The 72089-nt window shown below is 37.3% G+C and overlaps 1 protein-coding gene across 1 annotated transcript; it reads right to left on the bottom strand.

Moving 5' to 3' along the window:
- Positions 1 to 9633: 9633 nt before the first annotated feature.
- On the bottom strand, positions 9634 to 18909 carry LOC149798163 (uncharacterized). The gene is made up of 4 exons (XM_089960549.1): positions 18583 to 18909; positions 12800 to 12962; positions 12130 to 12299; positions 9634 to 10983 (listed from the first exon to the last, which is right to left on the bottom strand). The coding sequence occupies exons 2-4, from the start codon at positions 12836 to 12838 to the stop codon at positions 10872 to 10874; spliced, it is 321 nt and encodes a 106-aa protein (XP_089816675.1). The 5' UTR covers positions 12839 to 12962; positions 18583 to 18909; the 3' UTR covers positions 9634 to 10871.
- Positions 18910 to 72089: the final 53180 nt, after the last annotated feature.

The following is a 72089-nucleotide window of genomic DNA, read 5'->3' on the forward strand; positions in this document are numbered from 1 at the left end:
GGTCTAGAAGAAGGTGTACATGAAGAGAGTCAAGTAAAAGGGGTACAGTAAGGAGTCAGGTATTGGGGTAGAGAAAGAGTTACAAGGCAAAGAGAGGAACAGGAAATCAAGACCCATCACTTAGCAGGACAAAAGTGGTCACTACAGCTGAATCCAGAGATCATCAGTTGAAGGTAAACATGAATTGTGTTACCCATTACAGTCAGCTTTTGTATTAAGACATAAATTTATGATTTATTTTTTGTCAGTTTTTTTTTTTGCTTCATAATGTTGAATTCATTTCTTATAGGAATGCATAGCCAATATGACAAAGGAAGGAAAAGATAACATTTGGCTCGAATATGCCCAAAACACCCCAACATGGTCTTTGAAGTGATAAATGGCTCATTAACGGAGCAACAACGATACCATCCAAGACCAGGAGGTGAATCACCAGGTTGGTGCATATGTAGGAACTACACTGAAATGCCAACTGATGAGGAAAAGCAGTGCTGCAAACAAATAACGCCAAACTGCTATGCAAGGCTTCTCGTAAGTAATTGTTTGGTAAATTGTGTCTTTCTAGTTCTACTTTCCACATGTCTCGTGACTGTAACCTGCATCAATTGCCCATCCAGAGTTAATATTTTTGTTATTTATTATTTAGTATTAGCGAATTAAGCAGCTGATTGAAACACTTGTTTATCATTATACATGTTTGCTTCATTGCATAACACAAGAAGCAATATTTTCCCACAGACCATTTAATGTTTTTATCTTTCTGAAATATTTTTTACAGACAATTTTTTATATATTTCTGCAGGACATCGACCTGGTCGTTTTGGACGAAGTCGTGCTCCTTGTTGCACAGAGGTATAGGCAAAATGTCCTTGCAGCAGAAGAAGATAACGATTACAACCGGACGAAAAGGCATGCTGCTTATAGGCAGTTTTTCTAATGGACTTACGGATACCTTGGTGCTGGCAACATTCGTGTTATTCCAAGCTGTTGTGTATGGCGTATAAGAAATAAATACCCAGATAGTATTGTCCAGTAAGGTGGCTTTACTCAAAGGAAGTCTTGGGTGATCTTTCCAGTGATATGATGTATGAATAATAAAATCTATGTTGGAGTGTTCACCAAGACAAGGAAATCCCAGTCAAAGGTAGGGATTTCATTGTGTTGGTAAAAACACTGACACAGACTATTTTTCCTACCCAATTTTTCCAACTAAAAGAATCCTTGCAACTTTGCAATGTAGTTAGCAGATTCAACACATATTAAGCAAGTACTATTATTGCCTCACACTTTATATAAAGTCATCCGGTATTGTACTCTTGTATGAAAATAAGACTAATTACCTAAATAGAATCTTGCTATATATGCTGCTCTTAGTAAAAGGAAATAAAGAAAAAGTTATAATTGTTACATGTTGGAAGTACTGCACAATAAGCATTTGCAACAATGCGCTATTGTGTATAAATACAGAATATTGATACAAATATGTGAATGAGGGCAATTGGGTGACCTATCAACACTAATTACTCAAGTTCACGTATTAGAAAAAATAAAAATAAAAACATTTTATATTATTGCTTTATTATGACATTTAATTGAAGGATGTCATATAAAAATAACAATAAGTAATTAATATGCTTATTTATTTTATGCTAAGCAGTGAATTACTTGATTTTCTAATTAAAATAATATTGATATTTCACTGCAGTGAAAAAATAACAATATTTTTTCACTACAGGAACTACTTTTTTTGGGTCAGAACATACTTACATCCCTTTGATTATCTGTCAGTGAACTACTTTTAACTTATGTACATATCATTGTCATTATTGATAATCCCTGTCTGTTATCCTTGAAACTTGTAGTTTGTTATTCCGGAAATATAAGTTAATTTTTATCACTCTGATGTGGAACTAATTTTGTGCTCAGGTACACATAGCACAGCAGAACATGTACGGTAAACAGCTGACATTACCGTAAGAAATCTGCTAATTTGCTGTGTCACAAACTTTAGGTAGCCAACTTATGTGGCATAAAATAAAAAGAATATTTGCTTGAAACGAGTTAATAACGGATACATTTCATCTCGTGGGTGAAAAACTCTAGTATTTGCAGTCGTGGCTTCGCCACTCGTGAAAATGCTGAGTTTTTCAGCCACTCGATGAAATATATCCGTTATTGGCTCGTTTCAAGCAAATAACCTCTATATACAAAAATCTTTTAACTTTCATCAGTTTGGAAAACATTCAATGGTATACAGCAGCATGATACCGTGCAGTACAATACTGGGTGAACAGTTCTAAATAGGTATGTAATGACTTTGAGGAGAGTTTGAATTCATGACTTATTTTGACATTTATATTTTCTGTCCTGCAAATGTGCCAAGTATTGCTATTATTAGTGTAGTGACATGCTACATGGAAATCTTGTGAAATAGCAAGTGCATGAGTTTTCATTTGCAATCTCATTATAATTCAATTGGGGCAGATTCAGATGTTTGAGAAGTATTGAAGAAAAACGTAGGATGAATTGAGGTTGACTAGCATTGTCTTGGGATGCAAATATGTAAGGCACAAAAGTATAGGGTGAACATGATTGTATTCTTGCATATATACATTACGCCAAATGATAAATAATGCATATTCATACTGAGTTGAGAAAGGAAATCTTATTGCATGAATACATAACGGTTTGTAAATATCAACAGAACTACAAACACTATGATTCTATTATATCCAGTATTACACTGTTCATTCATTATGGCATTTCAATACAAACACAATGGCTTTGGAAACTTCAATAAAGTTTTTAAGACTAAAATACTAGTTCATCAAAAGCATCCTTGAATGCTATATTACATATATGCTTCATCAACCATCTGATTACAACTCAATTAAACATTACACTTGACACCAATTAAAGCATCAAATTTTCAGTTCTTTCAAATGTCTTCATTGACCACAGAAATAATATACCCTTTATATGAAAACCCAAATAAATGTACACAACTGCATACACTGTATAACTAACTGTTATATATTATGAAATTTACTAAACTTATATAATTACAAATGTGCACATACAGACATAACTTTAATTCAAGAGTATAGTCAGGTATCAAACACTGATACATTATCATCTAAGAATAATTATGGCATACATAGAAAACTCTTTCTCTCTCCACATTATAACTATTGCTACTATATTATATAATTCTCAGACGTTTGTTTCAAATTTATTGATGGATCTATCAGCTTGAGTCATTGTCAATGCATCCAGAAGTGACTTATCCATCAATCTCCATCTTTACATTAATGGAGAGTTATTTTACACAGTTTATGATAAGAGCATTGTTCCATAAAAGTCATAAAACTGACTTTTATATGAGGAACTAGTCTACCATTACTATAACAGATTGATTACAGACATCCCAGTCCAAAGTACTAACCAGATCTATATAAATTACATTGATGTTTTATTATCCTGTGTTGGTTTATATGCTTTTGACTAAAGTGATTACCATTTACTCAATGCCAAACTTCAGTAAATCACCTAAACAAACTACAGCACAGAAACAGATATTGTACTTAAGCCCACCCCAACCCCTATGTGTGCTTCCTATTGCATTTGTCTTAAAAATAGAGTAGCTAGATTTTTCAGACATAAAATGACTGACTGAAGTATATAACTTTTGAGATGCCCCTCACTGTAGCCATACGTTCTGGCAGTGTCGTAATCCAAGGCGAAACGTATTTATGCACTGTTGATACCAACTGGCAAACATCGACAAACAAGCTCTTGTACATTCAATAGCTAACTGACCATTATGGAGGGGGATTACCGCCATAATTATATGCATGTATTCTCTAATATTCCTTGATTCATTATTGTAAATGGCTGCTTGCTAGTGCTACTTTCATAATTATATCCACGTATACTGTATTCTTCATTGATGCAAATTGGACGTGGCAGTTTGCATGTGCTACTTTCCTTCTGCATTATTGTCAATGGCTGCTTGCAAGTGCTACATTCATAATTGTAGTCATTAATTTTCTATTCTTCATTGATACAAGCTGTAAATAGCTGCTTGAAAGTGCCTAAACCTACTTTCCTTCTGCGTCCTTGTATCTTGCAATTTTCCAACTACTGAATTCATTCTGCAGTTTGTCGTATGGCAAATACAGTTATGAGATGCTTTATTTTGACAGATATCAAACTGGAAACTACATTTTTTTTTATTATTTAAAACCGTATTCATCCATATATGAAGCGATATTTATAGTACAGATAAAATGACTGATTGTATGGTACCTAACTGATAAAACATCAGACTCCTTTGGTAGCAATTATAAAAATATATTGAATATAAATAACATTGCTACCACTACCAGTAACCAGCTCAATTTGCTTGTATTATTAGTGCTACAGTACAGTTTGCTTTATGCATTGGGATATGAAATTAATGTAGTAGTTAAAAAGATTAATACAAATTTTAACATGTATCTTCTACAGATGTGATTGTTTTCTGTTAGATGAATAAGACACCCCCCACATAATTTTCTAAAAAACTTGTAAAGTTTTTAAGGCTAGTCACAGCTCAGGCTGTTGTAGCATCCACCACCCCACATAAACATCTTCATTTGTCTGAATTTATCATTATTTTATCCTGTTTAAAATATACGTTAATATTGTCATGACACAAAAAATATCAGCACAGTACAACTATGCAATAATGCAAAATAAATTAAAAACAACAATATACAGTCCTATGTTTAACTTTTCATAGGAAATGTAAGAGGAAAAAAAAGTATAATTTAAACCAGCATTCCTAAAAACAATATTGTTAGATGAATTAGTCTGAAACAAAAATAATCAAATAGGTAGGCAATTATAAGAAACAAATACCTGGATTGTCTTGTTACATTGTTCTTATAGATTTATTTGCCAGTTCCTTTTGTTTTTCACTTTCACATGAATAAAACATGAATGAAGACAAGCTTTTCACACAGTCTGGCTTTTGAATTGTACATACACTCATCATTGCACATTTTGAGGAATTAAAACTGTAAATTCGCGATTGGTCAAGACACATTACCTTTTGTGTGCCAATACATTTGTAAATTATGACTCAAGAACAGTCAGGTTATATTCCCTAGTGTCTGTTTCAAGAATTAATCCCCAAAAACATTCCATTACTGCATCTGCATTATATATATATATATATATATATATATATATATATATATATATATATATATATATATATATATATATATATATATATATATATATATATATATATATATATATATATATATATATAATAAATGCTCACTTTTTGATGAATTTATTTTGTGGGCAACAAAAACAAGTTGTTTACACTTGCTATGAGCCAAATACCATGAAAAGGATTATATTTTATTTGCTAATTTGTTATTTCTGATACTTGGACTTTGACAATACTTATATTTATGAACCTGAGATGAAATTTTAAATTTGGTCTCTTATCCCTAATGTATGTGCCTTGGAACAATGGATAAGGTACATTTCATAATTTAAATGTCTTAATCACTCAGCAGAGAGAGCGAGAGAGCAGTTATAAGCATGCAAGTTATTTTAATGTGAGTTATAGGCCCCCAAGTACTATTCCTCAGAGAAGACACAAGACTGGGTTTTAGAAATTAAAGCCACACAAGTACCAGTTTGTTACTTTGTGAAAAATGGGGTCATTATGAGAAAATGGAGAACACCTGATGTACCTGCTGGTGATGAGTGGTCAGCGAGCAACAAATTGTTGTTCCTAAGTCATATAGACAGGAAATGCATATTCTAGCCCATAAAACTCCTTAAGCTGGTCATTTTGGTGTCAATAAGACTTATCACAAGATCCTGAATCATTTTTATTTGCCGAAAATTAAAAGTGATGTTTATAAGTACCATAGATCTTGTAACACTTGTCGAATGGTAGGAAATCCTAGTGAGAAGATATATAAGGCACATCTACAACCTATTCCTACATTTGACCATTTGACAAGCCATTTAACAGAAAAATGGTAGACTGTCGGTTCTTTACCTAATACCAAGTCAAGCAACCAATACTTGTTGACCATAATGTATGCGTCCTCAAGATTTCCATAGTCTATTCCTTTGAAGAATATTAAAGCAAAAACTGTTTTAAAAGGTTAGGCATTGTTTTTAACTTTTGTTTGCCTCCCCAGATCTGTACAGCAAATTTTATGTTTGATTATTTCCAACAACTTAAGCATGAATTAGACATCCAACAGTTTAATTTTTCTATCTGTCACCCTGAAAGTAATGGGGCTAGCTCAAGACTCCGAAAACACTCACATACCCAGGATACATGTATACTATTATATTGTATGAAACCTTAAAAAGGACAGTGATCAGTAAAATCCTGTATTGTATAATTATCAAGTAAGATCAGGAGAGTTTTTTTCCCCCATCTTTATATTTATCACCAAACGAAAGATCCCATGACTATCCTAAAACAACAAAAGACTGTCCCAAAACACCATCAACTACCCAGGATACATGTAGGCAATTAAATAGAATAAAACCAAATAAAAAGACAGTGATCTGTAAAATTCTACCCTGTATAATTATCGAGTATGATCAGTTTATTCTTTTGTTGATACTTGCTGAAGACTGTCCCAAAATACACTCATCAACCCAGGATACATGTATACAATTACAATGACTTAATGAAATATGCAGTTTTGGTGCATTCTCTCTCTCTCTCTCTTTCTCTCTCTTGCTTTGATCATAGATAATTCACTAAACTACTTTCATATTGCAAACAGCAGCACAATTAACAAGTCAGAAACATACGTTACTACATTCATATTTCAAAAATAATTTAAAGCTTTTATTTAAATCTTTAATGTGACAAAGAGCAGCTGTATAATTAGAACCTAAGGGTGCTATATTTATATTTTTAAAATTCTTGAACCAAATTATTAATTTTAATTGGTTTGATAATGGTAAGAATTACAATAAATAAAAGTAAAATCTCATGTAACATCTTTTGTCTCTGGTTTTTTTCCACGTTTAGAGACAAAAGTTTTAAAGGATGTAAACCAGTTTTAAAGCTGGTTTTTTGGTTGTTTTTTATATAAATATATTCATAGATTGAGGTTCTGTACATTAACAATGCAAATTAAGTATTGGAAAACAATCGTACACTAAATCTAATCTTTCTAATTGCAAGTAAACATTTCTATCATGATACGTTCATGATTTTCCACAGTTTGATTATTTCGGTTTTTGCGGCAAAATATGTTTCAAAATGAAGATCGTGATAATAATAAGAACACCTATAAGGAATGCTTAATTTTTTTAATGTCATTTTACCTATGAACTTTTTTTAATGTGTTATTGATGTTGCTCTGAAATATTCTATTTTCGCGGGAGCTTATGTACAAGAGTATCACAGGAAAACAGACGTCCATGAGTTGCGTCAAAATGGGTGACGTAAAATACAATCCTTACAACCAGGGTTCGTCTGATGAAAGCTCGTTAAGAAGCGTACGAGGGAAGGTATCATTGTCATTTCTGATCCTTGCTAAAATAACTAATGTTTCCAAAGTAATGAGAGATATCACTAAGAAGTAGATTTATTAAACGGTGACGGTAAATACTTAAGTGCGTCAAAACTAGGGTTGGAAAAGATGGACCACCATGCTATACTGTATGCGTTTTTGTTTTCGAAAGTGCTGGAATCACTTCGATCTTCGAGAAAGCATATGGTTTTAGAGACGATTAAAACTTTTTTGCTAACGTACACCTTAAAAAAGGGACTGAAAGAGTTATCGACACAAAATGAATGTCGTAAAACTCCGTGGGGAGCATTCATTATTTCTGGGTAAAGGAAAAACTTTAGAAATTTACAGCGCCGTCTGTTGTCATAATGCCATGCTAATCTCTAGTATGCCATTATGACAACAGATGACGACACGAGTTGGACAACAAAGACGATACTGATAAAACTTAGTATTTACATTGTTGCAAGGCCAAATCTGTATGTAAACCGCAGTTTGAATGATGTAATTGTAAAGTTTATAAATAGAATATACAAAACTTGTAATAACTGATATAGCGTTTGTCATATGACAAACGACAGAACCAGTTCAGTAGTTGGCAGATCGCAAGATACAATGTAGAAAAGGAAAGTAGATCGAAAAACTTGGGAGCAACCATTTACAGCTTGGATCAATCAAAAATAGAAAATTAGTGACTACAATTATGAATGTAGTACTTGCAAGCAGTCATGTACAATAATGCAGAAGGAAAGTAGCACATGCAAAATGCCACGTCCAATTTGCATCAATGAAGAATACAATATACATAAATAGAATTATGAAAGAGCACTTGCAAGCAGCCATTTAAAATAATGCACCAAGGAAGATTAGGAAATACATGCATATAATTATGGCGGTAATCGCCCTCCATAGACCATTAACCCTGTCCGGAGCAAGATATCACTGCTCGATTTCATGAAATAGGTCCTACTGTACTATGATGAAGATATATCAAATACTGTTTCGAAATTTAAACATCATTATGTGTGTTTGTGTGTGTGTGTGATTTGGATTTTTAACGTAGCTTTACCAATTTTTCAGTCATATCTCTACGATGTCTGCAGTGTGGCAGTTCATAGTGATATCGAGCATTGGGACATCATGCCGCAGACATGTAGCATGCCGCAGACATGTAGCATGCTGTCCCACCCAGTCACATTATCCTGACACCAGGCTGACCAGTCCTAACACTAACCTCTTAATGCGGAGTGCCAAGCTAGGCCGCTGTTAGTACCATTTTTATAAGTCTTTGGTATGTCTCGGCCGGAAATCGAACCCACGACCTGCCTCATCCGAGGCTGATGCTTCGATCACGAGGCTACTTGAGCGGTCAACATCACTATGTAAATAGTAATTTGTTGTTAAAAATATAATGGGTGAAGAGCATTTTCTAATTTATTTTTTTCTGTTTATTTTTTTCTAAAAAAGAGAATTTAACCGCGTAATTTTCTTTATAAAATCAGCTTGAAACCGTATGTGAACCTGTAATGATGGATATAGCTGCATCTGTGATATACCACTTCATTAGATTATATTCTAAAATAATTGGGCAAATATATTCAGGAAAAAAATATAATTTAATGAAAACAAAGTTTAAATATTATATGATAAAATATTTAGCCTAAATATTTAGCCTAAATATTTAATAATGTAGGTCAGGAACATGGGACAATACTATGCTGTGGAATTCGAAAAATTGTTTAGGTAAATGCTGTTTTCTGATGTAATTCATTTTCGTGCTATATATATATAGCAGTGATGCAAATACTCTTTAACCAATGCATATCGTTACTATTAGCATTCAGGCAAATAATAAAACCATAAATATGCAACCCTTTTAATGGATTTTTGTAATAAATCTAGAAAGTGAGTAGTTAAATTAACATGGCACAACACGTGTTCATTGATGGGATCAGTTGGAAAAAAAAGGGTCCAGTTCAGTTATATATCAATTTTAATGCTTCGGTTTGGTGTCTATGGATATTTACAGTAATGTTATACCGGGAACACTGAAATCAATACGACGAGTATGGTTTGAAGTCACTTGCTCATTTGCGCCAATTTGTATTGTAGGGGTAGTTTGCTAGAAATCTTTGACTTCAATTTTGCAGAAAAAAATGTAGAAGAAAAACAAATGAAGTGGTTCTTTATTAGACATTATTACCGACTTGCAATTACACGATTTTAATCTTTTACTCCTTTCAGTTAAAATCAGTTAATTGTATACTTTCTGCTGTGCTCTTTTACGTCATATGGTCAAAATACACTGCATTTACCTCAATCTAAACGTAACTATAGGACTACAAGTATAAATACAATGGGTATGAATATAATAATTTTAATACATGTACAAATGTGTTGATAATAAGTATATAACACAGATGTTTCAACTTGAAAATAAGGTATTGCTTAAAACAGCTAAATGCATACTGAGAAATATAGGGCATAATTAAAATAATAAATGCAGTTTAGCTTACACTTCTCCTTGTTTTTGCTTCCACTTCTCCCTGTTCTGTTCAAAGGAAGAAGTCACTTCTCCCTAAAATTCAAGTCTAGCTTGACCCCTGAGAATGTTTCTTACCATGAAGGTAAAAATTGCTAGGGTCGGCAATAAGAAATGGGGATGGTCGGCTGACAGGAATTTTTTAAAAATAAATTATCTTTTGCATACCTTTGAACTGATTTTGTGAGAGTGACTATAAAGTATTTTCAAGTTACAAAAGGTCTTTCACCTTTTTGTTAAAATGTATCAAATACATTTCTAACAAAACATCATTTTTTTGGTCTTTAAAAGCTTTAAGAACATAAGCAACAGTGGTCTGAAGATAAATTGCTACATGAAGTCAAATAGATGCTGGAGTTTGGCTCATGGTAGGCACATAAAGAAATACTTAGTCCAAATCTTTATATCGGTCCAAGGTAGGGATCATTTGTTACTTTACATGCACTAGAATAGTCTCTCCATAACGATTTGATACCAATACGTGGTACCTGACTAAAAGACCTGCATCATTTGTAACAATCTCTTCTGTAGGCGGTGTTGGTATTGGAGCAGATATTCTTCTAGATCGTTCATGTCCAAAACAACTGGCTGGTTCATGCCAACTCTTTCATCTAACCGCATTTTCAATATTTTCGTAATTACTTCCGGAATATGCAGGTACTGTTTATCAGCTTTCTTTGGGTTTGCAGAACATCTCCCACTTCTTTTTGCTGAATGACCTTTGGTATCTGATAAGAAAATGTCATCATTTTGTTACCGCACTTGCCTTCTACTCACTGTTGAGAAAATACAAGTCCAGTGTTTTGTTCCGTATTGGATTTATTGTGCATTATTGGGTTGATAGGTGGAGATTGAGACATTTCTCCTTGCTTTGTTACATATACCCTACAAATACAATAAAAAAAACTACATTTACTACAATAATAAATAATATTGTCATCAGTGCATTATTGTTCTGCATGTTTACATGGATTCTCTTTACAGTACATTCAATACGAATAACTTACAATTCCATATATTTATTAATTATCCATCTAGAGAGATAGTGGATCAACTAAACCTAAACAACAGTCAGTGTTTGGAGCAAAAGTAGGGAACAGACAGACAGACAGACAGACAAAGGTATGGACAGAACGATATGCTAATAAAATGTATTAAAATACATCAACATGCATTCCCGAGAAATATGAAGAGTACATATAAAATAAACTATTACATTGATCATATTCTAAATCTATTTACCTTATCATATGGGACAAAGGCCGATTTACATCTTGCAAGCTCAAGAATCATCAGGCACTATAATGCAATGCCATGACCAGCACCCTTCAGAAACTCCAATGGACTGACCACTAATATGTTCATACTATGTTGTTTATACAGACAAGTAGCAAACTAACCAATCAGAAAGTTGTTTACCACTTGTCATACAACAGAACAACCCAGCATGACCAGCAATCAGGGTAGTTACATTGCTCAGTGAACAAAACTCTTAACAGGTAATCCTGGTTCAAGGTTACCTAAATGGCTAAATATGTGTAAAATGAAAATAACACAATAATTGCAACTGATGACTGTATTTCACTCAATAGCAAACATTAACTACATAAAATAATAAAATACCTACTTCTGCCTAATTAAAACATGACTATAAAATTATAAAACATATGCTCCTGCTACAATTTCACTGACAATGTCATTTCATATTTTGTAAATTCTAAAAAATCCAAACATAAACAGCATACAATTAAATGTAACAAATCATTTTGCTAAAGATGAAAATGTGAATATAGCAAACCTGTATCTTACCAAGATATCATAAAAATGTTTAGACTATTTAGAGAATTTTCTAATTATATTCGACTGATTCTAAACAAAATTGGTTTATGAAATTAGGTAATAAAAATTTTCTTTTTATTATGTTAGATTAAATTGTACCACACACAGATGGTTTATCAACTTTCAGGTAAAGCATTAATATTTTAACAAAAATGAATTATTACATTAAAAAACAAGAATCAAGTTTGTTACCTTATTGTTTCATCTCTGTTGAAAATCCCATCTCTGTCAATATGATTGTTATGATCAAGAGCTGCCAACAAATTCCTAGTTCTGAAAGCTGGTGGCTTATATAATATGAATGTATTTTGGAAGCATACAATAAAATCAAATTCTGCAAATTCTCCAGTTCTCTTGTACTTCTGAGAAATAAAGAAAAAATGACTTAATGAATAAATTGATTCAGATGCAGATAGCTATTTTAAATTTATAAATAAAATGAAAATAAAAATGTTGTACAGTAACATTATACAGTGCAGAGAATAATCAACTCATTATGCCCCAGAATTTTTTCATTTTCACCTAAAATGGGGGGTAGGAAACTGAAACGTCGCCCTCTTAGTACGAGGTGTGATTAATTGGATTTGGCTGGCGTTATCTAGAGGATGACCTCCCTCGATATGATAGCCCGGCGCGAGTGAAAGAAGAATATAATTTCAACAGAGAACTGAGCGAGAATACTGGGCAGAAATAAAGCAATACGAACTCTCTTTGACAAGAAAATAACTAATTTAATCAGAATAAATTAATAACGGCAATTCCAATTCAAGTTAGATTATATCAATGGAATTTAACAGGAGTGTCCAGTTTGGATTTATTTCATCATCATAACAAGAGGTGAAAAGAGCTCAATGTCCATCACCTTCCTCTCTTGACCGTATATCAACGTCTCATAGTTCATCCTTCCTAAGCTCTATGCTTTGCGCCTTCATGGACTTCCTGGTTCTTTTATTCTGACCTCGTCCTTCTTTTCCTCGGACTTCTGTCTTCAGACTGTCCCGTCTCTCTCTCCCAGAAAGCTGTTCCTTAAAGGACAAAATTACCCTTAAATTTCTGTATATCTCACTCTATGGACGTACATAAAATTCCCTCACGTTACTCAGAGCATGTTGGCTATCCACACACTGCGTAAATTCTGACTTTGTACGGTAAGACCTTAACCTCCCTTCCAGCGGCAGGTCTTAAATTACCAAGTGAGCGTCTATCGAATATTACCGTATTCTTTTACATATGCTACTTCATGTTCGATTGCTATTGTATGAAATTCACAAATTGTAACTCACAGCAATCCTTAACCTATGAGATTATTCAAACATTACAAAATCAGATACTATTAGGTAATCATCTTTAACTCACAATAATCTGTATCGTCCTAACAAACAAAGGAAGTTTTTTTCATATAACCCTATGAAATCATACACAAATGAACATTTGGATCGCATGCAATCAATTCTTTCAATGAACTAATAACTGTAAAAGTAAAAGGTAAATTGCATAACGATTCTAGCATCAACACTTTTCATGAAATTGAATAAAAGTAAACTGCATAATAACTCTAGCATCAACACATTTCCATGAAATTGAATAAACGATACATAACACGGAAATCTAGTCATAGCAAACACATATGCATAAAGCAATGAAATAATAGAATTTTACGTGAAACTAAAATTGCTATCTTATTGTTGCTCTCTTTCAGAACTTGTGCATCCTATCACAAAAACCTGTAATTATTTTTAAACACGGCCACCTGGTCCCTTTCTTGTTTAACGAGGAAAGCACTATTATCTTTAGGCCTCCCCGGGAGTAAAGACTAGCTTCCTCTTTCAGGAAGTTTCATACTAAAGAATTTCGACTAAGGTCGTCACTTTAAAGTCTGATTGCTTTTAAAGTGTACGCCTTAATTTCTTCTGCCCAATCGTAGGCAGCGGTCCCTAATTTTTCCCAAAGAAATAATTCCTTTCATCAGGTTTAAACAGCTCAGAATCTGTGAACGACGGTGCGTAACAATTTTCTTTTGAAAAAATGATAAGTGGACATAGGTTCCTACCAAGCGGTTAGGGTTGGTAGCTCAAATGTTTACTTTCTAAAGGGACCGTATTAAGATACCCCGATCAGTTTCACTGAGTTGTAATGCTGACCCTTTGAAGTTTACACTGACATGGGGGGATGAACGAAGAAAGGTCGAAGTGTCCCTTCACAAAGACTTTTCTGGCTTACATGCGATAAAATTGTAATGCTCAATGCATTCAACTTGAAAGTTCACTGCAATACAAAATTCGACACTTCACAGAAACGCATCTTGGGGATTAATTCTGAATCCATCCAAATATATCTGCTTCCAAGAATTATTTGCTTCGATTGATGCCTAGGTGTGCTAGCAACATCGTTATTCATTGACTGTTTGGCATGTGTCATTGACTGTTTGGCATGTGCAAGAGGATAACAGTTGGAGTTATTTTTTCTTGTCTGTGCTTACTGGACCCATCATTCTCTTCTCCTGGCCACTTTTTACTCCCAATCCCCAAATTATCCTACTTTTGTAAAAGGTCACCTGTTTGTGTGTAGTTCGGACCGGTCTGCCTTAGATCGCAGGCCAAAAGTCTAAAATCCAGACACAAAATCTGATTCCAGCAATAGTTTCTGAGGTAGGCCAATGAACATAAAAAAACTCGATCTCTTACATTTTTCCACAAATGTTTGACAAGAAGTTATGATCTGTTAAGACTGTTGCTGAGAAATTTTATTTCAAATATTTTTGGCAAGTTGCAATTATTAATTATCACTGAAAACCTCACAACTCTTGCTCTATAATTTATAATCAATGAGAACTATTTGTTAATTTTCGGTGATAATGACTTTCAGGCCTCACAAATGTACAGCTCCACTCAAAAGAGTACCTGATAACCAATATCATTATCATACGTGTGTACCGGACACAAGAGCTCCCCAGTGTTTCAAACTCCATCTCAGGGTTCATAACGTTGTTTATTTTTGCCTCACTTGACGGTAAAGATCAAAGAGCCAATTTGGTAGCACAATGGAATTTTTTTGCTGTTTCATTCGAGAAGACCCAAACTAATGGCTGTGATAATATTGCTCTATCTGATGATATTGCATTCAAATCATTTAGATGTAGACACTAGACTGTACAAGAATTAAATACGTCTGTTTGGTAGGCCACTGACAATTATGAAAAATGAATAATGCAGTTTAAAAAAAAGAGGATCTGAAAAGACCCAGAACATACCATAGAAACAAATATAATATGGAAAGCACTCAGGCACAACCGATACAAGTTACCCAAAAACAAATACTTAATTAAAGAAACAAACAAAAATATACAATATGAGAAACCGCACAGGGACAACAAATACAAGCAATACAAGCTACCACAAAAGATACTTAATTAAAGAAAACAAACAAAAAATAAAAACTGTAACGAATATCATTCACCTTGAACAAATACACTAAGACTACGGGTACAACTACAGCTAGGAAGATGGGCCAAACTCTAATGGTCTGAAAAGATCAGAAGAAGGACGTCCCCCCAACCCCCCTCCAAACTAGCTGAACATTATAAGATGTATTAAAAATGAGAATTTAAACCAACTTGAGTTGTAAAGAAAGTTATTCAAAAACTATATTTGCTGTCATAATTATAGAATGCATTAATTATAAAAGCTATTAAAGAAATCAAATTCAGTCTGCATATTAATAGATCGTAAAGGAAAGTTATGATGTACATAAGGTTTAATAATGATGCTGGCAAAAAGAAAAGTTTATGTAGTACGAGTCTAGAAATAACCCTAAAAGTCATTAATTCCATGTGTGAAATCCTAACTTTTTTAACAGTATGTTTTATTTTGAAAGAAAAATTTATAATTGTTTCATTTACATGATGAGTCCACTGTAGTCAATAACAAACTCGCAGATGGATTTTGTGTCAGTTATTACCTTTGTCACATGTATAGAGATGCTTGTTTTCGTCAAATTTATTCTTGCAACCAACAGTAATTGCTTATAGAGGTGTTTACATAAAAATCTGTAAGACATCTGCCTTTCAGCAATTTTTTAAATGAGATAACTAGTTTCCGTTAGTTTGACTTCATTGTATAAATAGTATTTTCTTCACCCTAAAACATGACAAATATAATTGTTCTACATTATGATAATTATTATTTTACCTTCATAATTAAAGGAACTTGATAACATTGAGTTCTTTGAACAATGAATACTGTATTTAGATGGATAAAAGATTCTGCCAACAATATTATTTTAAACAGTCTTTAAAACCTTTCAAGCACCAGCATTACTTTTTGGTTGTTTAATATTATTTATCATTTTCAGTATGATTAGTATTTGTTCTTTATCAATGAGCTATATAAGTGAATAGAATTATGTTTTATATGGAGAAATTTGTGATTAATTACTATATAAATATTGCACCATCTAAATATTGTACCATACTGAAATGTAGAGACATGTTTGAAAGTAAAGTTTTAATTATCTAGCATAGACCTTAAATTAATGAATTGAGGATATGTAATATGTAGAAAGAAATTAACTGTCCATGTACACATTCAGAATAACTATATCTGATGGAAAAGTATACACTATATTCGATTTGTTTTGGTCGAAAATTACTTTTCCACCCATTTTTTATATTTGGTTGCTATGGTAACCATGAACACACGTCAATTTCACTAACATTTTTAATGTTGGCAATCTGCATGCATATATGCATCGATTTGTACAATTTCACAGCAATCTGATTATAAATACTAGTTTTGTAGTTGTTATATGGATTTGGCCTAAAAAGTCTGTATTGTTCTGAAACAATCCAGCATACACAGAGAGGGCAGTTAGAAACAAATCAGCACTGGTTTCAAGGTCATTCCAAAACAACACAGCACTGGTTTCAAGGTCATTCCAAAACAATACAGCACTACCATTTCTTATTTCTAATGAGTAAATAAGTAATTATGAACTGAAAAAAGAAATATATGATTTATATGATATATGATTTAATTCGTTTTTAATTAGGTCGTATGTCTTTAAAGGTTATAGCAGAAGTTACTTTTTATTTACTTGCTAAATACAATCCTATGTCGCCGAGTATTTTGAAAAATTCAAGCCTAAAATGTGAATCATTTAAGCAGTGTGTGTGAGAGAGAGAGAGAGAGAGAGAGAGAGAGAGAGAGAGATTTGGATTTCGAACGTAGCTTTAACAACGTTATAGTCATAGCTCTACGATGTATGCATTGTGGCAGTTTATAGTGATGTCTAGCACTGGGGCATCATGCGGCAGACATGTAGCATCATGTCCCACCCAGTTACATTATCCTAACACCAGTTTTTGTTGTTGTTGTTATAGGGTTTAGCGCCATTATCAGCACAAGATAGGCTATACATGGCGGCCAATATAACTGGTGGAGGGAGAACCCTGGAAAACCACCGAAGAACCACCGACCCACGAGAAGCTACTGGCAAGCTAACTCACGTACCCTCGTTAGTCGAGCCTGAGACTTGAACCCACGCAGACAGAGGTGAGATGGCAGTGATCCGGAACGGTGAGCGCTTTAGACCACTCGGTCATTCGGGACTCCTAGGCCAACCAGACCTAACACTAACCTACTAATGCTGAGCGCCTAGCGAGACAGTTGTTAGTACCATTTTTATAAGTCTTTGGTATGACTCGGCCGGGGTTCGAACCCGCGACCTCCCGCATCCGAGGCGGACGTTCTAACCACTTAGGCCACCGGAGCGGTCTGTACATTTAATGCTGTAGACGTTAAGCAGCAGCTGTTTCGCTTAATTATCACACCTAAGAAAGAAGGCTTAGACTAATGTATAAAATAACGTATAATAAACGTTTCCATTATTCTCTGGAATCAATTTGATCTACTCTCAGCAAACATCATCAGCGGTTTTTACAACTGAATGGTATATATGAGCAAATGTGCTTGAAATATTGCATACATGTAGAAGACAACGTGTACCTATTGTGCAAGTACCTTGCAGTCGGAGGTATTAAAATTTGTATTTGCTTCAAAGTAAATGCAATGTCTTCTTTCATTTCGTCTTCTTCAAATACAAATTTACAGCTTATTATCATTGCTGGAACGATTTTGCCCGCTACAATACATCAGCTATTAGGTAATCAGTTATGAAATGGCTAAAAAGAAGGGGCACGAGTAGCTTTAGAATTTCTTTAATACCCATTCTTGAAAGTGAACTAATTGTAATCCTCAATAAACCTTTTTATAATCATGCTGCACGCAACAGTAAAATCCCTTTTTGATGATGCATGGTAAATTGTTTTGATGATTTTTTTCTTTCTCGCTTTAGTTCGACATTTATCTACGTAGCGCTACTGACGATCTAACGATAAAAGCTGTGCTTTGCACACAATATGTATTAGACAGGAAAGTTAAATCACTTATCAAGATAAGTTTTATTTTGCTTTTACCTCTACAGAGTTAACCATTTTATTAAGTAAAATCCATGTGATATGAGGTGTTACGAGTCTATACTCTTAAAATAAGCAACAGACAAGAGTAAAAAGCAGCAAGCGTTGTAAAATTCAACAAATAATTTATTTTCCTAGAATACTAAGTAAAAATGTAATAAAAAGGAACTTACCGCATTATGAATTAAGTCCTAAATAATCATAGAATTACAAGCAAGTCCTAATAATTTAAAGTCCTGAATACAATTTAGTAGAGGTCCAAATTAAATTCAAAGCTGACGGTGAAGATGTGTCTGTGGTGGTCCCTAGAGTGTTGATGTGTCTTTAGTCTTTTGTTGAATCACAAAAATATAATTCCAGGTTTGAATTCACTATAAATTCAGTTGAATGTCTCTATTCAAGAATTTTATCAGAGCATTTTTGTATTTCCAGAGAAAATAATCACATTAATTCAGTAATTTGAAGAAATCAAATTCAGTCCCACTGGACACAACATATAATTCAACTTGAAAGTGCTTGATCTTAAAGCACGACTGAAAAATCATAATGGAAAATAACCTTCTAGAATGATCCTAATGTTTACAAAATAAAAGTGTTAGTTATTATTAGAAACCAGAACCTGGTCTATCTCAAATACACTAAGGAAATTCCAAAAATCTAGACAGAATGTGCGGTGGAAAACATCTGGCATATATTGTTAGACAGTTTAACTAACACAAATTCGTCTGCTAGTGACAGATTCCGAGTTTCCGGTATTGGTCTTGTTCATAAGTGGGACAAATGTGAGTTTCTGAAGAACACATAACAGAAAATCTTCCATAATTTGTTCTAAAACTTTCCAGTGGTATCACAATTAAATATAGCATGACAACCCCATAAACAATATCTGGCGTTTCTCATCAACATTTATCTCATAACTAGGAAACATCAATGTTTTAATCAGTACTTAGGACAACAAATAAACTATTTAATGCTTGAGACAATTATTTTCTCGTAGCTAGGAGACTTTGTTTCATGGTTATGGAGCAACAATTGTATATCTGCCTCATCATACGTAATGAAGGAGTTGTCCATATCTCTTCCAGTAGATACAAAAAAAATTGCTTTATACTGAACAGTAATCACACTTTCCTCTTTCTTGCTTTTGAGTATTTGCTTCAAGAAATCTTCTTTTGTAGATATGTATTAATTGACTCAGGTTAATGATATTTTTGTCTAATCAGGCCATATGGTATACAGCTTATGTTCCATTAATTCTCCAACCCTTTATTGCTTATAGTTTAAAGCATAATGCATGAATCGGAAATTTAAATGAATACCCATCTTAGCGCATTGCCAAAGGACACTTGAATTCAATATCTTTAATTGTCTGAGCATCTTCTATATTTTCTGTAACCTGAACTGCATTACTAATATTCATATTTATGAAAAACTTGTATTTCTCATGAAAATAAAAATAAAGTTTCCTATGCATAAGCAATAATATTATTGTTCATTACTAAGTGCAATATCTTCCCTTTCCCTACCTTAGTTGTGGGATGCAATTCCTTCCTTGTAATGGTTCCAGACGTTGCCTGTTAGAACTTGTAACGTTTCGTGAAGTGAGCAATGGAAGCTTGTTAAGTAATGGCATGTCCGACAAAAATTAGATCAGTCGTGACTTTTAAAAGAAACCATTGTCTTGAAGGTTCCGTCTCTTTTGCTATATTTCTACTTACTCTGCCTTGACAAACATATTGTAATTTAAGAATATGCAATTTCAAGCATAATATCTCAGTCTTGTCACGAGAAGTACATTTCGCACCCATATGACAGAAGAATCTCTTGATGTATACTTTTCTTGTCTCGGGTCGGTTATCTTGGGTCGCTGTATCGATCTCCTCGCGATAAGCACCTTGCACGTTTCTGCAATATTCTATATGTGAATGACATCCCTCAGCTTGAGTGCTTGATTATGTGATTTTCATGAAACATGATGTCGTTTGAATGACAAGGATTAAGAGCACAAGAGCACCCATGAAACAATTAAAATGAATTTATGTGAATAAATCATAAAATAAAATTATACGCATATGAGTGAGAAAAAGCGTTGTAGGGATTGGCAATATTTGAAGGACATCTTAGTTCCGAGTTACATTATTAGTGCTTTGCTTTGCAAAGCCTCGACAAAAGAGCACCCACCACCACCACGATAAAACCACAAACAAGCAAAAAATATCAAAAGCAAAAACAAATCTATCCATTACGCATGATTAATTTGTTAATATGTCAAGCATAATCCAACTAGATGGGCGAGACAGCCAGTCTCGCCAGGAATGCGCAGTGTATGCAACACACACACGCACACAACACACACACGCACACTTTCTGAAGTTAAGTTGCATTTTTAAAATGTGTATTTTGACAGAGACTGCATGATGCACGCCAGTTCAATTAAAACTGAAAACATAAAATTTAATTGAACGTGCACATGAAACGATTTAAAAGAAGAGCCGTCAGTAAAAGAGACTGAAACAGAATTATATCTCACTCTTCTCCATGAATAATACAAAGTCAACGTGTTTTCGGGCTCATTTGAATGTCGATATCACATTACAGATTAACACTTCCGATGTATTTACTACTTCTGGTATAGCGTTCAAGAATTTTGTCACTTATCATAATTTTCATTTCTTGAAGTGATGTGCTCTTTCTCTGATAAAACTGGTGGCAGTGGTCGACTGTATGTCTGATTCTCACAGATATTTTAAAGGAGAAAAGGACAAAAAACCGCCTGAAAATTTATAAAGAAATATTAACATTAATTTAACATTCACAACCCTAAAGAGATCTCATTTTAATTAAATTGTCATCACAATTTTTTTGTAATTAATATTTCTAAGCTTAGCGAAAGTGTCGCTTGCTGTCAATGCCAAATCCTTCGGCTATACAACGTTGGATATAAATGAAGTATACGAACTATTACCGTATGTCCCATCTTAAATAATGAATGAATACAGGTAACGTACGACTCCTAAAATATTGTAAGCCTGTTAAGCATCATGCATTATCATCACACGCAATATGGTCATGTTCTTTTTCTTATATATCATATTTTGTAACCTTCACATCCGCATTGTCATAAAGTCTTGTCTTGTTATCTTAATGCTGTTTAGCTGTACCTCGAATAACTGTCTATTTTACAAAAGTGGCAAAGAAAAACGAAATACAGGACAATGTTTCAAATACAAAAATAAAACGGGATTGCCGGTTTAAAAAACTGCTAAAAATTGGTGGTCTAAATAAATATAACCTATCCGGCGCCTATATACTGAAGAGGTCTGAATAACGGATGGAATTTAATAATGTAGAGAATCATTAATTACAAATGGACAGCATTGGGTCCGATATTATAATCTTCATTAGAAACCATGAACAGGGAAACTTCCTTTCCCAGCTGGCGTGGGGTGAGTTAAGTACAAAATTATTTCTTTGTGCTTTCGTTCCATTTTACATTTAACGGTTACCTATTCATACCAGAGTGTTTTGTTGAAAGCCTAACTACAAAAATGAACGAAAGAGTTCTAGATAATCTCAGGGCATGGAATCACGTGTGTTACAGTGAAACCAGAAAATCACTGACACATTTATAAATTTCGCGTAATCCCTGGTTCACTTAGTTGATTCATAGACTCACTAAACAACACAGAAAATACAAAAAACTACCGAAAAATTATTCAGAAAGTTAACTAAAATTTGTAGTTCTATCAAGGGAATAGGATTCAAACTTTTTACTCTAGACTGAATTTTATTCAAAGTGATGTATGAAATTTGTTACATCAGAAAATATTTTACGAAAATCTTATTTGTGTTTGATGCAGGTCTTTACATTTTAAAATTACTCAGCTATATATCGGTGTTAAGATGCATTTGTACCCATTGTAATAGTAATCCTTGAACATCTATAATAAATTAAAGTATTAGGCAGTAAGTATTAAGTAAATATCTGGACAAAAGACCTTGTTTATGTTAGTTTGCTAAATCATGAATAAAATGGATAAATAAAGAATATATTTATTCAATGACACATAGTATAAATGTCAATGCATTTCTAATTTGATTTTGAAACACATGTTCTGTATCAAATCTCCAATGAATTACAAAATATGACGTCACTTCCCATGTTCTTTTCATTGTACACACATAAATAGAACAACATCCCAGTATCTTGATTATAAGTTCTTAGTTTCACACACATTAAATCAGCGTTTCTTTTTACATACTCTTGCACTATGGAAATATATTTCCTGCCTTAACTATTCATTATTTCACGGTATGTCAACTGATTTAAACCGTTCGAATATGCCAATTGATTTAGGCCGTTCGAGTATGTCAATTAATTAATTCATTTTGATTATGTCAATTAATTTGGAACGTTCGAGAATGTCAATTGATCTAGACCGTTCGAGTATGTCATATGACTGGGACCGTTCGAGTATGTCAATTACTTTAGACAGCTCGATTATGTCAATCAATTTGGAACGTTCGAGAATGTCAGTTGATCTAGACCGTTCGAGTATGTCAGCTGATTTAAACCGTTCGAGATCAGTAGATACTGATCTACCGCTCCAGTAATGCGGCGTTTCCACGACAAGACAGGCTAAACAGTGTAGAGTTTGTCATAGATAATGATTCTATTCATTATATTTTCATAATAATAAAAGTACACTCTTTTTCTTTTTCGCAAACACCTTAAGGCGTCGTGCACCACTAATTGTCACTAAAACACCATATGGCTTCGTTACACAATTATAGTCACTAAAACAGTTTATGACCTCGTACACTATTAGTGACTAAAACACATCATGACCTCGCAGACTATTATATTGACCAAAACACATTGTCGCTACATACTCTGTTATAGAGACTGAAACACATTATTGCCTAGTACACTATTATAGTGCCTGAACACCTCATTATTAGTGACTAAAACATCTCATGGAGTCGTGCACTATTGGAGTGACTGAAACACCTTATAAACTGGTATAGTGTTTTTGTGAATAAATCATTAGAAATATACAACAGTTGCTGAATTGTGTATACCGTCATATTGATTAACATGAATAGCGAACAGAGTCTGTCATTTTATTAGCATTCTTTGAGGGCTGTGGAAACAGAAATGCATTTGCTTGTTAAAATGTATTTTTCATTAATACGCACGTGATACGCCACCTATTAATGTTTGTTGGATATGCATTTAATTTCTGATGAAATATTCATTTATTGATTGAAACTGCTCACAACTCTTTGCCTGTAGTACGAGTTTGTATTTCCCAACCATTACTTTGTGTGTTTATAATTACTTTAAGATATAAAGATTATTTTAGCTTTAAAAATGCCATGTTACTTTGAACGTTCAGTGTTTATTTTAAATGCACCTTTATATATAATATTATGTTGAATAGAATAATAACGAGAATATTTATCCTCTCACCTCTAAGTTAGTAATGGTTTTGTTCTGATGCTTATTTTCCTTTTATGTCATCGCAAAAGCCATAATATCTGTAATTTTATATCCACAAACCTACCTAATTACCTACCTACTTACCTACCTACCTACATGCTTACCTGCCTGTCTGCCTCCCAGCCTACCTACTTACCTACCTACCTACCTGCCTACCTGCCTGTCTGCCTGCCAGCCTACGTACCTATCTACCTTCCCACGCATATACATGTCACACATAACGACATCCAATGGAAAATGTGTTTTGTGTGATTTGGATTTTTAAGTCATAACGCTACGATGTCTGCAGTGTGGTAGTTGATAGTGATGTCTAGCACTTAAGCATCATGCCGCAGACTTGTAATATGATGTCACACCCAGTCACGTTATTCTGACACCAGGCCGACCAGTCCTAACACTAACCGTTTAATGGTGAGCGCCTAGCGAGGCAGCTGTTAGTACCATTTTTATAAGTCTTTGGTATGACTCGGCCGGGTTCGAACTCGCGACCCTCCGCACCCGAGGTGGACGCTGTATCCACTAGGCCACCGGAAAGGTCCCCAATGAAAAAGCGAAAGAAAAAGAAATGATGACATGACGCACTCTTTACACTATATCAGTCCAATATTTCTCTATCACATTAGCATTATCAGAAAGTAAATTATTGTATTGTGCTTACAAACCATATCTCACTCGAAGTGCAAATTTTCTACGGTAAGATTTCTAGTGACGCAGCCGAACGTAAGCACTTCAATATTTTCCCATCATTTTTATCTTTTAAGCAAAAGATCAAGCCTGTATTGGTACCTAAGTGCTGATGTACCTGTAGGAAACATATTAACATGAGAATGGTCAGATAATGATCTTTGTCATTTCTTATTAATGGGGATTAATGCCATTTTTATTCTCATTTGTGAAGCAAAGCTAAGAGAAATCATTAAATGAAGCATTTTTCATTCACATTTGTATAAATATTAGGCAAGATTTCATTTAAAGCTATAATTAGTTCTTATTTTCTCTTTCGCAATGAAATTTTCCAAACTCATTGACAACTGCATGTAAATCTTCATCAATAGTTGGATAATTTAATAAACATGGAAGTGGTTTATGAGATAATTTGCACCATATATAAGTAGTAAAGTGGGGCACATTAGGGACAATGGGACTTAGCATTAAAAAGACCCCTGGGTCAGATTAGGGACAATGGAAATTTAACATGGAGAGAAATCGTGGGTCACTTTAGGGACAATGGGAATTTAACATAGAGTTTGGGTCTGTCTAGGGACAAGGGAAATTAACATGGGGAATAGAGTTTGGGCTTTTGGGATTTTTAAAAAAAAAAATTTTAAATTTAAATTCAAATTTAAATTTAAATTTAAAAAAAGGGGTAGGCAATGGAAAGGCTATCTCTTTTCGAGAAATATGGCTGGCCCTGAAAAGGGCCTTTGGGTTTTCTTCTTCTTCTTCTGCTTCTAGTTTCTTCTTTTTCTCCACCAAGTTCTTATTTTATCTCCAACACTCTTTCTCTTCTTTTCTTTCTTTTTTTTCTCCTGCTCTTCTTTCTTCTTCTCTTCCTCCTCTTCTTTCTTCCTCTTTTCATTTTCTTCTTCTTTTTCAATTTTTTCATTCCATGCTCTCATCCTTATCCTTTCCTCTTCATCCTCCTTCTCCTCCTTTATTTCTTTCAACAGATCACTGATGATTACCTTCATTTTTCGTAAATTGTTTATCTCCATCTTCACTCGATGGGGACTATAACCGTTTAGGTTAACCAACATTTGCTCTATCATTCCTAAATTGTCGAGGACGTTTTGCAATTTTTCCATTTTGTCCATTTGGTTAGAAGCCATCTTCTTTTTTTATTCTTTGCAGAATGGTTTGAACGACGAATACTGTGGGTTCTTATACGAAAAGCGCGGACGTGAAGGAAAACATCCCCCTACTTTTTCATTTCATATAATAAAACCCAAACTATACTTTCTCATTTCATATAATAAAAACCCAAACTATACTCTCCACATACGCTAAGAAACAATAAACAAAATCCATAATCTACTATCCACACAATCTTACGTGAGCGCTTACCAAACCCAAACTATACTCTCCACATATGCTAAGAAACAATAAACAAAATCCATAATCTACTATCCACACAATCGTACGTGAGCGGTTATAAAACCCAAACTATACTCTCCACATACGCTAAGAAACAATAAACAAATCCATAATCTACTATCCACACAATCGTACGTGAGCGGTTACAAAACCCTAACTATACTCTCCACATACGCTAAGAAACAATTAACAAAATCCATAATCTACTATCCACACAATCTTACGTGAGCGCTTACAAAACCCAAACTATACTCTCCACATACGCTAAGAAACAATAAAAAATCCATAATCTACTATTCACACAATCGTACGTGAGCGGGTACAAACACAAACACACAAACACAAACACACAAACACATACGCTAAGAAACAATAAACAAATCCATAATCTACTATCCACACAATCGTACGTGAGCGGTTACAAAACCCTAACTATACTCTCCACATAAGCTAAGAAACAATTAACAAAATCCATAATCTACTATCCACACAATCTTACGTGAGCGCTTACAAAACCCAAACTATACTCTTCACATACGCTAAGAAACAATAAAGAAACCCATAATCTACCATTCACACAAACTTACGTGAGCAGTTACAAACACAAACACACAAACACATACCCTCGCACTATGAAAAAAGAGTTAGTGTTTATAATCACACTACTCTACCTACACACACACACACACACACACACACACACACACACATTGGCAAATCGATAGTTATTTCTTTTCTAGAGTATTGGGTAGCCCTTAAAAGGGCTGTTTTTTTTTGAACTCCAGATGCACCTATCTAATGGTTGCACCTTCCTGGCCTGGCGCCACACACGCATCTTCTTCCCCAGTCTCCTTTCACCTTTCTTCTGGGGAGCGCAGAGGGAGGATGATTCGCTTCAACACCCCAATCCTCTGTCTCGGGAATATTGTACGACATCCTCTCTTCTAGTTTCTTTTCCTCCTCTTCCCTCTGTCTTCTCTCCTCCTCTTCGTTCTTCATTCTTTCCTCTTCTACTATAGCCTCCGCGGCCAGTTCATTTAACAGGCGCCTGACATATTCCAGATGTATCTGGAGTTCAAGAAGTTTGCTTATTCTGCTATTCATTCTTGTGTTGATCAATCAACAAGGGTAGCTAGACTGCCCAGCGAGTTTCAATTCATAGTGAAAGCGCGGACGTGATGGAAAACATCCCCTAAAAACATAAAATTGATCTTACCTAGATCATAACCAAAAAAAAAACAACAACGCGCGGACCTAAAAGAAACACTCACTCACTTTTTTATGCTACCCATCACTATTTTAAAATTTTTTATAAATCACTTCAATAGACTATCCACATACGCAAAGCAATCCAATCTAACCCCAAATTTACACCTCAAACACCAAAAAAAGACATCATTTTAATCTACTATCCATACCAACTTACTTAACCACTTACAAACACAAACACACAAACACATACCCTCACATTTCTTAAAAAAGAGTTAGTGTTTATTTTCACACTACTCTACCTACACACATTGGCAAATCGATTGTTATTTCTTTTCTAGAGTATTGGGTAGCCCTGAAAAGGGCTGTTTTTTATTGTTTGCTATGGCATTCTTTTTAGTTTCTAAGAATGCGATGTCCTCTGAGGATAGACTTTCTGGCGATAGGTCTGCTTCTTCGGAAAGAGAAGAACTCTTTGGTGTCGATACGACAATCGACAAAGCCTCTGTCAGCTTCAGGTTGCTGCTGCTGCTCTTGTTGTTGTTGTTGCTGCTGTCTCTGAAGTCTGTACTTCTCTGTCCATTCTTCTTTTTCCCTGTTCATTTCTTCTCTGAAGAGCTCTTCTATCAGGTCTTCAGTGATTTTTAACATTCTCACATTCTCTATTTCTTCTGGCTTCGGTATCAGACTGTGTCTGACCCTATGCAAATTCACGTAGGCTTCGTTGAGTTTAGCTAGTTTGGAGCACATCTTCTTAGGAGGATGAGTCGACAATGGATGGTTAGACTGGAAACAACCCGGTTCTTAAAGTCAAAGCGCGGACGTGAAGGAAAACATCCCCCACACGGTTTTTGAGTCGCAACGTTTAGTGAGTGTCATGAGAGGGATAGTAAGAAATGAAAGAGCATCAATCCAACATTCTTATAGCTAAACAAAAGACAAAGGCATTTTTTTCAAAACACAACATTTTTTATTCAAAAATCACTTAACACTAAACAACAACTCTAACATTTTTAACAATAATCCAACAATATAACATCAAACAATTTTTTCAAAACACAACATTTTTTATTCAAAAATCACTTAACACTAAACAACAACTCTAACATTTTTTAACAACAATGCAACACTAAAAGTTTCTCCACTAGGTAAAGAGGGATAACAGTCTTCCATGGTTTCTAGTAATCTAGGATGACTTCTCTCAAACTGTTGATTTCTATGGTATTATCGAATTCTGCATACAGGATGACGTTCACCGTTTCATCAGGGTCTCGGTCTTTAAACTGAATTTCCACACGAATCTGGCCGGATTTTATAGGGTGGAAATGTCCCTCGTCGCTGCCTTGGTCTGGAGTGAAATCGAAAGCCCACAAAGCGTAGCCTCCTGCATAATCCTCGTACGTAATACCGTGACTGGTATTGGTTCCTAACTGTCCGGTGGCTTCGTACAGGGACAAGTACGATCTCAAGTAATTCTTCTTGGTAAAGTCAGGTTCGAAAGGTCGGGTACACAAGGTCTTGCCATCGCGACTGACTTCGATTTTGGACACGCCAAAGTGTTGAAAGTAGAAAGGATTTTTTTCGGCAGCTCCGTTGAAGGCTGTATTCTCGACGAAAGCAACGATCAAACGTTTGGGTAACTGTCCTTGGAACAGATGATCTTCGATCATGGATCGCTGTCCCTTGGGAATGGTGAAGGTTTTCACTTCCACGCGTCGTATGGGATACTTGGCAGTCGTTCTGCTCAACGTCTGACTGATGTCGTTTCCCACTTTAGGTAACACTTCCACACGGCGTACGTAGAGTCTGGCTTCTAGGATTTTGGTTTTGTAACCGTCACTATCAGCCATCAAATGGAAAGCGGCACTGCTACGATTCAGTCTCAGGCGGACATCCACCCCGTTCAGCAAATACTTTTCTTGCAACCACATGTCCAAATGCAAACGATCCATCAGTTCTAAACTTGTGTCGGCTCCCGTGATTCTCTTTCTTCGTTCTACAAATCCATCATTGTTGTCTTTCTTCTCATCAGTTTCCAATATTTCAAACTTGGTAGGTTCGTCAGCTTCCCATACCACACAGGCATTGAGATGAGTGTTCTTGGCATCTATTCCGTACGTCAAGAGATTTTCCAGGTAGGCACGATAAGGGTAAGTATCCATGCTGCTACTGACCAGTTTGTTATTCAAGTACAAGTCCACTCCACTGAACAAGGAATGCATGAAATTGTTGACGGGAGCTACTGCTTCATCGTCTATAGCACCTCCAGTCTTATCTAGAATTTTGACTTTCAGGTACAAGTAACTGCTATTCAGATCGATGTAATCTTCGGGCTGTCCTTTGATTTCAAATTCGATGGGAGCGGAATCGGTCAGTGAGGAGACGGGGTGAAATTCCACCCACTGGGATTCTTGCATCGTCATCATCGTGGGGTCATGGCAAACAGATCCAGTTCCGTCTTGGAACAAGCGCAAGATTCTCGGTGCATCATTTTTTTGTCTCTTTTCTCAATAATCGAAAACGTCTAAGTCTCGAACGGTTCTTCTTTTCTTGGCCTTTCTAGCTTGAAGTCTGGTGAAAGGGTGTTTTCTTCGTCGTCTCTTTCTGCCTTGTCCTTGCTGAATGCCTGACTCGGTAGCGTGCACGGCATTCATAGGTGTTTCTCGGTGACCCAAAATGTCTTTGCCCGTTTGCAGCAAGACATTTTTGCCTGCCCTCATGAAGGCTTCTTTAGGGTTTTGTTTGTCGATGATGACATTTTGGAGAAATTCTTTACCGTGTGTCAATGCCGCATCTTTCAAGGCGTGCAATCCGCGTGTCACCATCGGTTTCAACACCGGGGCCACCGAACGAAAGGCCGATTTTAACATATCTCCTAAACCGTGTCCTCGCTGTCGAGCAACCCCTCGGTACACTGGATACATGACTTACGAATCGTGAGAAAACCGTTTTCGAAAATGGAGTTTCACCGTCACTTTTCCTTTGGTGAATGGAATATTTTGTCCCAAATCTCCTTTTATAGTAATGTTGACCGTGTCCAAATACGACTTACTGACATGCAAATAGTGAGGATGTACAAATTCGCGGTGGACGTGGTAAGTGTTTCCACCTTCCTCGTCAGTGTTCGTGGCAGAATCCACTTTGAAAGGAATGACACGCAGTAACGGTACGGAGGTGTGTCCCACCACGTTATACTCCACCACATCGGACTACACAAACATCAAATTCAGTCCTTGGTTCAGTTCTACCGGGGCACGAAATAACTTGCTAAAAGACTCGTTGTCGTAAACGATGGGTAATTCGCTTTTCTTCATCATGCTCATTCTCAGGTTCATGTCTCCGCCCAACATGTCATACAATTCAGGACAAAATAAAATGGACAGGATTTTACTCCGTTCAAATTTCATCAAGAAGCGACGAGCTGTTTTGTGGTACTCCATGGTGACACTTTTGTTAACATGCTCCAAAGCTTTCAGAAACACGGCATTAAACCTGGAGGCTATGGTGCTGACCAAATGTTGACCACTAAAATAATAGCCTGGGGAAATGAACAAGTGATAGGTGGTGTACTTTTGTGTACGGGTTTTCTTGTCATATTTGACATTGCTATCCATCCACTGTTGCAATTGTTCGTCATGAACTTCCACATCAAAAAAAATTTGATTGGGAAGGACATTGAGGACTTGGGTCGGGTGAATCATTTCTACTAAAGCCACTTCCCAATGGGCTTCGTGATCTAAGGGGATGGCTTGAGGTAATTTGGCCGTGTAACAGCACAACGTGTTCTTGGGAAACACCTCCATGGAACTGTCACTGGGTAAGGTTAAGTAAAATTGGTTTTGGTGACTCATAATTCCAGAGTTCTGTGGCTGTCCGAGGGGTTAGTGGACGTCAGAGGCGTGTCTCCGCCCAAAATGGGGTTCTGGTTGTGGTTGGAGTGGTGACTGGCACTGGCACTGGACACAAGGTTCCCGTGGTTCCCGTTCGAGGTGAATTTCAGGGAGGGATTAGGAAGCAGGTAACCGATGCAACTGCTCAATAAAATGGTCCACAATTGTTTGTCTCCTTGTTGCAAACTCAAATTGGCGATGGCTGCCCCGATGACACAATACACCACGAAGATTTGGCAGAAAAAGACGATTTGCGTTTTAGGCACACGTTCTCCACACCACACCCACAAGGGTTGTTTTTGTAAATCTTGCAGAGAAGAACTGGGTGAAGGAGGAGTGGTCGACGTAGCTGCGTCTGTGTGAAAAGGCATGATGGTCACTTCTTTTTATAGTCGATGACTTGCGAAGCGTCGATCCAAGAATCAAAACTGGGTGGATATCCTTTCCAACGTACTTTGACTTCTTTGACACGTCGTTTGCCCACTTTACGGGTTCTGCGTTCGAGAATGCATTCGATGTCGTACACGTCGTCTTCTTTTTTGGTGACACGTTGTAACTCGGGCAAATAAAACGTTCCTTTGAGCACTTCTCCGTTCATGTCTTCCAATTTATAGACGGCAGGATGACGGCCATGCACTCGTCCAGTGACGCGAAACAGTTCGGTCGTCCAGTTAGGTAAGTAACCTTTGTCGAAAGTGCGTTTGGTTTTGCCAATGCGCACCCAATCTCCTACGGCCAACTCTCCACTTTTCTTGAGGACAGCCCTCGTCGGGGACGTACCAAACAGACGCTCAAACACCAGCACTTCGTTGTCGGGAGTCACGTCTTGCGGGGCACGTCCGATGCTTCGATGGTAAGATTGGTTGTACGCTTGCACCAGGTGCGGTAAGATGTCGATGTACTTCAGAGTGTGGTGATGCGTAAAATATTTCCACATGCGTTCTTTCAAAGTGCGTTGAAAACGTTCCACGATGCTGGCTTTGGTTTCGGGATTCTCGGTGGTAAAAAAATGAATGTCACGTTTCTTTAATTCTTTTTGGAAAGCTTGGTTCAGAAATTCGGTACCTTTGTCCGTTTGCCATCGAAGAGGGTGACGACCGCTTTGTTTCAACACCCGTTGCAGGGCTCGCACTAACTCGCTGCTCGATTTGGAAGTCAAGGGTACGACCCAAGCAAATTTGGAAAAGACGTCGATGACACAGAACAAATATTTGTAGCCACGATTGTAGCTGGCCAAATGAGAGACATCGGCTAAATCGGCTTGCCATTGATGATCGATGCCTTCCACTCGGGTGCGACTTCCGGCAAACTTGCGTCGAATGGGTTTGTGTAAAGTGTAGGTAGCTTGTTCTTGTAACCATCGTTGCACTTGAGGTAAACGGAGACTTTTCAGTTGCGTTTTGGCAGCACGATACAATTTTTGAACTCCTGCGTAACCTGCAGGATGGGAGGGATCGTAGTAAATGCTGGCTAAGACTTTTTCCATTTTTTTGTGTTGGTTGGTGTGTTAATAAGGCACCCACTCTTGGAGGAGGCTACTCTTTTTCTCTTGGGGTATTTTCTTGGATTGCAATGCTTTGCGTGTGCGACCGGCAATAGGTGTTGAAGAGGAGGAGGATGTCTGAGCGGGGGATATCGGTTCTTGTTTCACTTCTGTCTTCACTTCTGTCTTCACTTTCTTTTTCTCTTGTGATGAAGAAGGGGTGGCCATCATCTTTTTAATCCATCCAATTCTGGAGGTAGGTGGTGTTGTTAACTTGCGTACTTTTTCTGGTGAAGTTTGAAACCCTTCTTCTTCTTCTTCTTTTCCTTTTTCTGTCTTGGTCACTGGTACTGGTGGTACTGGTACTGGTACTGGTGATGGTGCTGGACTTTTCATCAAGGTCTTAAAATCTTTCAGAGTGGGTAGAGCTGTTTCGTCTAAAGCTTTCTGGTGAAAGAGTTGCAGTCGTTGCAAGAGTTGACCGTACTTTTGCGATTTTTCTGTTTCGGACAAATCTTGGCGATCCATCAAGGACTGCAATTCGTGTTGTAACTGGGACATCTCGCTCAAATGAGGATTGGGAGGTAAATGCGGGGTGTGTTGTTCTTGCCACCGATGGTATTCCATCCATCGTTTGTAAGGCACTAAAGCTAGTTTTCGTCCTTCCATGGGGTTGTCAGGGGTCGATTCTGAGATCTTGGAACTTCCGATGCCTTTTTATCTTGCTCCCACCAGTCCTCCCAACATGGTTCCCAAGACTCCTTTCAGTATGGGGCCTAACAAGAGAGGTAAAATACCTCCACGTTGCACTAACAACTTCTTTTTTTGACGAATGGGAATTTTCTTTTGAACCATTTGGCGAAGAACGTGACGATGTTTGCCTAAGCATTGTTTCTGGTGTTTGGACAAAGGGATCGTGCCTTTCAAAACGTTCAAACAACATTCGCACACGGTATCGATGACCTCTTTGGATGCCGTTTGAATGAGTTTTTTTCGTAGGGGTGGAGAAGCTTTGGACAGGACAGATAACATGTCCCCATGTTTGGCTAAACGTGGTGGCAGTCCTTTCCTTTTCTTTCCTTGGGGTTTTCTGGAGGGTGACATCTTTGAGTCTTCAGGAGCACCAAAAAACACTGATACCCGACTTGGTCACAGGCCTTTTTTATACTGGAACGCGTCGCCACTGATTGTCTTGACGTCGTATTAGTTTGAGGACAGGCATGACACGTCGTGCAGGGGTACGTAACGGACTAAATCGAGCCAGTTCTTGCTTGGACAAATCCAGTAAACCTTGTAACATGCCCGATCTTTCTTGAACTTTGATTTTGGGAGAAGGTACTTTGTGAGCAGCAGCCACTGCCACTAAATTGGAAGGTCCTGCCACTGGGGAAGTTCTTTTGGGGGTCATTAACGGAGAAGTTCTTCGTGTGATCAACGTCTCCAAGTACTCTTCAGTTCCTGGTGTCATCAACGGAGAAGTGGATAAACGTGAGGATGCCGGAGACGCAGTCACTGCCGTGGCAGATCGTGGTTTGCGAGTGTAAGGTTGCGTCCTGGTCGAAGTGCTTCTCTTGCGACTAGTTTTCTTCTGTGGACTTTTCTTTTTCTGGGGACTTTTTCTCTGTTTCTTTTTCTGGAGGCTTCTTCTCTTTTTCCGGGGTGGTGGTGTCTGGTCAGAGGAGGGTCCTGCCACTGGAGAAGTTCTCCTTGGGGACCTGGTCTTTTTTTTCTTGGGGCTTCGTTGGACTTTTGTCTTGGGTATAACTTTGGGGGCATTAGGATCCCATCTTAAGAGTGAGCGAATGATGACCCCTCCTAGAGTACCGCTCCCTCCAGGTTTCAAAATGATTTGTTTTTTGGTTTGAGTGTCGATGCGCGGATCGGCCAGTTGGACCAAAGCGACTTTGTTTCGATCAAAAAAGCGTTTGGTTTGATGAGGAATCTGAATGATTCCTTGGAGTAATTGACGTGCCGTCACCGTGAACCATCGTAAGACTTCTTTGAGACTAGCTTCTAAGACACGAGCTCGTGTTTGTGGATCTTTTTCTCGACTGATGCCATACAAGGCACGAATCAATTTGACGGGAAGATGCGACTGAAGGGACGTCATGTTCGCACTGAGAATGAGACAGACGAAGAAGGGTCTGAGGTTTTTATAGATTTTTTTATGTGGAGTGAAATGAAGTCGAGGACGGAGACGTGTACAGGACAGGCCCTCCGTCTTGGCACCAGTGGTGAAACAAGTGGGTACGAAATCGCAAATCCTCGGGAGTCGTAGGTTTCAAATCGACGAGTAAATAGGCGTGTGGCGTTTGAGTGGCATCGTCGTACGCCTGAGTCAGCCAAGGCGTTCCTAACTGTTTGGCTAAAACTTGCACTTGCGATTTATCTCGAGGGCTTTTAAACAAGACCACGTAATGCGCATTGAGACTGATGGTGCGATGGGCTTTACTTTGTTGAAACAAATTTTGGGTGATGTAAACGACACTGCCATTACGGTGATGCCCTTTGCGCGTGAACCACAGTTTAATTTCTTCTTCGTCTTCTCCTAACATGTCGTCGAAAATGACCAAATGGGTTTGACGGGAGTCAGAGACGATGCCGTCGTCTTCTTTAGGAATGCCTTCCACAAACACGATGGAATCGCCTTGACTTTCTCGCAAGAGGTTGTACGCCGATTGCCACTCTTTGTAACACCACACGATCCGATGAGGGGGTCGATCGATCAAATGATGTTTATGTTCGATCAAACGTTTGACGAATTCGGTTTTGCCTGAACCGCTAGGTCCAGCAATTAGCATGTTAAAGGGATGGCGAAGATACAAAGCCTCCCAACTGGCACGATCTAAGTGTTCGTCGATGACTTTGACAGTAGAGGAAGAGGGAGCAGAGACAGCAGAGGTAGCCATGGTGTGAGAAATGTCACTTGTGACACGAAAAACAAACAAGACAAGAGTTTATATACTTTTTCAGAACACGTTTATTGAATGTTTTTTTTCAAACATGAATACGAAAGACAAAAATACATAAATGCCAAAGGCTTAAGTACAAGAATAAAAGGCACATGATAACCATGAACGTGGAATAAACACAAGTGTCTGTACAACATGTTTTGGGTAAAGTTCTAACCAGTTCTATAGTAGGGGGTAAGGTCACACAAGTGTCCTCCCGAAAGGGTCTTTCAGGCCTGTCCACGACAGTCCTGTCCTGGGTGACGGGTTCTTCTGGCACCGTCACTAACACAGGTTGAAAAGTAACTTTTTTCCTTGAATAACTCTCGTGCATACTGGGCCACCTCTTGTGTCCAAGCCTCAAAACCCTGGTCTCGGTGATGTCCAACATTTGACTCCTAACCAATCTGGTTTCTTCTTCGTCAACGACATGGTAAGTTACTTCAATGAACAATGAACTATCGAACTTGCCTAGGGTTCCTTTTCATATACAGACCAATACCAACGTGACCGTACGGCAACGTAAAGTGATTGGGAAGTCTCACTCGCTTCTGGTACACGATTTGATAGACTTTTTCTAGGGGCCGACTGACGATGTGGTGAGTGGGTAAACGTACAATCTTGTTCGGTTGATAAGTGGTCACTTTAAAGTTTCCATCCTCTCCCGATTGGAAGGCTTCTTTCAATACCCCAAAGTTGACCACTCGACTGGTACGATGATTCAGAGTCAGTCCTTTCACTTTGCACGTCGTGTGCACTTCTCCTTGTTTGTCCCGGTATTCGTAGCCGTAATTTTTGGGACCACCACTGACGAAACTTAGAATCTTGTCGTCGGGATGCTCGTCTGTCCAGGCTCCTAAACGGTCTCCTTCGATGTCAGGGTGCTGTTGAATCGGGTGATGGATGTAAATGCAACTGTCGGTGTCAAAGTACAGGACGCGTTCTTCTAACAGTTCTAAAGCTTCGTACAATTTTAAGCGAGCATGAGCTGTCACGTAAGCCGCAATGATGACATTTCCAAAAGGGTCGTCTTGTACAAAGTCCAGATCTTCTTCGTAATTGACCAAGATCAAATCCTCTCGAACGACGTCCACGTGTTTCATGTATTTGGTTTTGTCGTGAATCATCTGGAAGTAGCGGGAAGGTTCTGTCAAATATTCCGTCTTGGGTAAACACGGTCGTTGTGCCATTTTACCCCACAAGCAATTTAACATCACTTTGGCAAACGATCGCCTGCCTTCGTTTTTCTCTATGTGGTCTAAAGAGATGCCTTCTTGTTCATAGTATTTCTCTTTGAATTGTATTTGGTCTTCGGGAGTGTGACACCAAGACGGATAGCCGCTGGCTTCTTGATTCAGTTTCAAAAAGGCATCCCTTTCTGCGTGGGGTCACCCTTGTGGTATTGTTGTGTCTTGGGAAAGTGGCAAATTTCGTACACTTCTAACAGTTGGTATCCCATGTCCAGAGCTTTGAACAATTCCACGTTGACCCAGGTTCCCGTCAAGGCACGTTCTTCCTGGCTGTGATGGCAAGGTTGGTCCTGGTTGCACGTTTCGGCACAAGTACGGCACAAGGGAAACATCAGTTTGCCTTGACAATGGTGAGGTAAGACGGGATGGTATAGGTTCGTGATCAAGCCTTTATATTGTCGAATGTTTTTCAGGTCGATGTGTTCCGTCAGCAATTGTGGGTGTCCTACAGGAAAGCGACAATATTTGCACACGTAGGGATACAGCGAACACACATCCAAGTATTTGATTTCTTCTCCTTTCTCTTCGTCGGCTTGGTACAGCAAACAGGTGGCATTGGTCCTTCCTCCGTACAAACTATCCCTCGGGTTCAACGGGTCCATGAACTGGTAACTTTCCACGAGGCGTTTAAACTCGGGATCGGTTTTCATACGGTGATCGTACTCGTGTTCCCACATTTCCACCACTTGGTATCCTTGCTGTTCTAACTTTAGGCGTCGCTGACAAGTGTCCTGGTACTAGTCTTCCATGGTTCGTTGTAAAAACTGATTTTTAGTGCTACGGTCAGGGTAACAGACGGGACATCCGTGAAATAAGCAGCCGTTAAACTCGTACACGATCTTGGGGTTTTCTAAGTCCCAGCCATCGACCGAATACGTTCCAATGGTCTTTTCGCCCCCTCCGTTGCGGGCATGCTGAATCCACTTGTCTTCCTTGTCGCACAAGTAATGTAACCAACGTAGGGCTTTGACCGAGTATTGACGTTTGACAAAGTGGGTCGTTTGAGGACTGATGACAGCTACGGTGTTTTCAGGCATGAATCGTTGTCGATACACTAAGGAACACGCTTTGGCAATGGTGCAAGCTTCTTTCAAAGGATCGACCCCTCCGTGTTCGATGAACAGTTCTCGAAATTTTCCACAGCAACGCCGTAAAATGTCCGCGTCGGAACGACAATACTTTAACATTTCTTCCTGAAAGTCGAAAGGGTCCGAGGCGTGAGCTTGGTACCAAGCGTAGAAAGCTTCTCGTTGTTCGGTACGCATGTTGTCGGGGTCGTAATAGTGAGCCTCAGGTAAATTGGGTAGAACGGCATGTTGATTGGCTTCCGTATTGAAAAAGTGAGGAAAGTACCCTTTAGCCATTTCTGTCATTCCAAACGTTTTAGGCATTCGACTCAAAGGCATGGCCAAGTAACTCATCGAATCTTTAAACTGCACTTGTCCCACTTGCATGAAAATGATTTTGGCTCCGTTCAAAGTCACTTTGGGAAGGCTCGGTGCCTTGTTCCATATAGTATCTCAAAAGAAACTGTCCATCGTATCCGGAGAAATTGTGAGCCATCACCGTGGCATGACGATGACAATCTCCATAACGTTCGATGTCCTCTTGGCTCCACGTCTTGTCGATGGGGTGTAAAACCCATTGGGCAAAATCGGCTAACGTGTTCGGTCCCCGAAAGATTTTTTCACGCCCTCCAGGAATCTTGCTGCAGTGAGGGCAATGACTGAAGATAGGTTCTTGAATGCACTTCTCGCACGCTCGATGAGCCACGCAGAAATTAGGAATGTGAATGCCGGTCTCTTGCATGCATTCGAAATCGAAAAAGATGAAATTGCCTTTCTTCTTGTGACCGTCCTCTTTCTCTGGTGGGGGTTGGTATTTTTGTACGTAGCATTGGTGTTCCAAGTCCACGATGTGGTGACAAATGTGACATTTTTTCTTTCCTCGACATACGTGTGCCTTGGCATTATTGGTAAGTATGCCTTGGCCACAGGTAGGGCACAATCTCAGAGTTGATAAGCACATTTCTTCTGTGAACCTTGTGTTTTCAAATGTTGTTGGTAACAGGTAGGGCTGACAAACGTGCGCAGACAAGTCGAACAAGGCACTGGTTCTTCGCTCAGACAGGGTGGAGAGGCCAAACATCCTGAGCATTTCCATCCACAATGTTTGTATTGCTCTCGATTATTATAACCATAGTCACATTTCTCACAATAATAAGCATATCCCAGGAATCCAGTGATACTGGTAATGGTATCGAAATGGTCATCGTGATGATAAACATGAATGTATTTTCCGTCCTTAAAATGTTGGCCTCGAAACAACAGAGACCCGCGCATTTCTTGAGGGTGCACTTTCAAGGTGTAGCGTGGAGCTAGGGCATCTTGCAATTTTTGCATCTCAGGAATGCCACAGGGTGTGTCTTTGGACAGGCCAGCTTGTTGCAACAGGAGTTCTGCTTCGTTTCGTTGTTTGGTTCGGTTCGATTTTCGAATGTTCTCCCAGGTTCTTTTCCATTCTACCGTGTCGTTCTTGTTGGCATAGGTTCGTCCCACCACGATGGCACGGGCTAAGCACTTCTGGTCTTGAGGGTTGTTAATTCGGACGAGACTCTTTTTGGTGTTGCGAAGGTCGTTCACCAGTAGGACCTTTTGCGTCCTGTCCCTTGAGGAAGAGAGACGTGAGCCATTTTCAGTGTGGCTTTACCATCAGTGATGTCAAACTGGTCATTAGATTGTTGTACGTGTTGAATCTTGTCCATGACTTTGGAAGGGGTTAGTTCTGCGGGTCTGCTAAACTCGATCCAAACAGGGGATTTGAAACCGTCGTGATCTATGGATAGTGTCAAGCGATCGTCTTCTTTGGGTTGACATTGTCGCTTGAGTGAGGTGAGCAAAGAATCCCACATCTCGGTGAAAAACCCTTCTGCTTTCTCCAAGGGTACGTCGGCCTTGAAATCTTTAAACTTCGCCGTGTAGGTGTAAGCCGTGGTTCTAAATTTTCTAGAGGAGCGCTTTTCCGTCTCTCGAATGGAATAGTACTTTTCAGGGTTGACTAAGGGTGGTGAACTTGGTTTAGAGGGTTCGGATTCTGGTTCACTCATGTCCTCTTCAAAATCACTGGCATGAATTTGTGCCAAGATTTCAGCCCTGGTACGAGGCGATAGATCACGTTTCTGCCTCTTACTTTCTTCTTCTTCTTTCTTCTCAAATGAATAGGATCGTTTCATCTTGAGTGCAAAACGTCAAATGACTCAAGTTCAAACACCATAGACTAATTTATAGTCATGGCAAACCAGCGTATATAAAAAGGGTGTGTCTTGTCCTTTCACTATTCATTTCACTCTCAAACCGAGGAGAACGATGGAAGAGACTACCCAGATGGAACGTTTCGTCAGAGCTTTGCGAGGGGTCATTAGAAAATTCTCTTCAGACCAGCCGACGGACTACTCTCCTTCCTTTCGAGATAAGAGTCAGGATACTTGCTATATCTGTCAGAAGAAAGGGCATTGGTCTTCAGAGTGTCCAGACCATCAAAAAAGAAAAAAAAAACAGGGGCTAAAAAAGACAAAAGTCAAGATACCTGTTATTATTGTAAAGAAAAAGGACATTGGTCTCCAGATTGCCCAAAAAAGAAACAAGAGGAGTCAGAAGAAAAGAAGGATTCTTCAGAAGAAGAGAGGGATTCTTCGAAAGAAGAGAGGGATTCTTCAGAGGAAGAAGAGGAAGAAAGAAGACAATTCTATTTAAAAGAAGCAAAGAAACAGGAGAAGAAAAGAAGAAGGGAAGAAAATGAGGAAAAAACGGTGAAGAAATTCAAAAAACAGAGAGACTAAACAAGGAGAAAGAAGAAGTCAATGAACTTTTAATTAAAGTGTTCTGTGGTGAATTGTGAATTGGATTGTAAAAAATGGATAAAAGAATACATGAATGATATAAGGTAAGTGTCTTTGAGTTTTGATTTTAAAATAAGAAGCTACACTCACGCACTCATACACAGACACGTACTCTAAGGGTAAAATGGGTGGGGTTTATTTTTGAGTTATTGGCAAATTGAAATTGTATTTCTTTTCGAGAAATGTGGGTGGCCCTGAAAAGGGCCTTTTTATTTTGGTGTAGGGGTGAGTTTAACCAATCAACTTTAACTGCCTTAAGCCTTTGCCACGGCCAAGGCCTACTTCTGATGATTGGGTTGAAATCACTAAGGGTGGTACGACAGGCTTAGTCACAGGGTTGGCGTGTTTAGCTCGGGAATGTCGTATTCTCTTCGGTCGTGATAAAGAAGTCTGATACATTTGTTTCAGACTTCTTAACTCCGCTAAAATGTCCAACAGTACCGTAGCCGTTTGATTTTCACCCTCTTGTTTCTTTGCTGCTACTTCTTCTTGCTGTTGTTGCTGTTGTTTTTTTCTTACCTCTTCTTGTTGCTGTTGCTGTTGCTGTAGGAGAAAAGCTTGTTCCGCTTCCTTTTGTCGTTGCATAAATTTCTCCAATTCTTCTTTCTGTCTCTGTCTAAAATTCTCCACTTGCGGTAATGAAGAAGGTAACGAAGGTTCCGGAACAAATTCTTGCGAGGTAAGAAAATCCACAAAATCCCAATGTACCTCTTCTGAAAGTAAGTCCGGGTTCCCTTGGGCAGTCTCCCCTGCTGGTGCACCCCAATGGATCGTTTTCTGAGTTTCCATCATGTTGAATCACTGTCGCATAGATTGACTGCACACAAGCGCTAACGAATCTATATAGACCAACTGACGTCACAGACTACTCTCTTCGGATTGGACGCGGGCTGACTGAATTTTGTAACGCGTGTTTGGATTGGTGAATGAACTCAATCCGTTTCAATCCTGCCTCTACCTATAAATAAGCGCAGTTCAGTGCATTGATTCACTTGTTCTCGTCGCTTCAAGATGTGGACCGATGTGCAATCTTCTACGCTTGTGTCTTCCATGATGTTCCGGACGGACATACCCATGTATGTCCGATCCAAGTGGACCGTTGTCCACAGGACAAACACCAGTCTGTGGATACGTAGGATCTACGTAGAAAGACAAGGATGCCTCAAAAGAGTCCTGATTTACGGTCCTACAGTGAAACGCAGCCTAAGGACAAGAAGAAGACCAATGCGGTGCCCTTTATGTTAATGAATACATTAACATAAACCCAAAGGCCCTTTTCAGGGCCAGCCATATTTCTCGAAAAGAGATAGCCTTTCCATTGCCTACCCCTTTTTTTAAATTTAAATTTAAATTTAAATTTAAAATAATTTTTAAAAAAAATCCCAAAAGCCCAAACTCTATTCCCCATGTTAATTTCCCTTGTCCCTAGACAGACCCAAACTCTATGTTAAATTCCCATTGTCCCTAAAGTGACCCACGATTTCTCTCCATGTTAAATTTCCATTGTCCCTAATCTGACCCAGGGGTCTTTTTAATGCTAAGTCCCATTGTCCCTAATGTGCCCCACTTTACTACTTATATATATCCCCTCTTGCCATACGTCATATATGTGGGACACTGAAATCAGTTATTCACTCCTATTTTAAAATAAAATAATATTTATAGATACGTGATCCCTTGCTGGATCCAGTGCACTTGAAAGGATATATATATATATATATATATATATATATATATATATATATATATATATATATATATATATATATATATATATATATATATATATATATATATAAAGAATACAAATCATATGTTCAGATATAATTCCAGATGAATCATTCATCGTAGAAACAGCAAATGAAAATGTCATATAGCAATTTAAGTTGGAGCAACTAATCGATAAGATTATTTTCTAAAGTATTTAAGTATTCAAATGTCGAATGGCTTTTATGCTCGATTTATGGCAATTGTTATTTACGGCATTATGCTCTTCATTCCATGTGTGACGAATAATATTTACCTAAAACGACCCACTCAACGCTCTCTAAAATTTTCTTAAACGCTATGATGAACGTAATGTATGGTATTAGTGATATCAGGCATAAATATATCTGCAAACAAAATTACCTCGCCGGTCCTTTCCCACATTCCTAGATCGGGAATTGCTACCTGCTTCGTGGAATAATCTAAAAAGCCTCTCCAAACATGCTTTTAGTGATGTTTAATGGTAACACTCGAATTATGATATCTGTTTGATCATTCAAGACTTGAATGCATTTTCACCTTATTGAATAGGGAGAGTAATTAAAGCTACTGACCTCTTAAGCTCAACCTATCAACTGAATCACCAGTTGTCTAGATAATGCAACATTGCACGGAGACGCAAGTTAACTGAAAACTCACAACCACAATCCCATACATTAAGTGTACTTGTTCAACTCTGAATGTCTGTTTTAATTGATTCGAAACATGACTGCAGTAAAATGTATAGATACATCCTTTTTAATACACACCTTCGGGTAAATTGCTGTTAATTCGACTGGTACTATGCACTTACAGATCAAAGGATTTGTTGTCCAAACTCAGCGGGGAACCAGTTCACTACTGGGACACGTGTAAATTGACTTTGCTGTTTGGCTTGATGTTGGGAAGTAAATGTTGACTCTTATTAAAGAAAATGTTTGAAACATGTGTGAATCTGAACTGTGTTCTTAAAATTTGGTCAGAATAGTTTCTCACTATATATTCCACGTCAAACAGGTAGCGGGGCCCCGAGTGGCCGAGTGGTCTAAAGCGCTTACCGTTACGGATCACTGCCATCTCATCTCTGTCTGCGTGAGTTCGAGTCTCAGCCTCGGCTAACGTTGGTACGTGAGAAAGCCTGCCAGTAGCTTCTCGTGGGTCGGTGGTTCTTCCCGTGGTTTTCCAGGGTTCTTCCTCCACCAATTATACTGGCCGCCATGTATAGCCTATCTTGTGCTGAAAAATGGCGTTAAACCCTACAACAACAACAACAATAATCAAACAGGTAGCGCCCGAATCTGATTGGTATCCACGATGCCCGTGTAATATTGAGATTTATCCTTCATGTACACTCTCGAGAGCTACATTATTATTAGCGGTATGAAAATTAGAAACTCTAGGATTGATTGCTGCAGGGAACAAATAGTAGAATAATAAAAACATTTTAAGAATAATTTATCAATAATTAGAGCAAACGTGAGAAATGTGTTCCAGACTAAAATTCAGTGGGACAGTCTGATGAGGAACAACATAGTCAAATGACTGTTTTCCTCTATTAGCACACCGTGTTATTCTCATGCAACAAGAAAAAACAACGATCCTGAAACAACAATTTGAAGGAACCTCGAATATAAAAATCGCAATTTTACCAAACAAAGAATGCCAATACTAAGACAAACGAGAATCTATTGCATGTCTGCGAAATAAAAAGTGGGAAGTTCTTATATTTTAATATTTAAATAAAAGTAGGAAAAATAAACCATATACTTTTCTAGATGTTTTATATGAATTGAATGTATATCTTTAGCGAAATATATCTTTATTCTACCGATTGGACACATTTATTAATTTCTGAACAGGTACCAAACTTAAAACAAATGAATACAATAAAACACTGAGATGTTGTTTTCGATATAGCAACAACCGTTTGGAAGCCTTTAGTTGACATAGCAATAATGTTTTAAAATATAAAATACACCACTTGAGATATGATGAATAGGCTGGCGGTTCACACAAAAATGACGCATCTATTAATCTTGATCATCAAAGAGTCATATCGATTGAAGAACACGATGTTTTGTCCTTTATGGAGCCTGATATCAATTCTTCAGCTCTCGAAGGCATAGGTTGATGGGGCATGGGAAATTCAAATATGCAAATGTTGACTTATACATCTGCGTCGATGGAGATTTCTAGATAGCTTGGGTCTTTAAAAGGAAATTCAGATAAGAGCAAAACAATTATGGAGAGAGATTCACCTATTTTTTATTCAACACCTCATAGTTTCGACGATAATTGAAAAATGTGTTTTAACCGTGGGTTATTTTAGAAATATAAACTTATTTCCACATATTCTGAGATCTAATTATAGTGTAACTCGTTACCTGTTAAATGTTTCTTGTAGAAAAGCATTCGTTGAAAAAGGATACAACAAAATACATAGTGTAACTACAAAGACTATATAGCTTTACTTGTTTCTTTTTTCAGATATTTTGTTATTCCTGAATTTATATACAGCATATATTTGGCATTCATGACACAGCCTTACTGTGGTTCAAGTCCTACTTGTTCAACAGGACACAAATTGTGTCTGCAAATGGAATACACTCCAGCCCAGTTAATCTATGTTGTGGCTTTCCACAAGGGTCTATTCTTGGACCTGTTATCTTCATTCTAAAAACTGAGGCCATTCTGATAAAAACACAAAGACTTTCTCAGTCACATCCTTTACCTCAAACAATAAATATCACTAACACCAGCACTATATTCACACAGTCAGTACGAAACCTAGGTGTCACTCTGGAGAGTACTCTCACGTTGCACCAATCTGTCATGAACATATGCAAGGCTGCATAACTTGAACCGAGACGCATCAGCTCCATTCGCAAATATCTCTCAGTTGATACCACTAAAACCCTTGTATGTTCATTAGTACTTTCAAGACTGGACTATTGTAACTCAGTTCTGTCTGGTTCATCTCAATATCTACTTCAGAAACTTCAAAAAGTTCAAACCACAGCTGTTCGGATCATGGTATCCCATAACCTTGCACCAGATCACCTCTGCCTTATATGCCATCTTGACGTATCAGTCCCTAACCCTCCACCTTTAGCTGCTCCTAAGAGAAACCTTCGTATGATAAATAGAACCAAATTAATGCACGACATTCAAGCTAACCTAACAACTTGCTTACCTCCTACCGCAGAACAACTCGATAACTGTCTGCGTTAATTACTTGACAAACATGCCCCACCTACCAAGTGCAGAGTATCAATTAAAAAGTGTTCTCCATGGTATAACAGTGTTAGGGACCAGCTTCGCACTGCAAAAAGAGACCTCCGTAAAGCTGAGAGGCTCTGGCTTTCCACCAGACTCACTATTCATAAGAAAATCTATGAAGTCGCTAAGAAGAATGTCACAAATATAGTCCATGCAGCGAAATCAGCCCACTACACTACTAAGATCATGGAAAGTTCAAGCTGCAAAGAGCTCTTCGAGATTACTAACAAGCTAATGTCAAGGAACAAATCAACACCACTTCCAACTACCTTCTCTCCAGTCGACCATCCGGACATGTTTGCAAATTTTTTCCGCGACAAAGTACAAACCATTAGAGATAAGCTTGACACCACAATTTCAATTGACTCGTCGTCACCATACAGTTGGGATACAGAATTTGAGCGGCAACCATTAGCAGCATTTGAACCCGTCTCTATGGATTTCGTACGTACAATCGTGATGAAGAGTGCACCAAAGTCATGTGAACTTGATCCAATTCCAACATCACTGCTGCTTGAGTCCTTAGATCCAGTATTGCCTTCACTAACTGATGTTATTAATACCTCTCTCTCATCTGGGGAATTCCCATCATTTTTCAAAACTGCCATTGTAAAGCCTCTGCTGAAGAAACCAACACTAGACCATAACGATTTAAAGAACTACCGCCCAGTTTATAATCTCCCATTCATTTAAAAAATCTTAGAAAAGGTTGTTCTATCCCAGCTTGTATCTCATCTAAATTTAAACAGTCTTTTTAGCAATGTACAATCTGCATATCGCTCTTGCCACAGTACTGAAACTACTCTTCTAAAAGTAGTTAATGACATTCTCTCTGCATTGGATAGCGGAAAGATTACAGTCCTCACCCTCCTTGATTTGTCTGCAGCATTTGACACAATAGACCATGATATATTACTTCACCGTCTCCAGCATGTATTTGGCATTCATGATACAGCCTTACTGTGGTTCAAGTCCTACTTGGTCAACAGGACACAAATTGTATCTGCAAATGGAATACACTCCAATCCAGTTGATCTATGTTGTGGTGTTCCACAGGGGTCTGTTCTTGGACCTTTCCTCTTCATTCTGTACACTCAGTCGCTCTCAAGTGTCATAGATTATCATCCAGTGTCATTTGTACGCTGATGACACGCAAATATACAAATCTAGTCACCCAACTAAAGTTGATGCTACCATCCAAGGTGTAGAGAGGTGCATTTCTGATGTGAAATCATGGATGACTTGTAACAAGCTGCAGATGAATGATGATAGAACTGAAGCCATTCTGATCACAACACAAAGACTTTCTCATTCGCATCCTTTACCTAAAACAATAAATATCAGCAACGCCAACATTAAATTCACACAATCAGTACGAAATCTAGGTGTTACTCTGGACAATACTCTCACATTGCACCAACATGTCATGAACATATGCAAGGCTGCATATCTTGAGCTGAGACGCATCAGCTCAATTCGCAAATATCTTTCAGTTGATGCCACTAAAACACTTGTGTGTTCATTAGTACTTTCAAGACTGGACTATTGTAACTCAATTCTGTCTGGTTCATCTCAATATCTACTCCAGAAACTTCAAAAAGTTCAAAACACAGCTGCTCGGATCATACATAGAGTACCACGATCAGAGCACACCTCCCCGCTGCTCTGTACCCTACACTGGCTATCCATTCGATCCAGAATCAAACACAAAATTTGTTCTCTGTGCTACATTTCACTGTCGGACTCTAGTCCAACATACCTATCTGACCTCACCCATGTGTACACACCAGCAAGATACTTAAGCTCCTCTTCTGACAATCGTATACTCATTATTCCAAGTATGAAAACAAAGTCATATGGATAGTGTTCTTTTGCATACCAATGCCCAGCAACGTGGAATGAATTGCCCACTGAACTTAGACACAAAGACACAGTGATCACATTCAAGAGGGCTCTCAAAACTCACTTATTTCGACAGCAATAACAAATTTAAAGACCTAATAATGTTTCCTACCTGAAATATTCTCAGCATGTTTTTCATTTTATTTTTTTTAAATGTTTTTCTAATTTCGTGTTGTTTGTTTTTGTAATAATATTATTGCGTTTCTTATCTTATAGGTGTTGTCTAAAGTTGTAAAGCGCATAGAGCTTCTAAAGATTAGGCGCTATACAAAGTCCTCATTATTACTATTATTATTATGTTGTTGCTGCTTTTTTAATGAGACGATGCGTACTCTGCGTTATTGCTCATATGCTACGTGTTTTTTTTACCCAACTTTGTCAGCACTGCAGAGCAGTTTTGGACATAGATTTCAAGAATTTAAAGAAAGGATGGAGTGGAGCGATTCTTGGTTGACTTGCGCTGCTAAGCCTTTGATAGTCATTTCTTCATGTTTAATTTGTAAATCTCGGTTGAATGTGTAGAAGCACGTGTTTCATGTACCTGCGTGGCTATGTCACTAAATATAGAAGTGCATCAACTATAAAGACGTACAAGGAGTTTATTTCCGTAATTTATATTTTCAAAAGAGATCCATGAAGTCTTCCGCATTCTCTGTGAAGACTTTATGCAATCGCAGGTGATTTCACTTTATTTTTTTATTCCATGGATATTGCATACAAAGATTTATAAAGCTCATACTGGCTCGAAAATACTGTTTGTTCTTTTTAAACACCTGAATTAATTTGTCACGTTTTATTCAATATTGGATTTCCTTAACATAATGGCTGTTATACTCCTTCCAGTAGTTTTTTTTCTTATTGTTGTTTCTCTAATATATATATATATATATATATATATATATATATATATATATATATATATATATATATATATATATATATATATATATATATATATATATATATATATATATATATATATATATATATATATATATATATATATAGCGGGACCATTTTGTTTTATGTCCTAGAATAATAGAGTTTCATTTTGGACACGCATTATAAACTAATTTGCGTATAAAAGACTTTCATTACTATGAGTTCAATCAATTTTAAATCGGATGACTTTCATTTATCAAAAGATCTTTGTGAGTTTTCGGTCTAAATATGGTGATCTCATTAATTCAAAACTCCCTCGAGGCATTTAATCGAATGTGAATAACAATGTAATAGCTTTACAGGAAAGATTTTGATTTTAATGATATTGATATCGCAGAATATTGAATGCTGTACAAATGTTACTTAGATTTCAGTCAAAACCTGAAATACAGCAAGATACAAAAATTATATGCAAGTTATAAACTGAGATACACCAATTGTAAAACTTAAAATCACACAGACTTCATATTGTACAATAGTGATAAAGTGTTTCACTTCCGTATGCTATCAAATAATTACTTTAATGCATCAAAGAACGATATATATTTAGAAAACACATTTATGTTTCTGTTCAAGCTTGTATTTCTTGGATAGTAACTGATACTATTACTACTACTGCGACAACTATGGCTAGTACTGCTACTACTACTACTAATGGCAATAATAATAATAATAATAATAATAATAATAATAATAATAATAATAATGATAATAATAATAATTGAGATTTACGTCCTTAGACAAAATCCAGCCATTTTCACACGAGATATGACAAGAAATATTGATAAGACAAGTTGCTCAAACGAACAATTTTCGATGAATAGCGACGCTATACAAAGATTGTGTGTTATTACAACAATCGGTTTTATTTCTAAATGATAACGCTCTTTGCTTAGCAAGAGGGAAAGTCTATTTGACGTTGTTATCTACAGTCATAATCAATGCACTATGACGCCTATCATGACACATTACAAATCTAAAACCATTTTCGCAACATACACTGTATAACGTCATTGTATAACGTCATTGTATAACGTGCAAATTTGTCCAGAGAGGAGCACAATACACACCCATACAACTGCATCTGTAGAACATGTTTTAAAAGACCTTTAACACATCTTTACTCACAGACAAAGAATGAATGACACATGCTTGTTGACAAACAGCAACTTTTATCTGCAAAGAGTAACTTCAGGTATGGACAAGTTTTATTTATGATTTTTCCAAACAAAACATACATACAGTCATGTTTGTATTGTATTCAGAAACAATTGCCAATGCGAAATGCTAACATTGTCACGGAATTGTATAAATCCTTTTATTTATTAAATACATGTACTCGGGTTTCGTTTTTTGTGTACAACAATACCCGAGGGTGAATTATGCATACTGTACAAAGATTTCGAAATAGTGGGTTCGGTTCATCCTATGCCGCACGTGCGAAGTGCTTTCGATGGCAAGAACCGAATACTTTCAGCGCACATACTATGTATTGCTGCATCGTCTGTATATAAATACCTCACCGTAAGACTAAATCTTTACATTACGGAAGTCTTGTCAGTGAGCGGTCTACTATAGTGATGCAATGAATCATTAGTACTTCTTAACTTCTCACGAAGAACAACTAAAAACCCCAAACAAGACAACACATTATATCGGAACAGACATGCAATGAACAATGCTCTGATTCAGGATAATGGAAATTCGAAAGGAACAGGACGAACAAAGAAACGTACAAGGACTTTGATTCAGAATAATGGAAAATAGGAATTCTAAAGGAATGCACTTCTAAGGAAATGAAATCTACGAAACAACAAAATGAACACACCATAACTGGAATGAACATGGGCTTTGACTCAGGATGGAACGAACAAGGACTCTGACTTAGAATAACGATTTAAGATACGGAATTTTACTAAAAACATTACTCAGTACTTCTTGTGAAGTATAAAGAAAGTTCTAAAGAAATGGAGCCAATTTCATGACTTTGGAATTGAAAACTCTGTTCACTACTTCTAAAGTATACCCCGCAAAACACAGACTCTGTAACGGAGTCACACCCAGAAGACTGAAGAGAAAACCAGGAAAACAATGGTGGTTAAAAGGGCAGGATCCAAATGGATAGAAAGAAGAATCAAACGAATGAAGACCTTGCTGAATCACTTTCAAAATTGTCCACGGTTCAACGTTTTGAATTTGATCGTAAATGTGAAACTCATTTAAACTACTTCAAGCTGCCAAAAACACTGATTAAAAACTCAAATTTGCAATTTAATAACTGAAACAACTTGGTTATGTTTTAAACCTGCTTCGAAGAATAACTCTTCCTCCTAAATGATTGTTTCTTTCGTCATACGATCCAAAACTACGAATTGACAATGTATAACGAATTAAAAGTGTTTTCTATCACGTCCGCGTGATCGAAGATCTCAATCCTTTTTTGCACCAAGGTACAATAAGAAAACTGAACACAATTGGTAGCTAGGTATAACTTTCAGTTTGCCGAAGCAATACTTACTAATTATTTCCAAATCTTTTCTTTGATTTAGGATTTATATTTATATTGATTAAGGGAATAATTCTCCCTTCAAACCTTTTGTTGCTCGGTATAACTTTCAATTTGCCGAAGCAACACTTAGTTTATTTAGCTATTTTAATTATAGAGGCTTGCACCCAAATGTGCATGTACCCCTGGTTTATTCATGCACCGCAGGATGATAATTGATCCTGAGGGAAGGAAACAGTGCCTCATCCCTCGGGCTTTTATGACCTCAAAGATTTGTTAATTTAGCCGTCAGCTAGCGAAACATGGTGTTTCGTGCTAGCTGAATGGAAGGCTGAAACAAGTGGGTGTGTGATTTGGATTTTTTTTTTAACGTAGCTTTAACAATTTTTTTCAATATGACCGATATGACACAAGTGGGAATATACCCAACACGTTCTTATGTATAATATTTCTGCTTTACTTGATTGGATGAATGGGAATGGTACCTACACTCACTCTTATGAAGTGTGTTATTTTGGAACATTTTTATGCGCGCATTGCACGCTTGAATTGGTGTCCGGCCGAGGCAAGGGAGGAAAGGTGCGGGGGAAGGATGCTGTCTGTCCGCAATAGTCGTCCGCTGGATCCAGGTTGGTGTCCGAAGGTAATTTTGAATTATGATTTACTCATATTATTGCCAAAGAGAAACGTAGAGTATTCTGTGTTGTCTTTAAACTGATTGTTCAGAGTAGGAGGAAAACAGGAGAGAAACGAAATATGTATAATTTAAAAAAAATAATTAAAGGGATATTTGGTGATTAAGTGGGGGATTAATTGGGGGGGGGGATACTGGTTTGTGTTAGCCGAGTTTCATTGCTAAATTACTCAGGTCACTTAGACGGGTCAAAGTCGCCCGTCCTAACTGTTTTATCTAACGGTTTGTTTTGATTTGATTGAGGTTTGGGGTACAGGTAATTTTTTTTGTTTAAGACTGGTTTCTTTGCTGAATTACTCAGGTCACTTAGATGGGTGAAGGTCGCCCGTCCTAATTGGTTACCTGACTAATTATTTTGGGGTTTGTTAAATCCTATTTTTGAGTCCTGTTGTTTCAAGGTATTTGAATATGTTAAGATTTGTTAATTGTTTGTTATGATTTCTTGGGTATAGGAAGACTGGATATGTTTAGGGGGATCCAATTTCTTTTTGAGCTCTTTGAAAGTTGTTTCTTGCTATCTCGAGTTTAGTGCAAACATTAAATACATGATCTAGGTCTTCTACAGTGTGACAATTGTAGCAGTTTATGTTTGCTGGTTTTGGGCTTAAGTATTTACAAAAACTGCCTGCTAATCTTGTTTTCCCCATCATTATGCGGTTAATGATTGTTTGGTCTACACTTTTACCCTGGGGTGATTTGATGGATCCGTCTACTGTTTTAGGATTGAGTCCAGTTTCCTACCTTTAGTGGTGGAATTCCAGTGTTCCTGCAATTTTGGGTTTATATAGGGTTTTGCGAAGCATTGTGCTTCTTTAGAGCTATATCTGGGTGTGGTTGGATTGGGGTCTCCTAATTTGACTTTAGCGAATTTGTCTGCTTGTTCATTACCAGGGATTCCTATATGCGATGGTACCCACATAAACTCTACTGTTTGGTTCCTTGTGGGTAATTCTTTGAGCATATGGTAAACCCTGGCAAGAACAAGCTCCCTTGATCTAGTGTTGCAATTTTTAGTTGGGTTTATTACACTTAGAGAGTCGCTAATAATGACAACTTTTGGGATGTTATTGTCAGTGATCCACTTGAGTGATTCATTGATTGCCCAGAACTATGTGGTGTAAATAGAGCAATAGTCTGGTAGTATGGTCCCTATGTGGATGTTATATTCAGCGATAACTCTTGCAGCTTCTGTTCTTGATTGTTCGGCTATTTTGGATTCGTCTGTGTAGACTTTAGTGAATCCATGGTAGATGGTTTGAATGTCATTTACGATAAGTGTTTTTAGTTTGTTGTCTTGTTCCAATTTGTTTCCGTATTCGGTGGCCTTGGTGTTTGTCCTTGGGTTAGTTTGCAACCAAGAGGCTTGGTCAGGTGGTTTGGTTTATTCTTCCTGTTGTTCAAGGATTGGGAGATTTTCCCTTAGCTCCACGACTAGTTTGTCGCCTGGTATATTTGGAACTAGTTTTTGTTTGAAAGTAATATTCATATGCTTATGGCTCTTTTAGTGGGGGGAGGTGTATTTGGATGGTTGTCTAATCGAATTTAGTATCTTAGGAGCATTTCTTGTCTTCTCAGATTTAGCGACATTTCCCCAGTGAGAACTTGAAGCTCGTCTAGTGAGGTAGAGAGAAGTGCGCCCGTGCACACGATTAGTGCTTTCCTTTGGATAGTTTCAAGTTTATACAAAAATGGTTGTTTTGCCGAGTTGTAAATTTGACAACCATAGTCCAATTTGGATCTTACAAGTGATTTATAGATTGTAAGCAATGTTTGCTGGTTGGATCCCCATGTTGTTCCTTTGAGATTTCTTAGTAGGTGTATATCCTTGCTGCAATTTTGTATAAGTTGGTCTATGTAGTGGTTCCATGTTAAGTGTTGTCAAAAAACATACCTAGGAACCTTGCCACCTGTACATACTTAATTAAATGATCCTGAATAGAAAGGTTAGGGTATTCTAGTGTATAGTTTCGTTTGGGGGAGAAGATAATGGCTACTGTTTTTTCGTGCGAGATTTTAACCCCCATTTATCTGCCCATGTCCCTATGTTATCTAAACTTTATAGGATTTCTTTAATAGCTGGTTTGCTGGCGGGGTTACCCGCCCTCCAGATTCCGCTATCGTCGGCAAATTGCGATAGGTTAACTTTAGTGGTTGCTATGTTTTGTTCTGTCATTAATCATAAGATAGAAGAGCGTAGGGCTGAGTACACTCCTGGAGGGGGTGTACCGTTTTCAAGTGAAAGTTCTTTGGAGTGGGTGTTACCTACTCTTGTTATAATCTTGCGAGCTGTTAGAAAGTTGTCAATCCATTTAAATAATCGCCCCGTAATTCTGAAGTAGTTTAGCTTGGCAATCAATCGGTTAGTCCAGACCAGATCAAAAGCTTTTTCTAGATCGAGGAAAACCGATATGAGGTTTCTGTCGGTTTTTCTCATGGAGTTGAATGCTATTTTTACGCTTCTAGTCGGAATAATTGGTCGATGGTGGAGCGCATGTTTCGAAAGCCACATTGGTTTTCAGATAGCAGGTTGTTTTCTTCAAGGTTATGTTTTAATCTGTTCGAGATTATGGCTTTCATTAGGTTAAAAATGTTATTGGTAAGGGAAATGGGTCTATGTGAATTTATGTTATTGGGGCCTTTCCCCGGTTTAGGGATGGGAATAACTATGGCTTGTTTCCAGCTATTAGGTAGTTGACCATCATTCCAAATTGTGTTTAATAGCTTGATAATGGCTGTTGCTATATTGTTGGGTTTTTGTGTGTATAGTATGTACCCTATTTGGTCTTTACCTGGGGATGTTTCTTTTTTGGAGCCAATTGCTATATCCCATTCATGTAGAGTGATCTCGCTATTTAGGTTCGAATCATGGGTTTCTAGGTCTTGAAAGAGGTGGGTCTGTGTTTTTTCTATTTCCTGCCAAGATTTTGAATTTTTTTAGTATGGTTACTATTGCTGCTAATGTTGCCGAAATGATTGGCTAGTATATCAGCTTTATCTTTATTGGTGATATCACCTCTTAGCTTGGGATGGCGGTTGAGGAGGTTTTTTATCCTTTAATGTCTTTAATTTGTATCCCAGACTTGTTTGGGGTTTGAATTTAGGTTTAGTTTTGGAGGAGAAGGATTGCCATGAATTATCTTTAGCTATTTTTATGGTTTGTTTTAGTAATTTATCTTTATCTTTGTAGTGGAGGAAGTCTACTGAGTTTTTGGTTCGTTTAAATTTATTTAGGGCTCTTTTTGTCCTTATGCGCTATTCTGCATTGCTCACTCCACCATGGTACTGTCTGTTTATTTTGGGGGGTTGTGGCTTTTGGTATACTTAGTTTTGATGCATTGATGATTGTACTTATTATACTATCATGATAAATGTTAATATATGGGTTTTCTAAGTTTTCTCTGTTCAATTTAGCTAGCATAGTTTTGAACTGGTCCCAGTCTGCTTGGTCATATTTCCATCTGGGGAGACTTCAATGGGGTTTTGTTGATTTTTATTTGGAGGGTTCTAATAATTGGGAAATGGTCGCTACCTAGTGTATCTTCTTGATCTACACCCCAGTTAGCAATTTGTGCTATTTTAGGGGTGCTTATGGTGAGATATATGGCTGAGAGGGTTTTGATCTTGTTTTTGACCCATCATTAAGAATTAGTAGATTACATTCAGTTATCCATTCTTCAATCGGTTTTCCTTTTATATCTGTTCTATTTTCCCCCATAATTCACTGTACGCATTGAGGTCACCACAAATGATTAAGTTGTTGGTAGTGTCGTTTGTAATTTGGCGAAAGGTGGTTAAATTGACTTGGTGGTTGTTGCCTCCTGGATCGTATATGTTTATAATTTGGATGTTTATGTTTCCTGTACTTACTAATATTGATCGTGTTTCTATATTATTTTGGTTATTTAGGGCAATTGGAACTGACAGTGTTTCCGAATAAGTTAGAGTTTCTATTGTATATATTGCTAGGCCGCCTCCCTTTTGACCATTGGGGCGGTGTTTGAATATTCCTGGGGAGTATCCTTTTATTTTAGGTTGGCGTTTTTGTTTATCAGTTAGGTGATTTAAGCAACACTTACCAATTATTCCCATTTTTTTAGATACAACTCAAACAAAATGTCTTTTTACTATGAAATAGCATAAGGGAATAACTCTCCCTTCTAATTTATTGGCATTTTAACATATAACTATATACCAAGAATTTATTTTGTTATTATATAAACTATAACTACATACCAACAGTGGTTTCCATCACGTTCGCGTGGTGGAAAATTTCAATCCGCTTTTTGCGTCAAGATACAATAAGGTAACGGAAAACACTTTGATCATAATATGCCAAGGCATATAGACTAACCCAAACACAATTAACCAAACGCAATACATGTACTCGCTAAAAACAACCCACAAAACACCTATTCACCTTATTGTTTTTCAACATTAAATACTATATTTTCGGCTTTAATTTTATACATTCAAAATGTATTACAACACAAATAGGTGTAGTTAAGGAAAACAACTGTAATAGATTTGATCTAAGTAGAGCTGTCCTTACTGATAAAGGGAACACTTTCAACAAAGTACTCACAATTGCATAACACAATGACCAAAAAGACTTTGTCAGAGTCACTCTTAATATACAAAATTATTTGGACCAAAAGGAATGGAATCCAACCCTGGGACTTAATAATCCTTGGGGGGAGGTAGTACAATCCTAAGTTCTAAGCAAGGGAGGTTAGTATCCAAGCCCACTGCCAGCCCAGGCAAAGGGAAGGAAACACACTCCCAAGCTTCTTTGGGATAATTTTAACTCTATGATTTGATGAACACAACATAGAGAAACCTTGACAAAATTACACAAATTTTATTATTATTTTAATCACAAAAAACTCGTAACACAAAACGGATTGACAGGGAAACCCACACCAAAACACAGCTACTTCAGAACACCGGGGTGTCATCTTAATGGTCAAACCAGCTAACATGCTGGGGAGAGCTAAAGATGCCAACACCCACTTAAATACTTGCACATTTTTTCAGTACAGCACAGTACAATGCCGCCCGAGCAAGCAAGTGGGAGCATATGCAACAGTGTACTACAAAGTAAACGACTATCAACGAACATGGTCTAGGACTCAATACAACGGATACAGCAAATATTTATAAAGGAAACGACTCTGAACGAACATGGATTAGGATATAAGACGATGGAAATATAATTAATACTACAATAAAATGAATACGACTTGGAATGAACACGGATTAGGATTCAGGACAACGGATACAGGAATTTTTAGTCTGATACTCATTCTTGTGGGGTGGAGTCTTGCGACTATTCTCGCGATTGATTAACGTCTCGCGATTATTCTTGTGATAGACACTACTTAATCTATCTTGAACTGTACGTAGAATGAATCTTAATTTTTAAACAGTATATTACAATTTATATATGAATACAGCTCGATATAAATATCGAACAGGAAACGAGTCGGAATGAACTCGGAATGAACATGGTCTAGAATTCAGGATAAAGGATAAAGTACGTTTCATATTTCTAAGGAAATATATGTAAAGGTATACTACTATGGAAATGACTCTGAATGTACAAGGCTATGATTCAATAGCGGGTTACAAGATGTAGAACTGAATAACAAATCGAGGGATATAACTCGATAACAAAACCAACAATATTAAAGAACGTATATAATAAGTATACTATACTAGAAATGAATACAACTTGAAAACACAATTAACAATATATTCTGATGTATAGGACAATATTCAGATAACGGAACGCAAACATTCTTAATGGACGAACAGACAGACTTACAAGCTTCTCTACCTCTTTACTAATTACTGAACTACTCACTACAACTTTTCTAATATATTTGCAAACATGCAAACACCATACAAAATGACTACTTCAAGATATCATATATTAGCATTATAATTATAACAAAGTTTCTTAAATGTTCTCAAGAGAAAAGATCTGCTACCAAATTGCCATAATTTGTAACTTAAATTTAACAAATGGACTACACCACAAAGTGGCAGTTTGACAGAATTTTCACTAATTTTATACAAACCACAAACAAACTTATACACTAGAAACATTATTTACTTACTTACTTTTACTTAAGAAATGCTTTCCGTTAGGTGTTAAAACTCACATGTAGACGTTGGAAGCTTTGAACAAAGGACCCTCGATGCTGTTTTTAATATCCCCGCTTTGACAGATGGCCTGAGGCTCGTCTGTTAAGGTGAACCGACTGGGGTAGAATTGATATCCAATCAGAACTGAGGAATGGTGGGGCCATCAATTCCAACCAGAATTTAACAGTCATTTGGGCTGGGAACGAATTAGTCATTGTGAAGCATCGTGCTGACAAGTTGTAGCAATAACTCCCGGAACCACTCGTGATTTGGCGGGAAAAACCTTGGTACATTCAGGGACAGAAAGCTTCGTAAAGGTCAGTGAGTTATTTACTCGATTGTTGCAGAATGTTACGGCATTGCAATTGTGCTTATGTGTAGTATGTATATTTACTTACTAGAATCGTTAGTACATAGAATTACCTTTGTATTGTTTAATTTACATGCGTACTTGAGAAATGAGCTATGATTATGTAGATTGCTCGCTCGTCAGAATTAATATTGTAATTCGCTATTTAGTTACTTCGTGGTAAACTAGTGTATTTATTTATGTGATATTCTAGATTTTGCAATTGGTGAATTAAATTGTAACTTTGGAAATCGTTGCAGTGTGTAAATTTAAATAATATGGATATTTGAATATTTGTGTATATATATATATATATATATATATATATATATATATATATATATATATATATATATATATATATATATATATATATGTATATATATATCTTTATATATATATGTATATATATATCTTTATATATATATATATATATATATATATATATATATATATATATATATATATATATATATATATATATATATATATATATATATATATTGATGTGACGCAATTTATTGATTTCTGTATGATAAATAGGATACCGCTCTTATTGCAACGCTGTTTCTATAAGAACGTGTGGGTTTTTCGATGTGCACGAATGCGTGACCAAAGATGTAGATAGCCTTGATCTGATGATTGATTGATTGTTGATGTAGTGTGAGGCGAGATGGCTAACACAAATGCTAACGTCCTTGTGTTTTTCGTAGGAAGCTTTTGGGGACAGAACTACTGGGTAGTCAAGTCCCGAGTCTCAGAGAGACAGGATAGAAGTAGGCGGAGAACAAGCCTCGTTGCTGGATAAAGAGAGAGAGAGAAGGAGGAGGAGAAAAGGAGACAAAAGGGGAAGAAGATAGGAAGAATCGGAGTAAGGAGAACGCCGGAAGGAGGAAAGGAATCGGCGGAGTAAACAAGATGAGTAGAAACCAAGTACAGGGGAAAGCCATCTCACACTATAATCACGTGATGAAATAGGTTGTTACATGGTCGAGAGGAAGAACATTGGTTGAGAAATTAATATCGTTTAATTTGTATTAAATTTTTATTCCTTGAATTTCACCTTTGTGTTCTTAATAATTCAATTGTCGGTGTTGCTGACTCGGAGCTTTACCTCTCTCTATCACTAATTTCACTTCCTATAAAAACGAGCCAGGGTGGGAATTCTACAGTAATTCAAATTCATACTGGGAGCATCCCGCCCCAACGCATAACAGTGGGTCACATAGAACTTCACGCAGCCAAATAGCTGAGTAAACAGTGTTGCTGGTCGAGTAGCAGGTGATCGGGCATTGCTGACTGAAATTGATGGGCGCTGATGGCTTGATTGACCAGCCTGGAATACTGAGTGCTTGATTGACCAGTGTGACTGTTAGCCAAGTGTGCTGGTGACGGAGTGTGTAATTCCATACATATAATATTTTAGCCGTGGGCTAATCTTTGTGGTTTGTAATATCCAGTGTGTTTTTCGGACTGTAAAGATATTTTGTACATCTATCCCTTTGTTTTCATCATTTTCACTATTTGAGTGAATACATTTTTCCTGTATGAGTAAAATACCACAGTTTTACTATATGAGTAAAACACATCATTCTTTCGTTGTGAAATCACTGTGAATTATTCACCCCTTGTTCTTGTACTGTGTAAGGTATTTATTTGTATTTTCATTATTTAGTTCGTGCGGATTATGTAAATTGATCCAATATTTGGATATCATACGCACGTATTGATCATAATTCTTTTCTCATTCAAGTCATTCGTCATTAAACATTGTATCTGTATCACCAAACGTGTTCTGTTGTAAATCCGAAATCCCACCTGGTTATCTTGTTACAAACACATTCTTGATAATTTTCATAATCCACCAATATATGAGCTAAATTCATTTATGCGATGAAGTTATTCGTAAATAGACCGCCTATGTTGCATCCAATGACAGACCTATTCCGATCACAATTAAGGTGATTAAAGATATACATTCAACAGAAATTGGGAAAAACCCACGAATATTTTATCCGGTCAATAGTGTAAAGACAAGAAACTAAGTAAATCGTATGGAATTATTTATTTAGATAATCTGCATGGTTCAAGTTACAGTAGAGGAAATTAAATTGCATGTGACCGTAATTGAACTTCACTCACAGAACAAACCCTCCAGCAGGCAAAAATACTTATGTTGGCTTATATATCTTTTTTCGATTGTCTCTTTCCATTCCATCAACGTCTACATCGTATGGGACGGAAGATGCATGACACTTCAACATATTGTCTTCTGTTTCTTCAAAAGAAATATTCAGTTTGTTTTGTGCATAAACTTGAAAGAGATACCCTTTAGGGACTATAATGTTCGTGACACCCTTCTTCATCACAAGAAAAAAGTTGCAAATTTATTCCAGTCCAACAAAAAAGCAACGTTATTTTAAACAGTGGGCAGGTTTCCAATGTATTTGTATGTGATCTAAATGATGATAAAATAGGCATACTTCCTCCAGAATACATTTATTATACAATGCATATAGGTCAGAAGAAGGAGAAGAGGGACACACTGTGGTAAAAAATAAATAACGATCGCGACATGTAAGGAATGATTTCTACAGAATCTCGATTCAAGCGGAATCGAAAAGGGCATATTGCCAAAATGGCGAACAGAGTAGTACAAGCGAACATAATTCAAAAGAACTTAATTTCCAGAATAAGATTTCAGATAAATATTTTTTTTTTCAATTCTGGTAAAGTTGCAAGACAGTGTGTGCGATATGAATGCAGATGAAGTCTTTCCGTATAACTATTAAACTGTAGCTAATATACGTTTCTAGCTAAGAAACTAATTTCTATTAATGTATTATTAAAACTTCACTGATCATATTACTGAATAACTGACGTTTTGGTTCACAAAAAGCAGCATGGTTTTCTCAAAGGCTTCATTGTTAGTTTAGAGTCAGTTTTTACTTTTGTTATTGAACACAATTCGTTATAGTAGAGGTGTTACTATTGTTTAAAAGTGGCATGAATAAAATAATGAATGCATTCTTCAAATCGTCAAAGATTACGCTCAAGCTTCGGTTATATTCTGTGAAACGATATATTTCATAAGCAGTGAAGAATATTACATGGATTGAATAGAAAGCAGCATTCAAACCTAAACATAAAATAAAATGTTTATTGAGCAAAGCCTATAGGCTATTGAATATCATTACAAAGCCCACAGGTGTGATTCGAGCGGTCTTGGAAAGGTCACCTGCTCTAAAATATCCAGTTGCCGGTATTTCAAATATGTATCCATTATTCAAAATAGCTAATGTTGATTTTTAATATCTTATGTCCAAGTTTGTGCGTAACATATGTAAGAATGTCTTGGTGCATCTGACCTTATGACCCATGCCCTGAGTTTTATCACATGTAGGGTAAAATTAACGAAACACACTAGGAACGTAATTAGTATAGTGTTACTTTGATGCACATATATCCGCTTATACTTGATACAAAAAGCACCCTCATGCTGTTATTGGTCATACAGCCTTACATTTTAGTAAGAGTTTATTATACATATGTTAACGTATTTATGGTTTGCTTATTATCACATCTAGATTGTTTAAATGCAAAAATGTTACAGATTTTGTTTCCATCAGTGCATTAGCTGGAAGAATGTCCTTCGATCTGTACTGAACTCACATACTGGGACGCGTGACAGGAACATTACCTAGACCATATCAAGTACTTTTTTTAAGAACCGACACCTTGACGAGATTCACAAAACAGGAAAGTACACTGCAAACCCCATGCCTGATTTACATGCCGGGGGCCTTATCAACCGAACTGGGTGATTTTAAGACATTAAAATGTTTGAAGTACGATAAAGAATGCATGAAAAGTTATTCTCCTTATAAGGAGCCACAGCTGACGATTCGGCCGTTATTGGATAGAATGCCGTCGTACCCTGCTTTCTCTCAATGTTAGATAACTATCGGATTCAATTTCTTTGTTATTTCTAAGTTTCCTCTTTACATAAACCGTTTATTAAATTTAATCAAACTATCTAAGATATGACTTTACTCAAATATGGATGGGTCCCATTCGCTTGCATAGCTCTGTTGATATCAATCATACACTGTCATCTCTCTTCATAGCATGATCATTGGCTCAATAACACCTAACATCTTACAATGTGGACGTGATATTTAGGGTTAAAAATATCAACTAATTTGTTTTTGATGGAGACACACGATCAATAAAATATCAACTAATTTGTTTTTGATGGCGACCAATGATCAATATTACACATCGCTACATTTCGATCACACCAGAGTACGGAATTATGAAGCCTGCCAGAATGCTATCATTTGAGGGCAAACTTTCAACAAACAGTAAGAAAATGGTTTCCACTTTTGATCACTCTTTTAATATGAAGTTTACATAACTTAGTACCTGAACAGAGATGCCTTGGTGTTCTGTAATTTAAATCTACTTTTGACCAATTTACTGTATAATATGACAACATTTCAGTAAAACTCAATTTTTTTAAAACAATTGTTTTTATCTATAATGTTTTTAATAATTTAGAATTGGACTTACACCAAGCTCTGCAGAATATCGTCTCTTTGTAAAAAAAATTGTAAATGTTGATTTACATCAAGAGGAGGTTAGCATTTTTTTCACACAGTGGATTTTCCTAACGAATGATTTATTAACTTTGTAAGTAATATTGTAGAAGAAGGCTTTGATGGACATTACAAACATCACAAATTTATCAAACTGGAGCAAATAGTTTCTTCTTAGAAATATTTACACGTGTATTCATGGCAACGTAATTTAAAGGTGCTGAACAAGAGTGACTTCTGATGACTTATGTAATAAACAAAACGATTTTTGATATATGTTATAAACAAAATGTTAAAGTGCAAAATAAGCAATGATATGTATGACTCAGTGGTGTCTATAATAAAAGAACTTACTTCGTGCGATCAACGCCAAGACATCGAAACACGTATAAGGCGCAAGAAAAAAGTGGTTAATGTAAGCTCATGGAGACGGCAGAAAAAATATAAATAGGATGTTCTTATAATTGTACAAATAACACTTAACATACTGTGTTATAAATATGCAGAAGCATGAAAATAAGTACTTTGGTCTCAAGGATTAAAGAAATATTTTAATTTTTTAAATATGAAACGTAACGTAACTCCAGCAAAAGCAACTTAAATATGGTTTTTTTTACGGAAGCGTTGTGGCGCCATTGCCCAGACTCTTAGGTAACCTATAAAGTTAAGAACAAACATTGTCCTGATTTGATAACGAAGACAATAATATCGATACTGAAATATAGGTTAATGCGTCTTATTTCTTTCACGTGCAAGAGAACAGCAGAACTGTCGAGAGCGTAGACTTGAAATATCTAGAGAGATGCTTATGGTTTACAGTCATGGCGAAAATACTGTCATATATTGTTGGTGTTCTAAAATAAAATGATATCATCTTCTCCGCATCCTGCTATTATTGTTATTGTCATTATTGTTGTTAAGATAATACTACAAATTTCATGACATCCGCGTTTTCTATTTCTAGTGGTACCTTGCTATTAGTATTGTTCTATCACAAATACGGTTACTAATATTGTTACTTCTGTTATTTGCTTTTCGCTTAACGTTTCTACTTTTTATGGTACGTAAAAACTATTCCACGTATTGGTACGGTAGTGACACCAAGACTACTAGGATTTCATTTTGGCGTGGAATCCCGATTTGATAAAACCACCACACTGACTTGATCCTTTAAACACCGCTTCAAAATTAAAATCTTACACCTAATAGTGACTAAACTCTTTTTATATCGCTTATACATTTTCGTAATTATGTAATATATACTATAAATATTAGACTAGTTAGGACGTAGGAAAATTTTATGACTCGTTTGTTTTGATCAAATTGCATAGGTGACTCACAGATTATTGATACTTTTGTAGTCCATTAAAATAACTGAACTAGATTTGATTAAGCACGAGCTGGCGTTTCAGGGCTTTGTGCGCTTGCACCTTCTGTCGGGTCCCTTCCCTCCTTGCCTCTCCCGGACATTCGTACCTTGACGGAGATGTGGAACATTTTCCACCCGTCCAAATTCAGGTGTCCCGATGTGACGTCATAGTCGCGACCAATCGCGACTGGCGTCTTATTCTGTTTTAGGTAGACACCTAACTCAGTGAGACAGACTAAAAAAAAAATCTTATTTTAGCATGAGTGTGTGTTGGGTCCATTCCCACTCATGATAGCCCTACATTCAGGGCGTTAGGGACAATAATATTAGTACCACGACCTGACCGATACAAGTAAATAGTGCTTTTTGAGCACAGTAATGCGTGGGGATGTGGCACAATTCCGTCTCTCACGATTAATTAACTTGTCCGTTTCGGATATAAACCAGACGTGCTAGCCCTGATGGGCGAAAACGTCTTTAATTTAAATTTGATTGATTGCCAAGCTGCATTAGTACCACAATCAGAAGTAACAACAGGAAGCAGTCTGTGATGACTTCGCCCGTCTTATACTTGAGGGGGCGGTCTTGGAGGGGGGGGGCTGTCGCCTTCTTGGTACCCTCATACATTCCTTTTGCATCCCCAGTGTCGGCAGCTGTCTGTATACTGCTGAAAAGGTCCAGCCAGTAGGCGTTGGCACTGCGGCGGACGGTCTTCTGGGCGTTGTTCCTTGCAGTCCTGAGGGCTTGTAGTGTTCTGGGGCTAGGTGCAGCCTTGTTTGCCAGGAGTGCTTTCCTCTTTGCCTCAGTCACGGGATCCATCTCCTCTCAGTTTTCCTCATACCAGTCGACATTTTTTCGCTCCCTCTTCCCGTAAGCTATGATGGCTGAAGTGTACACAGAGTCACATAGGTGGGACCACTTTGAGTCAATGGTATCATCAGGTGTCACTTTGGTGAGAGCTTCCTGAAGTTTGCTGATGAAATGCTGTGATTTCTCTGGGTTGCTTGCACAGCAGGTGTTGATGCGTGGGTGACCCTTCTTCTTGACGTGGTTCAGCTTCTTGGGTAATATTCGCACCTTGCTGGCCACGAAGGAATGGTCCGTGTCGCAGTCGGCACTGTGGTAGCTGCTGGTGAGGAGGACACTGGCCAATTCCGCACGCCTGGTGATGACGAGGTCTAGCTGGTGCCAGTGGCGTGAACGTGGGTGTCTCCATGCCATCTGGTGGATCTCCTTGCATTTGAAGAAAGTGTTGGTCACGTATAGGCTGTGGGAGCAGCACATTTTCAGCAGTCGCTGACCATTCTCGTTGATCTTGTCCCTTCCGTAAAAGCGGAGACAGGTGGACCAGGCCTCAGCGTCAGCTCCCACTCTAGCATTGAAGTCTCCTAGTAAGTAAAGGTCTTCATTATTGGGGATACTGGATATTGCCTGATCCAGAATCTCATAGAACTTATCTTTCTCCTCGTGGGTGGGGCAGAGGGTTGGAGAATACACGCTGAAGATGTTGACCAGGCCTAAGGATGTTGACAGCCGGAGGGCAAGGATTCTCTCAGTACCTGATGACGGAGGTTCAATGAAGGCGACTAGCGTGTTCTTTACGGTAAAGTCTATACCGTGCTGCCTAGATTCATCCGAGGGCTTCCCCTGCCAAAAGAACGTATAATTGGCTTCCCTGATGGTGCTGTTGTCAGCCAGTAGGGTCTCCTGGAGACAGGCAATGTCGATGTTCAGTCGGGAGAGTTCTCTGTCAATGACGGCAGTCTTTCGTGCATCGTCGATCTGCTGTAGGTCAGAGGTCAATCCAGGACACATGGCCCTGATGTTCCAGGTCTAAGGTTGACATTGCCGGGGTGGGAATGGGAGACAAGCGCACCACTCCTCCAGAAATTCCCCATACGGCTTGCGTCTCTGATTGCCTCTGTTAACTAAAATCCAGGTCCTGGCCTTCGCTAGTGGCTTACCTTTGAAGTCCGCCGGACCACGTTTTCCACTAACAGGAGAAGGGGTGAAGGCAGGCCACCGGCGCCTTAACACCAGTTGCTTCGGGTAGATGGGACTCGTAAATCTTGGATGGTAGCTCATCTAGGAGAAGGAAAACTCCGATTCCAAACCTCTGCTGCCTTGCGGCTATACCCACTCATGGGAAAGGCTAAGGGAGTAAACCCCGACAGAAAATCCGGAGATGGAGTCCCTAAGGCGGTCTGACATTGACGTCATTGCGGCAACTCCTGCGACGCCGTTGGTGCCAAGCTGTATCGACATTCGTCGTTCTCTTGGGCCCACCAGCTGCGTGGAGAGGGGGGAACTGCTGCATGGACAACAGCTGATTCTCTATATTACCCTTCCCAAGCTTCGTAGCTCCACTGGAGAGGACACTCCAGCGTCGTCGTACGGCGTCGGCACAACACGAGAAGTAGCAGTTTACCGGTTCTAAGTCAAAGCTCGATTGGCGTAGAGTTTGGCGCCAGGGGTTACTTCTGACGGTGAGAGAAATCACCATGTCTCACTGGACAGCTAACGCCCGCCTCAAGTCAGTAAGGTGCTGACCGCCATGGCCTGCCTGCTTCACTGGGTGAGTGGAGCTTAGAGAACCATCTCGACAAGTGGGCCACAAACTCCGCACCAGGAAAGACTCAAAGAAGAAATAAGAAGACTCCAGCTCTTCGTTTCGCAAGGACAGATTAACCCACGCATATAGATGGACATTAAGGACAGATTAACCCACACATATAGAGGGACAAAGTAAATCCGTTATAACGCCAGCTTAATGACATGAAAGTAGAAAAGGATACGTTTTGAACAGGTTGCAACTCTTCTAGAAATACATTTAATTTAATTTTATTGGGTTTAATGAAACATACTTTGATATAATAAATGAAACAGCAGATCTCTACCTACAGACTTTAAATCTTTAAATTTTAACAAATAATAACTATTCCCAGAAACTGGCCCCATCTCACGAATTATAATTAAAATTCTAAAACCATTATGCATATCTGAAGATTACTCGGGGTCTTTACCCAAAATTTCAAGTTTGTGCTTTAATAGTGTAAGAGATAAATTACATCACTAATGGAGGGACAGACAGAAAAACAGACATACACGAAGACATAATCACCATCTTTTTAGATGTGGCATTGAGATAATTTTAACCATGTTAGTTTTGTTGTACTCATCTAAAAATGATCATTGTCAAAGCACAAAACACAAAACAAACTTTGCATATGTCTGAACTTAATGACATAACTGAAAACTACACACATTACCAATACTGACACGAGTTTCAGTTTAAAATTAATAATAATTTTGCTTTAATTGCAAGCATAAAAATACATAAACTCACGCTGAGGCATTATTTTCCATCTAACCTAATAATAGGAGACTCCAATTGTTCCTACTGTATAAACTTTCTATTTAGTTGTCATAACTATTGAAGGAAAGGTTTTGAGATACATACAAATAGTGAATGGGAAAAGGTAAACTGCAAAAGAACTTATGCATGTTGCAGTTGATTATTATTATTATTATTATTATTATTAATTTTGTTAAATAGTTTGTAAAGGTTCTTTATCCGTTATATCGAATGTTTATCCATTCCTTCGCCACTAATTTATGGAAAACTATCACCGTGATTTAAATTTGCTGCAAACAGCGATTCGAAATCATGCTATCAACTAGATTATTAACAATGGAACGTTGTAGTTAATTGTTTTGAGAAGCCCTTCTTTTCTCGTATCAACTTACTTCAAGTTATGTTCTATAGCTCCTTTGTATATGTTGTCCTTTCATCTATTTATTATTTCTCCGTCTCATTCATGAAACTAATACCATCTGCAAAGACTTTGTCCACACAACACATTTTCTTCTTCTAGCATGTGTGCCTTCATCACTTTAATGTTTACATGGAATGATCGGCTTCTACTGTAACAGCCGAAGTTGTTCGAATACGCAGAACTTGTTCCTGTGCGTTATGTATAAACTCAAAGACCAACGCTCGATGCTTTTCAAAATCTTAAAGTTTGACTTTACTTATATGTGTACATCAAAGAGTTTGACCTTATTGTATGGGTTATAAAACTGTTTTGCAAGGACTACAATTTCCTAAAGTTTTCTGGAATTTTGATTTGTATTCACACTATGCTCCTTTAACTTGAAACTACAGCCTTGTGCCACCTAAAATGTACTCTCTTGTCTCTTGACACCCAAAGCCATTTCTTTTGCTTGCACGAGGCAGCATAGTTTACAGTCAATTAATTTATACTAAATGACGTAAATGTAATATATGACAAAAACTTTCACCGCCTATCACCATATTGACCTAAAATATTGCAGTTACTGAGATCGCATGTAGAGTCGCTCTTCTCGTTTCATTTAGACGCTAATAAAATAATATCGTTCGACCCTCAAGCCAATCTTACAAGGACGTGTCCTTCCTCCGGCATCCTTATGTCACTCTGTAATGATAATGTCAAATAACTCAGCGGCATACTTTTGTCTTTTCTGGCAGTAAATTGTGAAATCTCGTCAGTTATGTAGATTTTGTACCATCACAAAGTATTCAGATAATCAGGTCTCTGACCTAATGTCGATTTCTAGACAAATGCAGTTGTCAGATAAGACTTTAAACAAATACGAAACTGAATCTGTCCAGCAATGGATTTCCTTGCATTAGTATAAAAGGTTATTTGTATTTTTCTTTACTTTGGTTAGTATAAACCAATTTGTAATGCCTCTTTGACACATAGCAGAGGTTCTCCGCGTGTAAGATTGACCGTAATGCTGAGTTTACACATAGCAGGGGTCCTCAGCAGGTAAAAGCATTTGTAATGAAGTTTTGACACATATCAAGATTCCTGAACTATTAAAAGCGTTTGCAATGCCTCTTTGACACATATCAGGGGTCCTCAGTGAGTAAAATGTAGGAAGAGTTTATTTTGAGGAATCTACTAATGAATGCACGACGAAAAGTAAATGTGTATGTCAAGACAAAAACAAAAATGCATTTTCGCACACATTTTCTTTTGCTTAAGAAACGTATCAAATGAATGTCTTATTTTCACCATTGTGAAATCTAGACCAGACTTAGATATACTGTTTAATCTTTATAAAGCGATGATATCCGATATCACATGGTCAAGATTTTGCCATTAAGTTATTGCAGCTACCTCCATAGCTCAAGCAATAAATCTACTGCAATTGCCTCCATATCTCAGACATTCTTGCATTTAAGGTCCTATGACTTCGTCCACATTATTCTGCTAGAGAGGTTCCATTAACTTAGATCGATTGTAGGTCAAACTGACATACATTTTAAGCTCGGGTGATAAAGTTTTGTTCTTAGGTCATGCACTAGCTCATTAGGCCATTAAAAAACCCTCATGATAAATTGACTCATCAGGAAAAGTAGAGCTTGCACAATTCAATTCTGATAAAATCTGTCGCCTTAAAATTTACGGAACGGAACAACAGCAAAATATAAATGAGTGTTCTGACCAAGGGCAGTGAGAATAGAATTTTGAACAAGGGCAATTAAAATAGCGTGTCTTGACCCATTGCAAAGAGAATAACGTGTTTTGTCCTAGAGCAATGCGAATAGCGTGTCTTGATCCAGTGCAAAGAGAATAGCGTGTTTTGTCCAAAGGCAATGCGAATTGCGTGTCATGAACCAAGGTTAGTAGCTGACCAAATCTGATATAATTTTAAGATTTGTACTCACAATGGTCTGGGCTGGAGTATGGCATGCTAAACGCCGAAACACCTGGAAAATGTGACCCCTGTTTCAAAATACAATATAGATATTCGATAGCTTCCTGTAATGAATACATGTAGTTACCTTCTACTAGTTACTATTTCATATCAACATATGATTTATACTTTTGGGGAGTATTTATTTGGTAGGAACAAATGTAGATTTTATGATAAAATTTGGTAAGCTGAGATTTTTCTTTAAGCGTGGATTCAGACATTTCTTGATTCAGTCCATGCCGAACGTAACCTCTAATAGATTTCATATAAACAAACACATCACAAAACTGGGTTGTCTTTTAATCTTCATACTGGAAGAAGTTAGATTCTTTGTGTACTTCTAAGTAAAGTAAAAAAAGCTTTCATTATCTTCAGTATGTGAGACGTGAAAGACACCTATATGATGTTCCTTTCTCTTGATCCTTCAATTCACCAATTCAACTACGTCTTTCATACTTATGAAAGGTTAACACTTCATTCGGAATATGTCGTTTCTAACAATCACACTCGATAACACGAAATATAACGCTTATTTTGATAGGTTAAATTTAATAAGTGGACCTGAAAATCTAAATGACGGTAGAATATAAAATCATTATTTTGTCACATATTGTTATAATAAGTAAATATAAATTCAACCAAAATATCAGTTTCGTATATTCGACAAATTGATGCCAGGGAGTTTAATGTCATTAGATATAAAGTGACTAATTAGAACATTTCATTAATAATAGAACAAAATTTTACTGAAGGTTATAAATAGATCTATTATTAAATAATGTAAACCTTATCACGTATGATCACCGCTCCGGTGGCCTAGTGGTTAGAGCGTCCGCCTCAGATGCGGGAGGTCGTGGGTTCGATCCCTGGCCGAGTCATACCAAAGACTTACAAAAATGGTACTAACAGCTACCTCGCTTGGTGCTCAGCATTAAGAGGTTAGTGTTAGGACTGGTCGGCCTGGTGTCAGGATAATGTGACTGGGTGGGGCATCATGCTACAGTCTGCGGCATGATGCCCCAGTGCTAGACATCACTATAAACTGTCACAGTTGTGAATTGTGAAAGCAACTGTAAAAATCCAAATCTCTCTCTCTCTCTCTCTCTCACACACACACACACACACATATCATGTAAGATCTGACTGGATAGTCATCTTTGATACGGAGACCAATGAAATATATAATATGAACGATTGAACAATACCAATAAAATATAATAACTGCTACCCATTACGCTGACTGCCTGACCAGCAAGTACACAGAGCTACTGACCAACGCCCACGCATACTAACCAGTTCGCATAGCTTATGACCTGGGGATTAAAATAAAATATTGAATCTGATGCCAGGGATTACGAGTGTGTTCAAGCTACATGATTATTAATCATTCAGTTATGTTATATGAATTACACAATTGAAGCAACGTTTTATTACATTCTTTACATGTCTTTCATTTTATGAATGGAACCTGAACACCGTGCAGTAAAACATTCTACATTACTGTTGTGTAAGCACGAGTGTATATGTGATGACTCTTATTCAGCAGTGAACGAAACTAAGTTTGTTAAAAAGAGCTGGATGGCATGTAGCCAAGGAAGTACAAAGAAAGAATGATATTAGGAAAAATGACGTAATATTTCAACGAACATGTTTATGAAAGGATAAGCCAGAAAAATGCTGTCTAAGATCATCCTTTGTAACGGCTAATTTTAAAATGCAATATATGTCAAAGATATTGCCAGGATATTGTGGTATAATTGTTCTTATATAAAACCTCACAAAGGATATGTATTTCTTTATTTAAATTGAAAGAGGAATTTAAACTGAAAAGCACGTCTTTACAACTTGTAAAAGAGACGTAAACATGCAAAGTTGAAACATTTTTAAAATAAAGAAATTAAACTTAGAACATTTGTTGGAAATTGGTGTTATTGAATAGTATTTTTATTTCTAGTAATCTCTACGGCCGTGAAAAAGACCGCTGAGGGTTAATAAAGGTCTAGATCGTTTACACGTGTTGCACTGTTTAAATGCAATCTTTCAAATGCTGAGAACTAACACGTAATAAGAGTACAAAAGACACCTTGACTATACAACACCTCGTCATACAAACAAAACAAAC

Source organism: Sinohyriopsis cumingii, chromosome 6, assembly GCF_028554795.1.
Source record: "Sinohyriopsis cumingii isolate HCF-2022 chromosome 6, ASM2855479v2, whole genome shotgun sequence".
Taxonomy (NCBI): Eukaryota; Metazoa; Mollusca; class Bivalvia; order Unionida; family Unionidae; genus Sinohyriopsis; species Sinohyriopsis cumingii.

Coding starts and splice junctions, on each gene's coding strand:
- LOC149798163 (XM_089960549.1), bottom strand. CDS start 12,838: ATGAACTATGAGACGTTGATATACGGTCAAGAGAGGAAG. Junction 12,300..12,799: donor TATACGGTCAAGAGAGGAAG/GTGATGGACATT, acceptor TTTATTTCTCAG/AAGTACAAGAGAACTGGAGA. Junction 10,984..12,129: donor AACAGAGATGAAACAATAAG/GTAACAAACTTG, acceptor TTGTATTTGTAG/GGTATATGTAACAAAGCAAG.